We start from the raw sequence: 72,089 nt of genomic DNA on the forward strand, positions 1-72,089 counted from the left end.
GAGAGACAGACAGACAGACAGACAGACAATAAGTTCACTAAAAACACCACATGTACATGTGCACACATCTGCAGTTGATCTATCGATCTGACCCTTCAGAAATGGCAGGGAAAAAACTGATAGACTGAGAAAGGAAGGAACAAGTCCCCAGGGCAAAGTTAAGCCCTGTCGGCCGATTGGGAACATTGCTCCCCGTTTCTCTGCCCGACCAGCCAGTTTCCTGCTTATTAAAATTGGGTCAAGAAAGCGCTTTTGTTGATATAAGCCGGCAAAACAATCCATGACAAAGTTGTTGAAACCTAAGTTGTCAGATGTTACAATTTTAAGGTCAAGACTACTTCTGAGGTGGATAGACCACCTTAGCGACACACTTTTTCATTCCTGATATTAATAAACACTCAATCACAATATCTTGCATTTTCCTGACTTCCTTGCTGATAATAATAAGCATAACTAAGAGAAATATAATGAGACAAATATACACACACACTAAGGGCACACGCACAAATCACACTCCTGCACTCGCTCGGACCGGTCCTCTTTCATTCGGGTGCGAACCCCACGCACCACATTCACACAGAAATTCTTAAACCTGCCCTACGGGCGTCCACATTACTTTTGGTCTTATCCCCCTGACAATGGGGTTGCTACAATGTACATTGGGCTCTTTCTAATTAGAAGCTAGCAAACTAGAGGCAAAAAGGGGGGGGGGGTGATCTTCAGGATGCAAGGGAATTGAGAAAAAGCAGTCTTTTAAATCGAGTACTGTCTTACACATTTCTGAAGGAATGGCTGCTGGGGACGGCAGTCCAGGTTCAAGTACCCCAAAAAATGATCATGGTATTATTTACTGCTCATAGATCCCGTAGCAGTCATCAACTGCCAATTTTCATTTGGTGTGTTCCAGGGAGAGGGGGTGGCGATATAAAAGCTATCTGTATAAAGATTAAAGGGTTGAGGGGTCGAGGCAAATAATTTGGACACGGCAGCAAGTTCAAAACCAAGGAAAAGCTGGGGAGGGTGCATCTGTATTATCCTAGGAAATGCGGAAACCCCTGTGTTGCAGCGTCTGAGTCAGACGCTGCGCAGCCGAGTGAAGCAGGTCAGCGGCTGCACCGGCCAAGAGGATGTCGTCCATGTAACGAACAAAGTAAAAGGAGGGATAAAAGAGCACAAAAAGGGTAAATTATGGAAACAACGTATTTTTGGCAAAGGGTAGGGCTATAGGACATGCCTTGGGGCAGGACTTTCCAATGGAAGCGAGGGTTGGGGCCCAGCGCAGTTTGTGACAGGGAGAGAAAAGGCAAAACGCTTGCAATCCTCTGGGTGGAGGGGAATGGAGAAAAAGCAATTCTTAAGAATAAGGACAATCTTAGAGCTGCCGTGGGGAATAGCCGATGGGCAAGGGAAACTAGGCTGGGTGGCGTCTATGGGGATCATAGTTTTATTTATTTCCCGGAGGTCATGGAGGAGCCTCCAGCTACCGGATTTCCTTTTTATCACAAAAATGGGGGTGGGGTGCCGGGCTGTTCCTGCACTAACAACTTGGCGGCCTGTAATTTTTCAATGGGAAGGGGGCCCTAGGTGTCAATTAGTAAAAAGCCCATTTGTGAGAGAATATCCCTGCCCCAGAGATTGACAGGGAGCCCAGGCAGAACATAAGGGCATACAGTCCCGGATTTGCCCTCCTCGGTGCGCCAATCAAGTGCGGACAAACTTAACATAGGGTTTTGGGATTGGCCTGTACCCTGAAGGTGAGTCAGCGAGGAGGTGAGGGGCCACTCTTTTGGCCAGTCTTTTTTGGCAATGATCGTTACATCTGCACCAGTGTCAATCAGACCCGAAAGCTCCTTCCCGTTGATTTCTAAAGTCATCATGCCCTTGTCCAGGGGCAGGGATTCGGGTCTCGGAGGGGAGGGATCAGAAGCAACAGTAGGAAGGTCCGAGAGGGATTGGGCGTGAGAGGCGGCATGGGAACAGCCCCTGGAGACCACCTCTAAGCGCTCTTGGGCCGTGCTAATAATCTGGGCCGAACGGGGGTTGTTGTGGGCACCAGTGATAATGGATTTGAGGAGTGACCAGTATTGGAGCATAAATCTTTTGTCAGCCTCCGACCCTTTAGAAGCAAAATGGGAAGTGAGCTCGAGCCTACCCGCTCCCAAGAAACACAATTGATAGTGGGACAAGTAACAACAAACCAGGAACAAATCTTGTGAACAAAAAGGAGGAACTTCAAAATAACCCTATTCCTAACCTCGAGATGTCTATCACGCAATTCTTCTGAATGCCTTTAATAAATCCAGCCTCCTGGCTAACACGGGACCCCATCTTTAAGAGGGGTGGATGGGACGGCGGTGGAAAGGTACCTTATTAGACTAACCTAGCTCTGCGTCGCCCTAGAGGGAGTACCTGACGTCTTACGAGTGGCTCCGGACTCGTCGCTCTGCCGTCCGATCGGTGACCTTTCTCACGAATCCACGCTGGGCGCCAGTTGCGCTTTCCCCCGGAGATCTCTCCGGCCCGCGGAGAGACAACAGTGGAAAGCGCTCCTAATTGGGTGGGTTCTGTGAGCGGTTCCGACCTGAAATAAAACTAGTGAGGATAATAAATAGGGGGCCCAAGACGACACATGCCGATCAAGGGCAACTTTATTAACTGCCACGCTGGCTTTATACTTTTCTTAGCAGGGGGTTGGTACATAAGTTGTCAATCATCAGGGAAGTGTCTTCTCAGACCAAATAAGGAAAGGTTCGGGGTGTATTAGGTGGGCTTACAACATTCTCCAAGAGTAGGTTGAGAAATAGTGGGGAGGGGAAGGCAAGGGTCTATCTGGCAGGAGCATCTGGCAGGAGGAATGCACAAGGTAGAGGAAGGTATTCTACTTAATGGGGGGCTTAATGGCGTCTCTTAGTTAACTGCCCTGGGCTACTTTTACCTCTTGAGTTTGGCTATTTCCTTTGTCACAAGGGCACCTGTGCCTCAGGTCAAGCAAAGCTGGTAATGGAATTTTCCGGTTTGTCCAGGGTAAAGGTTTCGGGGTCCTCTTTTGTTCAGGGTCCTAAGCAGTCCCCAACAAAGTACTGCTTTGGGAGCAGGGTTTGGGGGTTGGGTGGAAACATTCGAAATACGGTGGTGGGAAGGTGTAATGGTGGTGGGATTGGTATTGGAATGTTAAACATAGTACATTATTGTGAACAACTTTAAACAAATAAAATTAAATTAAAATTTTAAAAAATTAACTCCCAATACCATCTTGCTGTAGAGAAAACAAAATTACCTATACTCTCTGTCTAAAGCTGAACGGGTAAAAATCTGTTTCTTCGTATACAATTAACCAGAAATTCTCCGGGTTAGGAGAGAGAAAAGATTTCCTTGATCCTCCTAGGGATCTTGAGCTGATCTGAAAATTAGACTGACAGATAAACAGGAGAGAAAGCACACATATTCACTTTCTATGAGTTGTATGTGGCAAGGAGATAAGGAAATGAATATCTGAGAGGAAACAATGAGATCTATTTTTATACTGGTTTTGACAGAGTGTGAACAGTTGTGGAGAAACAATAGGATTAGAAGAAGAGTGTGAGATAAGTGAAGAACATTTAGGAAGACCTGCTTGTTAGGATTCTTCTCATCTTTCATAGAAGGATGTTCCTTTCCTCCAGGAATATACCTTCCTACTTAACTGTTTTCTCAAATGCCTTCAATTTAAAATATTCAACATGCCAAAGGGTCACTGTTTTTCACTTTTTAATTTTTTGTTTCTTTTCAAGTCATATGGAGAGGTGCTCAGGCCTTACTCCTGGTTCTGCACTCAGGGATCACTCCTGGTAGTGCTCAGGGCACAAATGGAGTGCTGGGGATTGAATCTGGGTTGGATGCATGCAAGATGAACACCCTATGTGCTGTACTATCTCTCCAGCCCCCATATTTTGAGTAACATATTCTGAACTTCTTTACCAGGCCCTTCCTCCCCACCTTTCTTCTTTCCTTCTTCCACTTTTTGGGTCACACCCGGTGATGCTCAGGGCTTCATATGGGATGCCAGAGATTGAACCTGGGTTGGGCACAAGCAAGGCAAATGCTGTACCCGCTGTATTATCTTTCTGGCCCCAGTCCCCAGTCCTTTTCACATTTTTATATTTTTTTTGGGGGGGGACCTTCCAGTTCTCAGTGCTTTCTCTTGGCTCTAAGCTCAGAAATCATCTCTGGCAGTGCTCTTGGAGGAAGCTGAGGTGGGGAGCGACCAAAGAGTGCTAGGGTTCCAACCCGGGTCAGCCAGACAAGTGCCTTATCCACTTTGCTATCTTTAGTCCTTAAATACTATTACTTTCAGAGGACTTACTTTTGAAATATACAAAGCCATTTTGTAAAAATTATTTTGTAGTTAGAATTTTGAGATACTGAGAGTTAACAGCCTGTTTCATCCTGGTGCATATAGCAAATTTAAAACAGTGGGTACAATAATCTGAAAAGGATTTTGTAGGAATTCGCCAAGTCTCAAATAAGAAAGTGCTATCTCTGTTACTTCCTGTCAAAAATCACCACTACCACAATGGAAGGACCACTATCCACAATGATGGCCAAAAAAACCAAAAAACCTCCCAAACAATTTGCAAGCTAGTTCAAGAAAGTTTGTGGAGCTTGTAAATTGCCCCAACTTTATGAAAACTGTTGCTTGACTGTATCATAAAACTCTCAAGCTCGTTAACTCACACTCCCCAGAAAATGTTGAGATAGTACTTCTCCGGCTTATTATAAGTTTGATTTCTGTACTAGACTACCAATAGTGTTTGAGTTTATACTACTGACGTACAAATTTACCTGCACATCACAGCCATAGTAGTGCTAAACATCCCTGTGTTATACTTTCTCTTTTAATTTTATTTAGATTTGCTAAACATTCCAAAAGTAATGCTGGTGACAAATTAGGTCAAGACACATGTCTTTTTTATTTTTTATGTTTAGCGGCCACACCTTGTGGTTCCAGGGATCACTCCTGTTGGGGCTCAGGGACCCATATGATGTGTCAGTGGTCAGACTCAAGTGAGTCTCCCAAGCACCCTACCTGCTACTCATATGTTCAGTCCACAACTCATTTTTTATAAACAGACCTTGACATTCCTAACCATTTCCTTGTGTCCTATTTTTAAATATTACCTTATTTTTTTTAACTATCCTGCTTTATAACGTGCAGATTGTAATGAATTGCAACAAGCAATAGACTTCATTTTTCTACACTGGAGATTTGTTTACACAGTAAGATTCCTTGGGCTTCATAATCAAAGGAAACAGAAAGAGATGTTTTGTTCTTTAATTATGTTTTGTGTGGTATAAATATTTCAAAATTCCTAATTTTTTATCAGACTCTTACTGCATGTTTCCTCACCCTTAACCTTTCATTTGTTTTGTATGTCTTTGTGCTGCAACAATGACCAATTCAATATTTACTTATAATCAACATTAGATGAAAATTCTCATTTAAAATTTTATTTTTACTCTCTCCCAGCCCTTCCCTTCATTGTTGCTGATTTGTTGTGATGACCCAAGGTCACATAAGAGCCTGGTTCTGGTACCTACTATAGGTAGGTCACACATCAGGTTGCAGTGCTAACATCCTTGGCCACAGGGCTACCAAGGTTTGTATTTCTTTAGCTGTGTTTTTATGCCTGCTCGTACTTTAACTGAGGCATGCATGTTCTGGTTGCAGGGCTCACAAAGGGAAGCTGTCATGATGCTCACCCATGTGCTTGCCAGGGGTTATACTTCCTGGCTTTGGAGCTTACACATCTCTTTATTTGCTGTGCTCACTGGAGTCACACTCCTTTATGGGTTTTGCACATACCTGGTTGTGGTATACTGGAAATCACTTGCGGTGCCAGGGATCACAGAGCGAAGTTTCCAGCCTCAAATAGCAGAGCCAACATAATCTGCGTGGTGCACGTGGGCTAACTCATGACCATATCTGTGCAAGGCATGAGTTCTAAGACACTGAGGTATTTCCTTTAAGAATTTCATTTAGTTGTTCTGTTTTGTTTTCAAGCCACACATGGTGGTGCTCAGGACTTACTCCTGGCTCCGGGCTCAGGTATCATTCCTGGCAAGGTTCAAGGGACCATATGTGGTGCGATGAATCAAACCAGGGTCAGCTGTGTGCAAGACAAACACCCCATACTATAACCCTTACAAATTTCACTTAAAGAAAGAAAATGACGTTCTTAAAAAAAAAGAATAGTTCAGGTGGAGAGTTGGGTGAAAATGGAACTATCAAATGTTATGATTAAAAAAGATCAGGAAATACTATTCAGTTATAAACAGAAATGAACTCTTGATAAATGCAAGTATTAATGGACCTTGTAAACACTGCTAAATAAAATCAGAAACAGGAGGACAAATTTTATGATTCCACTTATATGAAGAATAAGCAAACTCAGAGATATAAAAATCAGAATAGTTATTGGGGGCAAGGGGTAAGGGAAAGGGAAAGTTACTCTTTAATGTGTGCAAAATTTATGCTGGGCATAATGAATGAAAGGTTTGGGAAATTACATTGATTGGTATACATTATGGTGAGTAGATTTAATGCTTTAGTTGCACACGTACAAATGGTTAAAATTATAAACATTGTGTTGCATGTATTTTACCACAATTAAAAAGTCAATTTAAAAAGTGAGGAGAGGAGCTGGAGCGATAGCACAGTGGGTAAGGCCTTTGCCTTGCACATGGCCAACCTGGGTTGATTCCCAGCAACCCATATGGTCTCCTGAGCACCGCTAACGGTGATTCCTGAGTGCACAGCCAGGAGTAACCCCTGTACATTGTCAGGTGTGACCTAAAAAAAAAGCAAAAAACAAGGGGGGGAGGAGAGACAGTACAGTAGGTAGGGCACTTGTGATCAATCCAGATTCAATCCCTGGTATATGGTTGCCCATGCACTGCCAGGAGTAATTTCTGAGTGTAGAGCCAAGAGTAACCCCTGAACATCACTGGGTGTGGCCCTCAAACAAAACAATAACAATAAAAAAGGGGAGGAATCAGGATTTCTGCTTCAATAAGATAATCATATTCTATCCATAGTACCCCAATTTTCACAGATATGATAGAAACTGCACATTTTTTTTTTGGTTTTTGGGTCACACCCGGCGATGCACAGGGGTCACTCCTGGCTCTTGACTCAGGAATTACCCCTGGCGGTGCTCAGGGGACCATATGGGATGCTGGGATTAGAACCCGGGTCGGCCGCGTGCAAGGCAAACGCCCTACCCGCTGTGCTATCGCTCCAGCCCCGAAACTGCACATTTTTAAAGAATAAATAAGAATATTAGGTATAAAGTTAAAAGTGTTACAATTTATGAGGAAAAAGACAAAACTCCTCTAAAAGATGAAAAACAGACTTGAAACAATGGCAAGACATGCTTTTGGGGCTGTCAATCCTAAAATAGTATATATAATTAATACAAGTCTGATGAAATGTCTTCAGATTTTTAATGGAATTCAATATAAAATACTTCAAGTAGAATAAACAAGGAAGAATAATTAACAAACACCGGAAAAGTATAAACAACTATGGAGTCTAGCTAGCCCTCCAGATATTAAAACATGTAACCTGATGTAGAAAAAATATTCATAAATTCATACTGACACAAAAGATTGAATAGGTGGGAGACAAATCTCCCGTATTTTGGGTTCAGTTGATTTATTAGATACTCTCCATTCAAGGAAACAGTCTAGGAACTGTAAACTCCTCATAGTAACTTTCCTCTAAACAAGACAAGGAAAATAAGGTGGAACAAGAGTATTGTTACACTAAAGAAATACTCAGAGGGGCTGGAGCGATAGCACAGCAGGTAGGGTGTTTGCCTTGCATGCAGGCGACCCAGGTTTGATTCCCAGAATCCCATATGGTCCCCTGAGTACTGCCCAGGGTAATTCCTGAGTGCAGAGCCAGGAATAACCCCTGAGCATCACCAGGTGTGACCCAAAAAGCAAAAAAAAAAAAAAAGAAATAGGCAGAACACCATCCTTTGCTAAGTGACCAAGGTTAACATCAACAGTGGTGAACTGTGTTGATAACATATATCCTTAACATGATATGATTTTTAATATGGCACTTTGGAGGCTGGATGGTAGAACACAGGCCTAGCTTGTTTAAGACCCTGAGTTCAATCCCTAGTACTACATGGCCCAAGTACCACTGACGTAGCTCTCATGGCCCAGAGAACAACTTAATATCATTCCTAATGGCCCTTTACCTCCATAGTCTTCTTTCTAAAAGCTCAGACTCTCAGTCTAATCATGAGAAAAACATCACACAAATTCCAGTAGTGGGGCATCCTATGTATAGCTGGACCAGTATTCCTCAACACAACCAAGCCCATCAAAAACAAGGGAAGCCTGAGAAACTAGCATATAAAAAAAATCTTAACAGGTTAAGTAAATGTCACATGATCCCAGATATAATCCTAGACCAAAAAAAGGCTGAGGGCACAGGGGAGAGACATTAAATGAAAATCAAATCTGAATAAGGTATGGACTACAGTCAGTACAGGTTCATTAACTAACAAATGTACCACACTAACCTAAAATATAATTAATAGAGACAATTGTGTGTGTGCTTGGGGAAATGTATGGAAACTCTACTATTTGCTCAAATTCTCTGTAAATCCCAAAGTCCTGAAAAATAGTCTACTTAAAAGGACAATATGCAGAAGAGGAATGTGGCTCAGTGTGAGAATCTGCCTTGCATGAATGAGGCCCTGGGTTCAATTCCCAGCACCAGAAAAATCCTTTAAAATCAAGAAATTAAAGTAGAAGAAGTCACAGAGATAGTGGAGTGGGTAAGGCATTTGCCTTGCACACAGTCAACCTGAGTTCAATCCCCAGCACCACATATGGTCTCTTGAGACCTGCTAGCAGTGATCTCCAAGTGTAGAATCAGGAGTTCGCCCTGGGCACCACCTGGTGTGGACCAAAAACTGAAAAAAAAAAACCTGAAAAAAAATTAAAGTACAATTTGCTTGCGACAAAGACATGAATATTCAAAATGAAGGAATCTAAAGAATGTAGAGAGAGAAATTAAAGAAAGAAAATCATAGCCTTTCAGTTTTATGATTCTGAATCTCTCCTTCTCATTTTATTTTTGGACTCTCAAACTCACAATCTAGGGAATGGATTTAGACTCTCCCACTGGGCTTTGGTTTTTAAATGCTAGCTATGTGTATTTTCTCTGTGATGAAAAGAACTATGGTGAAAGGACTATACTAACAGACTTTTTAAAGTTCTCTAAAGCTTTCTAAAGCTCCCTTTTACATATTTACAGAATTTCAAAACTAAGGTAAAAGAAAAAAATCCACAAGGTTTTCAAAGGAAAAAAAGGTTACTGAAAAAGATTCAAAATCAGACTAATATGCAACATTAGATAGTTGAACACAATGAGACAATGTCCTTAAAATTCTGAGAGAAAAACATGTCTTAAATTGCATGAGTACAAAAATTCCTTAAAGCATATAAGAAATCAGAAAGTTGACTTCCCACACATATAAGAATAATTGAAAAAATAGTTCAACCAAAGATATAAGAAATCCAAGAAAGAACACTAGGGATATAAGAAATAGTTGATAAGTATACCCCAAATTGGGAGTGGGGCTGGAAGAACTAGAAGGAAAATGAAGAGGCTTTATTCTACATACATATAGATATGTATCTTGAGGCTTGGGGAATTTTCCACTGAACATTTGCTTTTTATGGCTTTTAACCCACTCCTTGAATCTACATAAAATAATAATGATTACATAAAAGCAGACTGAATTCTGTCCATTTTGCCTTTTGAAGTGTGATTACAGCTATATTTGGATTTTTTTATCCATCTTATTTGCTTTCAATTTACTGTGCTTTCTGCTTCTTTCATCTTCTTTTTCTGCCTTCATTTACACTGCTTTGTTGTACAGTTGGAATATACTTTTATAAATACAATTTGTACATGTATATAATATACAAAAATATGTTTTTATATATTCAATTTTTTGGCATATAGGGTTTTATATATCTATATATTTCAAATATTTTTTAAAGATAGAAATTTATCCTGGAATTGCTCTTAAAATTTTAATATGCATGTACACTCAAGTTGTAAGTTAATCAGTAGGTTTTGAAACAAACTCAAATATTTCAGTCCTGAATTTGTTTTATTGCCCTTTCACTCTTGAGCAGCTATCAACCATTGGTTTCTTTGTTTTTGTTTTTAAGCCACACTCAGTTGTGCTTGGTGCTTACTCCTGGCTCTGTGCTCAGGTATCGGTATGGGGGGCTGGGAATAGAACTTGGATCAGTCACACGCAAGGCAGGTGCTTTTCCAGCTGTACTATCTCTCCGGCCCCTAACTATTGTTTTATACATGCCATGTTGGCTTAGGTTTTACTCACTATAGTGGCAAATGTTGGTGTCTCGCTTACATCCTTTTTCTTGGGCCAGTACACCCATTCCCCTGGATGTACTGGTATGGTAATAGACACCTAAAACACTTATCTGAATATTATATAGGTTTGTTAAAAGGATTAAATGAGATACCGTTTAACCTTACAGCATTAGTGGCTGAGGGCTTCCAACTGCATCATTCTCCTAAGAATTGTAGCAATACAGGACTTCCCTGACTAGGATATTACCCACTCTAAGCCCTAAGTGCAGACTGAAACAAAGCCACCAGTTCCCTTATTGCAAGAGGAAACAACTCAGTGGTGCCAGTATTCATTTCTCAATCCTGCTGCAATAGATGATTACAAACTTCAAAACATATAGGAACATAAATTATCTTAAAGGTTCCCTGGAGGTAAGAAGTCCAATATAGATTTCACTAGGCCAAAATCAAGGTGTTCGCAAGGGTTCACTTCTTTCTGAAGGAGCATTAGGATATGAACATTTTAGGGAGTCTTTATGACTAGCGCAGTCACATCAGAGATAGATGCAAGATCGGGTGAAAGCTTGATACCAGCTGAATCCACATAAAGGAATGCATGAGAAGGAAGTTAATAAATTCCTTCAAAATAATATTGTTTTTCCTATTGAATGGTAATAAATAATTCTAATAATAGTAAATTCCTTTAAAGGAACTTGATAAATTGTTACTCTAGGATGCACACCAATGTTACAGAGTTAAATCAAAACCTATCATGTGTGTGTTGTGTGTGTGTGCATATATATATGTATATATATACAAATATGTTTTAATTTTTTGAGTGGGCCACATCCAGTTGTGATCAGGGATCACTCCTGCCTCTGTGATCAGGGATCTCTCCTGATAGGCTTGGAGGACCATATGGGGTGGCAGGGATCAAACCTTGGTTGAGTGTGTGCAAGGCAAGAGAGCCCTGCCTTGTCTACTACTGTCTTTCCAGCCCTGTCACACCTACCATATGGGGAAGTTCTAGACAAGTCACTTCTCCTAGTAGGAAGTCTATTAGGAGTCTGTTTTTCTGATAGCAAATATCAGAAAAAAAACAAGTAATATAGTTGAAACTTCTCTGGGACAAACACAAGAATTGGAGAGACACAGTACAGATATGCTCCTTTTCTGAGATGCTTATAGTTGAACACTACTTATTCCTTAAACTATGTTACAAGTCCTTGAATGTGTCTCCTTAAACTTTGATGAAAACAGTATTTAAAAAATCCAGAGGCCAAAGAGAGAGAGAGAGTACAGGGATTAGGGAATCTGGCTTTGCAAAGAGTTGATCCTGTTCAATCCCCAGCAACACCTAATGCCCCCTGAGTACAGCCAGAAGTGATCCCTGGCACCGAGCCTGAGCACAGCCCGGTGTGCCTAAAAACTAAATTAACTAAAATAAATTAAATGAATACAGGAGAAAAGTTAAAAAGAAAAAGCCATCACATGTAGCAAAAACCTACAAAATAACGAGTTCCTTATTCCAAATTCTGCTAACTTTTACAAACTATAACATGCATAACTTTAGACTACATAAAAATATTAGAAAAGCAATGTGAAAACCCTATATACCAACCTGTCAGAGATAACCTCTTAAATATCCTTAACCAAAATTTTGCTTAGTTTTATAATTTCTCAAATCAGAGGCAAACGTTTTAATCTGTTTTTATTACTAATGTGGATCTTTCCAGATCAATTTATATAGCTCCATATCATCATCATCATCATCATCATCATCATCATCATCATCATCATCATCATCATCATCACTGAATTTCTCGAGCGGCCTCAGTAATGTCTCCATTCGTCCAAGCCCTAAGATTTTAGAAGCTTCTCTCTCCTCATCCTGTAGCTCTATATACCTCTTAATAATTGTATAGAATTATATCATTTAAATTACCACAAAAGTAATAAAAACTAACAAAAACTAAATCTGACAGGCACAGGAAAGAGGTGTGCCTCTTCTATTATTTTCTACATCATCAATTACAGGGAGTTAACAGATATTACCTAAAGTTGGTAAAAATTCAAAAAGCATGGTACTTAAAACAATAAAGGTATCTACTAAAAATATATTAACAAAAAAGACAGGGGAAACGATGTGCACCAAATTTCCTTTCAGAATTCAAACTTAGACAATAAAAATAAGTGTAAATATATTTATATATACATAAAATTGTAAATAATGGTTATATCATAAAAAGGGCCAACAGTGGCCACTTATGCTATTATTTTTTTAGCATAAATGTAACATAAACCTATAACTATCACTATCATCCCATTGATCATCGATTTGCTTGAGCAGGCAAAGTAATGTCTTCATTCGTCCTAGCCCTGAGATTTTAGCAGCCTCTCTTTACTCGTCCTTCCCAACAGTGCCGCATTAGAGGCTCTTTCAGGGTCAGGAGAATGAGACCCATCATTGTTACTGTATTTGGCATATAAATATGCCATGGGGAGCTCGCCAGGCTCTCCCGTGCGTGCAGGAAGGTCTGGGTAGCTTGCCAGGTTGTCAGAGAGGGAGAACTAGGCTATAAAATGTCTTCCGGGAGCTTGGTTTTATACTCTCTGGATGTTAGCCATTGATGGGATTACACACAGGGGGAGGAAGGGAGGGGTGCAGTTTGTGGGTGTGACTGCCTAGCTACTGGATGGGGATCTGGGCTGAAGAGCCAGTCCCTATCCGAGCAGGCTTGGAGATCTCAGCCCCGGGTACCGCACACCTGGGTTCCTCTGTCAGTTCCTTCATGCATGAGGCTCATCCAAACCTGTGGAGAGGGGCCTTGGGCATGGCTGTGGCTGGGTTCCAGAGGTCCTTGGCTGCCGGGGCTCTGCTCAGGGCGGGGAGGGAGACTCAACCCACCCCCTATGAGGGGCCCTGGTGAAGACAGCCAGGCGCAGGGGCAAGAGACTCTGCATAAACCTACTATTATTAAAAATATATCTAAAATATATTTTATGGTCTAGTCCACTGATGTGCCTAAAGCAGCACACATGTGTTTGGTTTTAACATACTTGCTTGTATTCTCTGATATACATTCTCCGTCCCTTTGGAAGAGCCCCACAAGCTACTGAGAGTGTCCTGCCCACACAGAAGAGCCTAGAAAGCTACCCGTGGCGTATTCGATATGCCAAATACAGTTAACAACAACAGGTCTCATTCCCCTGACCCTGAAAGAGCCTCCAATCATTGGGAAAGACAAGGAGAGGCTGCTAAAATCTCAGAGCTGGGACAAATGGAAACGTTATTGGTGCCCACTCGAGCAAATCAATGAACGGGATGACAGTGATACAGTGATATCTAAAATATAACAAAAAGCTATAAAATAGTACATAAACAGTAGCAATTTGCGTGGGGGGTAGCACATCTGGCGGTGCTCAGGGGTTACTGCTGGCTCTGCACTCAATAATACACTTCTAGTGATGTTCAAGGGACAAAATGGGACATCAGGGATTGAACCCTGGTTGGACACATGCAAGGCAAGCACCCTACCCATTGGACTATTGGCCCAGCCCCAACTGTCTCAATGTTTATACAAAATGTCCACAGGCAGAAAAGACTCTAAAGAGTAGGCACCAAGATACCGACAATAATTATTTCTGAATATGTCAAAAATTGGAATTGGAATTGTCATCCCGTTGCTCATCGATTTGTTCGAGCGGGCACCAGTAACGTCTCTCATTGTGAAACTTATTGTTACTGTTTTTGGCATATCCAAAACGCCACGGGTAGCTTGCCAGGCTCTGCTGTGTGGGCACGATACTCTCAGTAGCTTGCCGGGCTCTCCGAGAGGGGTGAAGGAATTGAACACAGGTCAGCCACGTGAAAGGCGAATGCCCTACCGCTGTGCTATCGCTCCAGCCCATGTCAAAAATACTATATATTCTTTATGCAGTTGTATTTTCCTATAGTAAAATATTTAATTTATATTGCATTTGAAATGAGAAAACACATTAAAATCATTTCCTTGTGGGGCCTGGCGAGTCGACCCAGCTTCAATCCCTGGCACCCTATATCGTCCCCCAAGCCCACCAAGATGGATCCCTGAGCACAAAGCCAGGAGTAAGCCCGGGGCACTGCCAAGTATGGCCCCAAAGCAAAACAAAACAAAAAATCCATCCATTTAAAGGGGTGGGTTGAGTTTCCCTCCCCAACCCAAGCAGAGCCCTGGCAATGAAGACCTCTGGAACCCAGCCACAACCATGCTCAAGGCCCCTCTCCACATGTTCGAATGAGCCTCATGCATGAAGGAACCCAGGTGTGCAGGACCCGAGGCTGAGATATCCAAGCCTGCTTGGATAGGGACTGGGCCTCTTCCGCCCAGATCCCTCATTTTCCAGTAGCTAGATGGTCACACCCAGAAAATGCCCCTAGCGCTGTGTAATCCCATCAACAGCCACCATTCAGACTATAAAACCAAGCTCCCGGAAGACTTTTTATAGCCTAGTTCTCCCTCTCCGAGAACCTGGCAAGCTACCAAGAGTTTTCGTGCCCACATGGGAGAGCCTGGCAAGCTCCCCGTGGCATATTCATATGCCAAATAGAGTTAACAATAATGGGTCTCATTCTCCTGACCCTGAAAGAGCCTCTAATGCGGCACTGCTGGGAAGGACGAGTAAAGAGAGGCTGCTAAAATCTCAGGGCTAGGACGAATGGAGATGTTACTGAACCCGCTCAAGCAAATCCAGGATCAGCGGGATGATAGTAATAGTGATTGAAAGGCAAAAAGCTTTAAGAACAAGGGCTGGAGTGATAGCACAGCAGGTAGGGTGTTTGCCTTGCATGCGGCCAACCCGGGTTCGAATCCCAGCATCCCATATGGTCCCCTGAGCACCGCCAGGGTGATTCCTGAGTGCATGAGCCAGGAGTGACCCCTGTGCATTGCCAGGTATGGCCCAAAAGGCAATAAATAAATAAATAAAATTTTTAAAAAAGCTATAAGAACAAAAAATAAAACTCAAATGTCCTTATATATCTTGTGAAATCTTAACCACAGAACACTTATATTCCATATATACAAGTTTTAATTAATCTTACAAACTGCTTTTATGCCTCACACATAAAAATCGTTCATTTAGATAAACTGTAGGCCTTTTTCTCCAAGGCCCCAAGTCATTTCTGATGGAGCAATTGACTTTATAGATAGATACCTAATCTAGTGTAGTAATATCCTTTTCACATACTTGTTCACTGGCTCACAACATTAACTGAGTATGCACTATGAAGAAAGCATTACACAGCATGTATCTCCATGTATTGATTAGCACATAAGCTGCCTCAAGTGTTGTCAATCTAGTGTGGAAACACCTTAAACAAGTCACAAAATGAGGATAATGAATAGGAGACATTATTAAGAGTACAGGTATTTTGCATTTGGATACAAGTAATAAATCAATAGACATCTGAAAACATAGGTAAGAGGTCACGGAGAGAATTCATCAGGCAAAGCATACAAATTGCATGTGGGAGGCCTGGGTTCGATCCTGTCACTGCATGGCTCCCCCCTGAGCACTGCCAGGAGCAACCACCAATCAAAGACCCAAGAGCAATCCTAGGGGCTGGAGCGATAGCACAGCAGGTAGGGTGTCTGCCTTGCACACGGCCGATCCGGGTTTGATTCCCAGCATCCCGTATGGTCCCCTGAGCACCACCAGGGGAAATTCCTGAGTGCAGAGCCAAGAATAACCCCTGAACATTGCTGAGTGTGACCCAAAAAGAAAAAAAAAGAGTAATCCTATAAACACCACTGAGAAAAGGAAGAGCAGGAGGGAGAGACAGAGAGAGAGAGAGAGAGAGAGAGAGAAAGAGAGAGAGAGAGGAAGGGAGGGAAGGTGGAAGGGTGTGAAGAAGGGAGGGAGGGAGGGAGGAAGTAAAAATTAAGTGGTATCTTTTTCAGTCTTCATTCATGCTTTAGATTTGGAAATTAGTTAGCCTTACTCCTCTTTTGCCATTAGGAAAGTTAAAATTAATTTATATCTTTTTCAGTTATCATTCATGCTGAGATTTGAAAAGTAGTTAACCTTATTCCTCTTTTGCCATTAAATCAGGTACCAGGGTCTCCTATATTATTACATAACTTCTCATATATAAATGCTTTAGTCTATTAGAGAGCAGTTTTTTGCCACCACTTTCCTAGTATTTTATACCTAGAATAGACTATATATAATCTATATACATAGATAATATATTATACAATATATGTTATATTTAACTATATTATCTATATCTATTATATATATAATATACATATATAAAATGAAGTGAGTTAGGTACTGGAGCTCCCCACGGTAGCTTGCCTGACTAGCAGATGAAATCTTCACAGCATAGGACACAGTAACTCAGCCAAGGTTCTACCTAATGTAAAATACTTTTACCTTTAAGCTACTAAACAATAAAGTTTGGACAAGGCAGAAATGCTCAAAAACAACAATAATTATAAGCAAAATCACTTCATACCAAGTAAGTCTGAGTTTTGCTTTGTATTTAAAAAGTAAAGAAAAAAAAAGGAAGATCAACCCCATATTCAATTTTAAAGCATCCCTGATAATGAAAGCACAAACTGTAACCAATCTTGAAAATATAATTTGCTCCATGTTTTCAATACCACAGAACTTCCTACACTACGAGAACTTCCTAGCAAAAGAAGATTGACTAAATAACCAAAGTCTTTTCATTCTGACATTTTTAATGTGTCATTCTGCTGTTTTTCCTAATTTGAAACTAAAACTCTGAATAAAAAGAACATAGAAAACTTTAGAGGACAAAGGTCCCTCCAAGGGACTGTGATGCCATCTCTAAGTTGACTGGTTTAGTGCTTAATCAACATCATGCCACCCAAAACCCAAATGTCAAGCACCTATATCTCAGAAAAGATCAGTTTGCCCAAATCAAACACATTTGGCATTATTCCCTTTTTAGAAAAATAAAAAAAAAATCACTCAGCATACCCCCGCCCCAGTATCTACCCTCTTTAAGCAAACAGAAAGAGTCCACCCAAGGCTATTAAACCATCCATCATTCCAACACACACAGATCAATAGGAGGCTTCTTAAAACTTTCTTCACTCACATTGAGCCTTTTTCGTCCAAGAAACTTTTATGTGGCCCCAAGTATACAGGTAAGAAATATACAAAGCAAACATTTACTGATAATAAATCATAAATTTATTTTAAAACAAATTTTAAGATTTTTATGAACCCCCATACACATTCAGTTCTGTGGCCCAATACAGGGTTGCAATCCACAGATTACATCAAGAAGACAATTCTCTTTAAGTTACAATTTCATAATTATGCTGAAAATCATTGTTCAAGTTTTTAAAAATTGCAATATACTAAGTACTTCACATGGCATTATCTTTCTGAAAAGGGGTCAACATAATAACTAGGACTTTAGGAAGAAAGAAAGTTCATTCAGTTAACAAAATGAGTCAGTGACCTAACAATATGAACCTTCAAAATAATTACCTTTGTCCAACCTACATGGATAAATAAATTGATAAAAAAAAAATAGCTTATATACTTTTTTTTCTTTAGCAGTGTTGGGTATCAAACCCAGGAACAGGTTAAATACTTTTATAATTTTACATTAAAAAAATCAAATGAGTCTTCTTTGATATTGTTCAGTACAGTTATTATATAAGCAAAGAGTTGCAAGAAAAGACAGCTTAAATTCTGATAATGATTCTATTATTTCTAAATTCTTCCACAAAAGGGCATTCATAATGTTTAAGGAACTTTAAAAAAGGTCAGCCCTAATGCTAAAGCTATAACACAATCTTTAAATATTGCCAATATACTATAAAGCACAATGAAAAAATCTTACTTAAATGAAACAAGAATATATCACCGGGGAATATATCCAAGCGATTTTTTTTTCTCCCCATATCTATTCAATGATGATATTTTCTGGGCTAATTTCTAAACAAATGCATATTTTAAAAAAATAACAAAAGTCATGTTTTGCCCAGGACTACTACTGTACACAAACCATACAGATTGTTTTATAGCAGATACTATAGTTTGTTTGCCAAGCTTCTAACGGCAAAATGCTACGTTGTGAGCTTGATACTGTCCAACTAGGTGTTTCTCATCTCCCTGCAGAACGTGGCAGCACACAATGTTGAGACCCTTTGTCACCACCATTTCTCTTCTCACAGTGATTTCACTGTGATAGCACATTCATGTCCTTAAGATGCAAGGCCTAACAAAAAGCCTCCCACAAATCCACTGGATATCACGATGTTCTGTTTGATAAATTCTGTTGCCTGAAACAAAGTTTAAACAAGATCATAATTACGCAGTAACATGGACAAATCTTGAAAGTAATGCACTATGTTAAATAAGCAATAAATGTTCTATGATTCCAATTATGTGAACAGTCAAAGTCATCAACAGTCAAAGACAAGATAACAGAGGTTTAGAAGGGCTGGTCTAAGGGGTTAATAGAGGGAATTACTGCTTAACGGTTAGTTTCTGCTTGTGAAAATGGACAATGGCTAAGGTTGCACACAGTGAGATTACATTGAACATAATTTAATCATGCTCCTAAAAACAGTCAAAATAGTAAACTTTGTTATATGCATTTTACTGCTATAAGGAAAAATTTCTTTAAATTCAGTCTTGATTATTAAATCCAGATTATTAAACCTAAGAATTCTAGCTGTTTTCCTCAGTTCAATAAATATTCAGCAAAAATTCTTCTGCACCTACTATTGATGGTGCCAAGCAGCACATGACACCAAGCTATCCATTACAAACTTAAACTCCTTGGCTATGGGAGGTAAGAGGTTTCTGGATAGCAATAATATCACAGGTAAAAAGAAGCATATCTATGGTGGGAAGTGGGTCAGTAGTAGAGATCCTAAATTCAATCTCCACCTCCACAAAAATATAAAGAATAAAAAAACAAGGCTACTAGGCATAAATGGTACATTAAACAAGTTATTAGCACCCAACTATTTAATAGATTACCACAGCAGGTACAATGGTATTTATGCTTAGCCTTAGTCTTTAATGACCATAAGAAAAAGTGTCCATGATCAAAAATACATCACTGTGTGCTAGGGAGACAGCTCAAAGTGCTACTGCACATGTTTCACAGGTGGGTGGCCAGAAGTGTTCACTGCTGAACAAACACTCCCAAGTCCAGCCTAAAAAGCAAAAAATAGTAACAAAAAACTTTTAAAATATCAGCTCGATAAAACGTTTAACCTGAACACAATCATGAAGCAGCAATTAAAGCCAGACTCTAGAATACTCTGCCTCAATAATTAAAATATGTCAGTGTCATGAAATATGAGGTGAGGCTTGGAACAGACGCAAGGAGAATGTTTAAGGTTTAAGGAGGTTTCAGAGACATGACAATCAAATGCAATACAGAATTCTTGATTGGAGACAGGCATAAAAGATATTCTATGAAAAAATATTTTGCATTAAATATTAAACCAAGTTCAATTGGGGAGGACTTTGAGGGTAATTAGAACTGTATAGGAAAATATCTGTATTTTAATGGTGACATGTGCTCAAAGTAAAAAGTCGTGATGTCTTAAGCAGTTTAGCAATATAAAGTATAAATCTGAAACACAAGACTAACAGTAAAGTAAAAATCTCAAACATAGGAGGCCAGAGCGATAGTACAGAGGGTAGGGAGTTTGCCATGCATGCAGCTGACCCGGGTTCGATCCCTGGCATCCCATATGGTCCCCCAAACACCGTCAGGAGTTTCCTGAGCGCAGAGCCAGGAGTAACCCCTGAGCATCACTGGGTATGACCCAAAAAGATAAAAAAAAAGTCTCAAAACACTTAAGTAAAACTGGTAAAAGGTATTGGGCACTTTGGTGGTGATGGTGGGGCACAGAAATTTTGTACATCAATAGCATATACTTTAACACTATTACAATAATTTTGCCTAACTACAATACACTTTTTTTAAAAAAAGCAAATGTTTTAGCTGATAGAGCAATAGTACTGGTTGGGTGTTTGCCTTGCATGTCACTGACCTAGGTTTGATCCCCAGCATCCCATTAAGTTCCCCTGAGCACTGCCAGGAGTAAACCCTGAGCATTGCTAGGTATGGTTCCCAAACAAAACAAAAAAAAAACAAGCAAATGTTTCAAACTATGAACCATGAGATAAATAGGTAAGAATATATATGTATATACATACACATATGTAATCTATCCACTATATTTGTCTTCTAAATGTTTAAATGAGTTAACATTGCTAAAATAAAACAGGGTAAGTACAGAACAAAGAAACATTAATAAATTACCTATAAGAAAATATACAGATATAAACTGAGATTAACAACACAAATATGCTATTTTTAAATAAAATACACACATTTCAAACTATTGTATCTAAGGGAAAAAATTGGGTTACTACATCCATGTCTACACACTTGTAAAAAAGAAATCTTTCTGAAGGAATGTTATCAGCCCTCCCCTCGCTCCCCCCTCCCGTTTTTTGCAGTGCCAGGAATCAAACCAGGCAGGGCCTCATACATGCAAGGCACAACCTTTACCATTGAGTTACAACTGCAATCCATCAACTTTTACATGAAAATCAGAGAAGGCTGGAGATAGAGCAAACCATGTTAACAAGTTGGGGGGGAAGGGGGGGAGAGAATATCTCCCTCCCCAAAACATATATATAACTATTATGCTTATAACTTTCCTCACCTGTGGTTTATAGAAAAACAATACAAGAAATCAGACAGTACTTTAAACAATGACAAATCCTAGGCCTTGGATTAGGAAACTGTGATTACCAAGTACAGAAAGGTCTGGGGGTAATGAGGCAGTAAACTAGAAGTAACATTAAGGACAGTGGTAGAAAAGTATTAGGCACTTTATGTGGTGGTGAGATGCAGTAATTGTACATCAAGACCATAAAAAGTTAGCACTACTATAAACATAGTACCTTAACTAAAACAATAATCTTTAAATTTTTAAATAAGAAATTTTAAAGACCGATTTAAATGGTGACTTGTGCCCAAATTTTTCTTAACACTCTATGCATGACCAAAAACATCAATTTTTTCAAAAAGAAGCTAATCCATGAAGTACATATTTTAGCTAAACAAGACCCATTTAAAAAAGGGGAGGAGGGTAGTCTAAAATGTACATTGTCTTACTTCTTCAATTATATTGTTGATTTCAGGTGCTGCTTTATTTGCTCGTTTCTTTATCTGTCGCTTTGCTTTGTTTACATCTTTTTCAACTCTTTTCCAGTCAACCTGAACATAGCCACTATGACTGGCGATCTGCAAAAATGTAATAGAAATGTTTACTTCTAAACCAACTTGATTGTTAATACTATTCATTTATATAAAGATATCTCTGAAGCTTATAGATACACAATCACCAGTTATTTAATATGTTCTGTGCCATGCACTACTTTAGGCCCCCAAGCTATTGCTAAGAACAAGAGAAACATAGGTAACACCCTCACAGAGCTTTCCTCAAGACCTGGGCAAACAGCCATTCATATAAAATAATTACTTAGATGTGAGGAACATATGTAAATATAGTACATGAGGGGCCGGAGCGATAGCACAGCGGGTAGGGCGTTTGCCTTGCACGCGGCTGACCCGGGTTCGATCCTCGGCATCCCATATGGTCCCCCAAGCACCACCAGGAGTAACCCCTGAGCATCGCTGGGTGTGACCCAAAAAGCAAAAAAAAAAAAGTACATGATGAGAAAATATTTTAAAAATTGCATTAAAACATACAATAATGGTATTAACTTCTGAAATAAGGAATTAGCTAAAAAGTTATGGCTATTATCTGCTGTAGCAAGGTTTGGTTAGGCAGTCTGAGGCATTGAGATATGCACACGAAAGAAATAATTTTCGGAGGATCACAAACTATCTCTGGTGTTGTGATCCAGAGCAGCCTGTTCAGCCCCTTTTAGTTAACTAGTTTAATGTTCTAACCAATGATATTCAGCCACATAGGCAGAATATGCAAATTAACTTAGTCAACAGAAACAGTATCAAAGTCAGTTACATAAAGGGAAACATAGTCAGTTACAGTAATAGTAACAGAAAAACGATTTTTATATCCAAGCTTAGCTAGGCCTGAGATTGTGAGATGTTGTACACCAACAATTATCCAAATTATATAGCTAATAAAAAGTGCTTTTCAACTAAATATATGCTTAATTATATGGACTCAGAAGCCAATCAGTTCTCAAGTAACTAAAGAAATCTAAAGTAACCTTTTAATGCTTCCTCCATAACCCCAACTCTTCAGAATACTTTCTGGTAACTACATTTGAAATGATACAAGTTTCATGATATTAATCTTAATAAAAATCATAGCTGGGGGCAGGGAGACATTACACAGGATAAGGAGCTTCCTTGCATGCAGCTGACCCTTGGTTCTATTCCTGGCACCCAATATGGTCCCCAGAGCCTTCCAGAAGGAGTCATCCTGAGTGCAGAGTCAGGAGTAAGCACTGAGCACTCCCGGGTATGGCCCCAAAAAGTAAAAAAAAAAAAAAAAAATCATAGCAAAATATCAATTAGCCATAAGAAAAAGTTCAAACAGTACTACTGAGACCATACAAAATCTGAACAGGAACATAGGGCATATGATAGTACACTATTAAGTCTCTAAATAATGAGATAAAAATATAAAGAATTACATGAGTAGTAAACAACCAGAACATTTATGTGATTATAAATCACTAATCAAGCCTTTGTAATCTTTAAATGCCACACTATGAACCACACATAATCTACTTCAAATAATAAAACTATCTGCTCCTATCTGAGAATCTTAGGTTTCTGTTGGAGTCACTGTGACTGACTCTAACAGAAAGAATTATTGGCACTTATACTATTATTTTAAACACTGGTCTCAGCAAAACAAAATGATCAGATAGTGAGTGAATGATTTTCCTGATATATTTGACTCAGTAATTTGGGTCACAGACATGTATGTGATGATGAACATTAGGGACCTATGGTAGACAGCAACACAAACCCTATTTTATTATTTTATTTTATTCTATTTTATTTTATTTTATTTTATTTTTGCATTTTAGGTCATAGGCAGCGATGCTCAGGGTTTACTACTGGCTCTGCACTCAGGAATTATGCCTGATGGTGCTCAGGGGACCATGTGAGAGGCTGGGAATCAAACCCGGGTCAGCCACGTGCAAGGCAAATGCCCTACCTGCTGTGCTATTGCTCCAGACGCACAAACCCCAGTTTAAATATAAGGGTCCCACTTTGGGGGGAAACTCCAAACAATAATAGTGAGTTTTTTGTTGAAATATTGAATGTAATCAAAGTAAAGTGAAATCTATCAGCTACACAGGCTGGCGGGGGGGTTTGGGGGGGAGATATACTGGGGCTCCTGGTGGTGGAATATGTGCACTGGTGAAGGGATGGGTGTTGAGCATTGTATAACTAAGACTAAGCCTGAAAGCTCTGTAACTTTCCACATGATGATTCAATAAAAAAAAAATTTTAAAAATAAATAAATGCAAGGGTCCCAGACTCAAAAAAAGCAAACAGATTTTGAAGAGTTGCTGAAACTTAAGAAAGAAAATGAGTTGCCTAATTTCCTCACTTTATCCTGAGGTGTAAAGCAGAATGGCTATGCTTCAAAAGAATGCATGCAATCTTTCTGTCCTGAACCAAAGGACAAAGCCCAGGACAATAACTGCAACAAAGGAGAGTGTCAGAGTGTCAGATAAGGGGAGCTCCAAAGTGTGATCTCAACCCAAGAACACTGAGCTTGAGTTTGTTCATATGCATGGAGCAGAATTAAGCAACCTCCATCTAAGGCTAAAATCAATGAATTGAGGGCTGAGCAGCTGCCTACAAGTGAAACTTAGCTTGTAATTTGAGTCTAACCAAATTAACTACTTATTAAAATCAAGGTATTCAGAGGAATGGAACAAAATCCCCGTTTCCAAAACATAACATTCTGTTCGACCAGAACAAAATTTGAAACAGGAGAATGTGGCCTAATTTCAAAAGCAAATCAACAGACAATGACCCTGAGAGGACACTGATATTGAAATTATCAAGACTTTAATAAAACAGTGTAACTTTTGAGAATGCTCAATGAGATAAAGAAAACTGTACTTGTAATTAATAAAAAAAAATCTTATTAGAGATAATGAAAATAAAAAAAGCAAATAGACATTCTACAATTATAAAATATAAGAGTTGAAATAAATTACTGAATTAGCTTGATGGTAGAGGAAAGAGTACTATCTGAAGCTAGATTACTAGAATTCATATGATTTGAAAACAAAAGATTGACAAATACATGAACACAACCTTAATACATATCAAAAAGCCTAACATGTATGTAGCTACAACAATGTTCAGAAGGAATAACAGGAAGGAACAAATATTTAAAAAAATATTGATCATAGCATTCCCAGATTTTGTAAAGACATAAATTTATGCACAGAGATAGAGTGAACCCTGGGGATGATCTAACACAATTAAGAAATGACAATACCCAGAGATTGTACAGTTGGCAGGATTTTTGCCATGCATATGGCTGACCTCGGTTCAATCCCTAGTATCCCATATGGTCCTCCAAGCACCACCAGGAATGACCCCTGAGGACAGAGCCAGGAATAAGCCCTGAGCACAGCCAGGTGTGCCCCCACAATGAAATATTTTAAAACATATATGCCACTATTTTATAATATGATAAATTCTACAATTTTACAGTATGATAAATATATACTAAAAAAACTTAATATTGAGTAACTAAAATATTTTTAAATTCTAAGTAATATTTAGCTTATAAAAATACAGACGTACATCTCATTAGCCAAAAGGCCATTTGTTATTTCTATTTTTTCTTTTGGTTTCTTTATACTGAGTTTTCAAGGCAAGCCATGTATGTGAGGGAAATCCCTTTAATACAGACATGTCTTTTGTTTTCTGCTTAGAAATTTAAAAAATATGTGGGATAGGGGCAGGAGCCACTGTACAGCGGGTAGGGCGTTTGCCTTGCATGCGACTGACCCAGGTTCGATTCCCAGAATCACATATTGTCCCTCGAGCACTGCCAGGAGTAATTCCTGAGTGCATAGCCATGAGTAGCCGCTGTGCATCGCCAGGTGTGACCCAAAAAGAAAAAAAAAATGATGTGGGCTAAGCATTAAGAAGTAGGTGGAAATGGCAAAATGTGGATTTGAATGGACAAAAATGGACTTCTAAAGAACTGACATATATAGTAGATTGAAATGTCTAACAATTTAGGAAACTGCCTAAGTACCCTTTGTACTAAAGAGAAATGACAAATGAGTTTTCAAATAGTTATGGAATACATTCCTGATAAACCAAGTCAAAATCTAAATAAATAAAATCCTCTTCTATACAACTGACATATTTACCCAAAAGACTGAACTGCTATTAACCTTTATTATTAACCTTTATTTTTATCTCTGTAGCACTGTAGTCCCGTTGTGCATCAATTTGCTTGAGCGGGCACCAGTAACATCTCCATTGTGAGACTTGTTGTTACTGTTTTTGGAATATCAAATATACCAGGGTAGGCTTGCCAGGCTCTGCCCTGTGGGCGGGATATTCTCGGTAGCTTGCCAGGTTCTCCGAGAGAGACATAGGAATCGAACCCGGGTCGACCGTGTGCAAGGCAAACACCCTACCTGCTGTGCTATCGCTCCAGTCCATCACTTCTTGGCCTTTTGGCTAAGATCAAGTGTAGTATCTGTTCTTATCAGTATCAGTTTATTTTTTATCTCTTACAATAAGAAATTACTCCTAAAAATATCCAGAAGAAAATAAACATTTGCATGAAAACTATCTAGTAAACACTCAAAATCTGTATTAAATGCATATAAATTCAGTCCCTTTATATTTTATGTAATGACTGATCAATGGCTTAGATGAAGTCAGATTTTGGTTGCTGCCGCTGTCAATCATTTTTAAAATTCTGGTATAACTAACAGTTCTCTGTATCTTTAAAAATGTTGCTAACATTCATTCTCAGAAATTGTCAATTTTGGGATTTACTATATTTGATCTTCAAGGGATGATATTCTTGGAAAAATATATGACAAACTGGCATGAATGCCAGATAATACCCTGAAAAATATCCTCCAACAGCAGAACATTTTAAAACCTTCTATGTATAGGAATATGAAGAAAACTATAATTTCAAATTCACCTCCCTTTGAAATAAGATTATGGATCGTTTTTACACCCAATTTTCCACTTTCTATATTACTATGACTCCCTAGTTGTTAAAAAAAAGTTAGAAAATGCTAATAGTAGTTTCCTTGAGAAATAAAACTTGCATTGGCTACTAAAACAGGCAAAGGAAAGAGACCTTTTTAATTTCATCTACTGTTTGTATAAACTTTCATTATGTTTAAAATGGTCAGGATTAGTAGACTACTTTATTGATGAACGTTTTATTTTGTTATTTGTTTCAAGGAAAACTTGAGCAATTAAAAATGAGGAAACTTGAATTTTAATAGTTGTTAATAGCTGTCTTTTTAATAGCTGGGACCAAACTATGCTTAAAGAATTTAGAAGTACTCAAATTGTTCTTTCATGGCAGCTGCCAGTTTTCAGAATTTATTTAAATTTTTCCATAAATTGATGCCCAAAGAAAAATTCCATCTTCTATTAAAATATAAATGAACTACCTAAACTTAATTTTCTTAGTTCCCAAGGCCTAAAGTTCTGACATACCTGAAGGAGAAGAAAGCCACCACCTACAGCAGTTGCTGCAAGTTTTCCAACTTTCTGGAACAAAAATCCTGCACACCTTTAATGAAAGAAATGACAGAAGATAAGAACAATCAATGAGGAGCTAATAAACTCTCTCCCTCTTCACTGCTTTCCTTATTAAACCTTATTATCTTCTCATTGCTTGGATCACGTACATGGCCTACCCCAAAACCCTCAATGTTTCCCTCTAGTTACAAGCTAGTCAAAACTGCCCAACTTAAATTTCCAAGAAGTGCTTCAAGGGACGGAGAAGAGGGGAATTCATAGAATGCAGGGAAAATAAAAACCAACAATATTGAACTCAAGAGTTAATTTCTCTCTTCCACATTTGTATAAGCTGAAATTTCCATTAATAAAAATGTTTTAATACACTCAAGACGTTCCATAAAGGGGCTGTAGCACAGTGGGTAGGGCATTTGCCTTGCACGCAGCCGACCGGGGTTCAATTCCCAGCATCCCATATGGTCCCCGGAGCACCGCCAGGAGTAATTCCTGAGTGCAGGAGCCAGGAGTAACCCCTGTGTAATGCCGGGTGTGACCCCAAAAATAAATAAATAAATAAAAGATGTTCTATACATATGTTCAAATCCTACTCTACCCAAACCTTCTACTCTAATTCACTCTCCAAATAGGTCATGAATGCTACCCAATCTACTCATCTCTCTGGATCTAGGGGTTCCTACCCAGCTCTTGCCAATTTAAAGTTTTTCTGCACCTTAAGGTCTAGCTGGAGGTTCCACGTTCAGGATTGAACTTTAGTACATATTTCTCACAACTTCCTTACCCATACCTCATTTTCAACTTGCTTTGTCTCATCGATCCTGTAAGAATGTCCATACATATCTCTATTATGATTAAGTCTCTCATTTGATGAGCTCATATTCACTTCAGTTTTCCAGATCCTTGCAGAAATTCCAAGTGCAAAAGAATCCTAGCTTTTTGTATTGGCTTGAGTAGTGTCAACCCCCACCCCAAATTTATACTCTTTCTGGAATCTCAGAATGTGACCTTGGAATTTTGCAGAATGCATTTAAGTAAAATGACACTATGCTAGAGTTAGTACTGGATGCTAAATCCAGTACAACTTAATCCAATATTTCATACAGGCACAGAGACGGAAGGAAGATGGCCATGAAATGACAGAAGCAGAGATTGGAATGATAGATCTTAAGGAATACCAGGGAGTGCTGGGAACTACCAGAAGTTAGAAGACAAGCATGAAATAGGTTCTCCCTGGGCCTTCAAGAAGGAATCAACTCTACTGACCCCTTCCAGACTACTAGCCTCCAGGCCTACAAAGAAATTAATTTCTCTTGTTTAAAGCAATCTTCCACTTTGTTAACATAGTCCTAGGAAATTAATTCACTTTCATAAATGTAAAAAAAAATCACATTTCCAATGATATGACGGGCTTCTTCAATCCCTAGAATCACAACCAAACAGCCAAAGCAAACATAATCTTTTGAACCAAAACAACTACTGCTAAGGTTCCAATCTGTAAGTTTCCAATTTCACCATCTCCCAGGCTTGCAACCTCATGTGCATATCAGACTCTCTTCAATGCCTCTGGGTCCATCTGACTGTAAGTTCTATATATACATGTTCAAAACAATATGTGACATGGGGGTCTGCAGCAGGAAGGGCACTTGCCTTGCACACAACGAACCTGGGTTTGATCCCCGTCACTTCATATCATACCCGGAGCCCACTAAGAGTGATCCCTGAGTGCAGAGCCAGGATTAAGCCCTGAGCATCACAAGATGTGCCCCCCCAAAAACAAAACAACAAGAACAACAAAAGAAAAATAAAACAATGTGACTTGCTCTTTCCACTCTCAAGAATATCACTATCATTATTATTACTATTATTATTATCATTATCATTACACTATATCAATAGTCTAGCAAGTAGGGCATTATCCTTGCACCTGGACAACCTGGGTTCAATCCCCAGCACACCATATGGTCCCCAAAAATCACCAGGAGTAATTTCTGAATGCAGAGCCAGGAATAACTGAGTATCACCACATTGGCACACACACACAAAAAAAGAAAACAAAACAAAACAAGAGTACCATTACCTTACTTCCAGGCCACTGTAAGAACCCTTGAAGAAATCTTCATATCTCCACAATTTCTCCTGGTAATCACTAATCCCGATGCTAGTTTTAGTTTTTTACAAAAAACTTAAATCCTACAGCTACCTACAGATAAATATAACTTCCTCAGTCTCCCATACATGTCATGAATCGATCTTAACTGCTGTCAGCCAGCTATCCTTAACATATAAGATCAGTTTTCTACCATAAGAAATTTTCAGAAATTCATGCATTAAATCTTAAAATCTTTGCAATAAATAACTAATGTAATACCAGAATCATATTACATAGCTCCTGGACCAACACTTGGCTAAGATCCACACATACCTGAAGACTATGAACCTGAGCAGAAAAGCTAGCCCCAAGGCCTTAAGAATGGCAGTGGAAGAGGTAAGCAGCAGGCAGGTCTCAGCAATATTCCAAGAAGTATGCTCCACAAACATGTTTCAACCTTTGCTTGGTGGCATAAAATCACTAAAATGAACCTGCTCACTCCTTGATGGCATTAGATCTTCCAAAACTTCCTGTAAGTTTATGGAGCTTCTCCCCAAGTTTGGCCTAAAAAGTGATCTGATACTTCTATTTCTCACTTCCTCGTATTTTTTTAAGTTTAAAGACTTTTTGGCAGGAGGGGGATTTGTCATACCTAGCAGCGCTCAAGGATCATTTCTCAGGTGCTGGGAGGAACATAAGGGGTTTCTCCCTTATGTTTCCTTATGGGAAAGCAAACTGCAATTGGCTGTGTCTAAGAAAACTTCCTTAATTCCTATGGTATCGCACCAGCACCCTCAATTTTTTTTTCCTTTTTGGGTCACACCTGACAATGCTCAGGGGTTATTCCTGGCTCTGCACTCAGGAATCACTCCTGGAGGTGCTGGGGGACCGTATGGGATGCTGGGAATCGAACCCGGGTTGGCTGAGTGCAGGGCAAACGCTGTACCCGCTGAACTATCACTCCAGCCCCTGAATTATTTTTAATATCTTCTAAGATGGGGCCTTAATAACACAATCATCTATATGATACCAAACTGTGAGTTTACTAAAGCAGAGGACCTAACCCTGGGGTTAGGTCCCTTACTGGGATCAAGGAATAAGCAGCTTACAGAAATTATGTGACAAACCAGGCCCTGACTAAGCATCTTTTAATTGCAGACTATTATCATAAGCAGTATTAATAAATGTACATTATGAATCAATACACTTCCTCATCACAGAATTTTCATGAGTGCCTCTACCATAAAATGGTATTTACAAAAAAGCACAGAAGAGCTTGCCATTTTTCCAAGTATATTATCAAAAACCGTCATGCTTAAGTTAAAAATTGTATTTCAATTAAGATGGATTTAACTTGCAGTCTAAGAAAAAAATTATTCACAAGGTAAGCATCCTCCTAACTTCAAAAATTCTGTAGACGTGAACATTTCAAAAAAAGGTCAAATCTGTTTCTGACCTAGTTAATAATGTAATTAGATTCCCAGTAGCAATTATGTAATCATGTGGCCTAAAGAGTTAACTGGTTAGTTAGGTTAATATTTATTAATCACAAATACGATTTTACAGGGCAATCAGTTAATTCCAATAAAGAATCGAATTCTACAAGTCTTATCCTAAATATTATCATCTAAACCAGAATTTCTGGACAATGGGGATAATAGAGCCCCCAGGATAATCCTTGTGGACCACAGGAAGAGAACAAGGTCAGAAGGAGACCAAGGTGGAAAAAGGGTTGAGAAACGCTCATCTAAACTGGTCTACAAAATTAATGAATCATCTGAATCATTAATTCACTAAGAATTTTAAGCTACTCCCTCTATACGACTGGCAATTCTAGACAGTTGCATTTGCCCACAATGGGAGTTCTCACAGGATTTTCCAATTCTCAGCAAAGAACAAGTGAAAATTCTTTGGGCATAAATACTTCTTACATCTTTTTCCCTCTTTCCCCACTATCACTGAGTCAGACCCACTGAAAAAGGGGCAATAGACAAAGAAAGACTCTCAACACTAATAACAGAGGTAGGCCCTGGGGCGGGGTTCTGGTGCCCTCTCTCCCCAGTCTGAGTCTCCATCACACCAATCAGAGAGGAAACGCCTCCAGGGTCAGCGCTCCTGGGTTTAACAGCACACACTAAGTGTGCACACCACTGACCCACGTACGAAAGAGCAGCAGTTAGGATCCCAATGAAATTAGAGGAAAAAGATGGTCTCACCAGCCAGTCACTCCACCCATTACAATCTGGGTGGCTACAGAGTATTTTTCTACCATAGGTCCGGAACTGTGACCAAACACTCGATTCCACCAGTGATGTCTTCTTGCATACTCAGTTAAATCCAACACTTCGTAAGATTCATCATCACTTTCATATTCTTCAAAATATAAAAAGAAAAGAAAAGAAAAATTTAGAGTCAACACAAACTAGGAAATGTCTTATGCAGATTTCCCCCCCCCCCAGGTCTGCTACAACTCAGCACAACTTTGGGGCCTACAAGCTCGAAGTGGTCACATGGAACCATCACTTTGTTCAAAGCAGTCCCTGCGGCCAGGGCCTGGACAGCAAAGGGCATTTCCTTCCCCAGAGGCACACGGGGTCCGGCTGGGAGGGTGCAGCCAGGCCCAGGGGACTCACAACGCCACGCAAGGGCCACTGCCCACATCCCCAGCTCAGGGTCACGTTACTTTCCTAGTCGGGAGAGGTGCCCCCTCCCCCAGCGCCCCACCCCCACCGCCAACTGTCTAAGCGGTAGGGTCCACGTTCACCAGGGGGAGAACGAGGGTCTCCCACTGAACAGAATCGGGTCGGGGCCTGGCAAGAAGAAATCACTTCCAAGTCAAGCCATTGTTTTTTTTTTTTTCCTCTTAAAATTCTAAGAAACAAGCAGCACATTTGAAGATGGAGGTGAAGGCGGGAGGTGGGGCTGTGGGGGTGGGGGTCACTCGGCGCCCACCTTCCGCCAAAGGGGGGAGTCTAGGTCGGAAGGAGATATTCATAAGCGCTGCCTCAAAAAACAAAAAGAAAAGAAAAGAAGAAGAAAAAGAACACTGGGAGCCTCGGCCTGGGGAAGGCCCGCCGGGACCAAGGTCGAGAGCAGCGAGCCAGTTCTCAGAAATTACTTCGGGGCCCGACCGCTCACCTTGGGGAGGGGGGTTCCGGGTCGCCATGATACCGCCAGCGGCCAGCTCTGAAGGTGGTCCCCGCCCGCCCGCCCGGCTCTCCCCGCCACTTAAGAGCCGCTCTAGGCCGGGCTGGGAGTCTATGATCCTTTTATTCCTCCTCTCCAGGCGCCACGCTCTGGCTCCGCCCCCCCACTCAGCTCGGGCCTTTCTGAGCAAGCGCGAGGCGGGGGAAAGGGGCGGGGCCGAGCGTGGGAGGAGAGGGCGGAGGGAGGCCCGTGAGCGGTCCCGCGAGGGCTTATGGGAGTTGTAATTCGTTACTCTCTGCAACTCTGCCTTTCACCTCCCCCCCTCGAATTTGCATAATCTTGCTTGCTTAATTTTGGTTTATTTTGTTTTCTTTTGCTGTGTTTTGTGTGCTTTGTTTCATTTTGTTTGCTTTTGCTTAGGGGGCAAGGGGAAGCGAAAACAGCTTACCGCTCTGAACAGTGTAGCAGAATCAAGCCGTTGAGGAAAATGCCTTTAAAAAGAGGGAAGAGAAACCCAGCCCTAAACCACACTTTTCTGAAGAGGCAAGGTTTCACAAACGGAGAGAATTTTTTTTCTAGTTCGTTGCTCTTAGGAACTGTAACATTTTTGTCTGCTCTGTCACCAGACGTTTCCTTGCAGGGACCTGAGTGGCGTTACAGAAAGGCCTAGGAGGGCCCATGACCCAAGTTATTCAAGACAACATATTTTTTTTTAGTCCATTTTTAAAATTTGAAATCCGATTCAGGAGTGAGATAGTTTTTCAGTTAGAAGTCACAAAGATTCTGCACAATGAAAAAACGGGATGATCACTAACTTAGGCTAACTTAGCAGCTGACTTAGATTCTCATAAACAAGCAGCCAAGCTTGTTTTGCATTTGCATCACACCCTAATTCACAATACAATTAAAAACAGCTTTTGCAGCTCTTCGTTTTAACAGAAAAGAAATTCTGGTATGGATTTTATTATTTAAATTGTTGGCTAGAATAATCGCACTTTTTTTTCGAAATCCTTGTACTTCAGATTCAAGAATTGTTTCACTAAAGTTTCTAAGCCTGTCCTCGCCAAAAAAATTTAAAATATTAAAATATATAATATTGTATGTTATAATTATAATATTATAATTTATTGTATAAATATTAAATAGTAAAATAGTAAAACAAAAATATTGATGTTCAAGGACTGTTACTTTCTGAAAAGAATCCACTTTTCTTACAGAAAATCCACTGTACCATTTTCATGTAAAGAAAAATTACTTTACATGTCTTACTGGGAGGCTGGAGTGATAGCACAGCAGGTAGGGCTTTTGCCTTGATGTGGCCCACTCTGGTTCTATCCTTGGCACCCCACCCCGTATGGTCCCCTGAACACTCCAGGAGTGATTTCTGAGCACAGAGCCAGGATTAAGCCCTGAGCACTGCCTGGTGTGGCCTAAAAAAACAAAACAGATGTTTTACTGAAATATTTCTTCCAACAGTAAAAGAGATTTGAGTTCATAAATTTCTTTCCATTGCCTACCCATTCCGATTTAGATGGCAACAAGTGGAGAAATGGCAAATGGCTGGCCACAGAAGATGGCACTTTCACATCCTCCTAGCAACATCTTTGAACTACTGAATAAAGTTACTTTATTCTTTTTTTTTTTTTGGTTTTTGGGTCACACCCAGCAATGCACAGGGGTTACTCCTGGCTCATATACTCAGGAATCACTCCTGGCGGTGCTCAGGGGACCATATGGGATGCTGGGAATCGAACCCGGGTTGGCGGCGTGCAAGGCAAACGCCCTACCTGCTGTACTATTGCTCCTGCCCAAGTTTCTTTATTCTTAAGAAAATATTATTATAGAGAAATTATGAAGAAAGGGGGATGGGGACCACTTGCCCTTAAGATGTTGAAGACTATAGCTTTATATCCAAAATATATCCAAAAAGAATTAGAAGACAATAGCATAGCAGGTAGGGTGTTTACCTTGCATGCAGCGATCCAAGTTTAGTTCCTCCATCCCTCTCAGAGAGCCCTACAAGCTACTGAGAGTATCCCACACGGAAGAGCCTGGCAAGCTACCCGTGGCCTATTCGATATGCCAAAAACAGTAACGATAGGTCTCATTCCCCTGACCCTGAAAGAGCCTCCAATTGTTGAGAATGACGAGTAAGGAGAGTCTGCTAAAATCTCAGGGCTGTGAGACGTTACTGGTGCTCACTCGAGTAAATCGATGAACAGCGGGATGACAGTGATACAGTGATAGAAGCTCCACGTGGGGGCAAGTTGGAGAAACCCTAGAAAGGCGACCTTGAACAAAGGGAGGGCGTGCATAAGCTGCCCGAGCCCATGTGCTTCTGGCATCCATGTGGCCGAGAACATGTGGCACCTGAGCACATGTGTCTTCCCCATCTCCCTTCTTGAGATGGGTGCTTTCATGCTTTCATGTCTAATGCTATGATGTGTATAGGGTTTCTCTCCGCCCTTGGAGAAGCGCAGACTCTCTCTTGAGTGCCTCTCTCTCTCTCTCTCTCTCTCTCTCTCTCTCTCTCTCTCTCTCTCTCTCTCCACCTTAAAAACCCTCCAAATAAAATCTATTTACTTCACTGCTTGTCTACTCCTGAAATTCCTTTCTGTAAGGCGAGACAAGAACCCAGTAAAACCCAGTAACCCTGGGTCCCGGGTGGCAAAGGCAGATGGGGAGAAAGTGACCATTCTTCTCCTTTCTGCTTCACATAAGTCACCTGTGGGGTCCACCGTCATCACTGTGAACACTAATAATGGAAACTACAGAAAAACGTAGTTTGGATTGCCCAATTTTCAATGCACATTCCAAACATTTGAGTGATTTATCTGAAATACAGAGAACATTTTCTATTTAGTCTACAGTGAAGCTATAAGAAAACTATTCCTTCTAAATCTCCACCTTAGACTGTGAACTAAGCTTTTGCCCCACGCCGGCTAACGGAGGAGATAACCTTCCTTCTTTGTCTCTCTCCCCTCCGGGAGAAGGCGTGGTGTCCAACATTTTGTGGGTCCGTTGAGAAGGTATGAACTTGTGGCGCGAAAAAAAAAATGTGTGCTTTGAACTTGAAACAGCCGCGGGATACAGGGCCAGCCCCAGTCGGGGCCCGTGCTCTGCTCCGGCCGGCCGGGTTTTCGGCCCGGGTGCCCATGCCTCTGCAGAGCCGGTGGATGTGGAGCGAGCGGGAACCAGAGACAGCTTTAGGAATTGGGGTTCCAGCAAGTGCTTGCACCCATGTATGGAGACTGTGAACTAACTTTAGCTACATGCTGTTCCAGGAAGGGAAATGATTCATTTTCAAACTTAAATCTTTGCGGACTTAATTACTATAATACAGAAATTGTAAACCGGTAGCGGCCGCGCGACATTTTATCTCTTCATTCTCATCAGTGGAAAACTTATTATCAAATATTTCCCTGTTAATAGAGCTGTATTCTTAGGGGATAAATTCCAACACAAATAGTGAGTCTGTTTTGAAACTCTAACAACAATAGTGAGTTATGTGTTGAAATCTGGAATGTAATCAAGGTAAAGAGAAAAGGAAGTGAAATTATCACTCACCTACGGGGTGGGTTGGGGGGTGAGGGGTGGGATGTATACTGTTTTTTCTTTTGTTTGTTTGTTTGTTTGTTTGTTTTGTTTTTGCTTTTGTTTTTGTTTTTGTTTTTATTGGTGGTGGAATATGGGCACTGGTGAAGGGATGGGTGTTTGAGCATTGTGTAACTGAGATATAAGCCTGAGAACTTTGTAACTTTCCACTTGGTGATTCAATAAAATAAATTAAAAAAATAAATAAATAAATAAAATGCTTATATGTTAAAAAAATAAATAAATAAATCTCCACCTTTCCATTCATTTTGTAAGAAAAAGTCAGAATAGAGCTGGAAGGAACAGACAGAATATCAGAGAAGCATGTTATTACCAGGGTAATTTAGTGTCCTCTTGCCACAATTGTTTGGTCATAATAAATATCTACACCAAACGATCTACAGTTTTGACAAGCCCAAAACATCTCTAACAACAGCGAAATTTAATCATCTCCTTTTTAACTTCCCTTTTACAGTTAAACAGCCATTTATCCTACCTTTGAACTACCTAGCCTCTGACATCCTTTCTCGATGTTCTTCATAGCCATCTTGGTGACCATTGTAGTGACACCTTAATTGACTTCCTGCACTTTTTCCCTTACTCAATACTACCCTAATCCAACCTATTCTATCACCAAATCTTACCTTCTAGAACCTAAATTAAAATATATCCTTTCTCTATTATTTGCACGTAATAATTGCCCATTTCAAGATAAAGTCTCAGTTTCTCAAAACATACTGAAGCGTTAGGTAAAGTTTTTCCGTAAACAGTCAGATAATAGTAAATATTTTAGGCTTTGCTAAACCTATATAGTCAATATCACATATTTTACTTGTCTATTTTTGCAGCACCAGGAATTGAACTTAAGATGTCACACATGAAAGGCAAGTGCTCTAACTCAGGATAGAACTTGGGGGGCTGGAGCAATACTACAGCGGGAAAGGCGTGCTTGCATGCAGCAGCCCCGGGTTCAATTCTCAGCATCCCATAGGGTCCCCCAAGCACTGCCAGGAGCAATTCCTGATCGCAGAGCCAGGAGTAACCCCTGAGCATCACCGGGTGTGACTGAAAAAAGCAAAATAAAATAAAATAAAGGAATAGAACCTGGGTCTCCTGCAAGCAAAGCATGCACTCAGCCTGTTAAGCTCTCTCCCTGGACCTTTTCTTTTAAAAATTCCTTTAAACTGTAAAAAAAATCAGCTCAAGATTCTATTTAACCAGGTTTGAAACAAATTTATTCTGAGATCAAACTTTTCAGTCTTCTGGCATACAGGACCCTGTGTTTGTTGTGCTGTTGGCTTGGGGGCCATGGTGTACTGAGAACTGAACTCTAGCCCTTTGAGCTACTTCACTAGCCTGTGAACCCTAAACAAGTTAAATCCAAGTTACCTGTCTGGGTCCCTCCTGCAGCTTGCTCTAAGATTATTCTTTCTCTGTGCCCATTGAAATTGTTTAATTTTCTGAATACACATTGCTTACTGAATGTATAACTCCATGACTTAGTTTATGCTTTTTTTTCTCTTGAAGATAATGCCTCCTTTCTCTGCCAGGCAACTACCAGACTTAGTTTAAGACATATATATATGAGGGGCAGGGATATGGCTTAGTGGTAGATTACATTCCTTGCTTGTGGAAGACCTGGGTTTGATTCCCAGCATTACCAAAAAATGACACTCTGAGTGTGTGTGTGTATGTGTGTGTGTAATATTATGCAGCTATAAGAAAGAACAAAATCATGCAATGGAACTAGAAAATACCATGCTGAATGAAGTCAGAAAGAAAATAATGGATACAAAGTGATCTCTTTCATATGTGGAACTTAAAGATACACAGCAAGGCAGCAGCAAAGGACCAAAGACAACACAATGGAGAGCTCATCTACACAACTGAGTTGGTGGGAGAGAGAAGATTGAAAGGGAGGGGCGTTGGGGTCCCTTGGTGGGAGAGGGATGTCATGAGTGTGATGGCGTAATTATGTGCATGAAAAGCTACCATTAACAGTGTTATAAATCACAGAATCCCAATTAATAAAAAAAGATAGATATGAAAAGTAATTTCCACACATATTTTCTCTATTTCCTTCAAATGCCTCTATTTCTTATGATCCTTGTGTTGAATTGGAAACATTTTGATTAAACATTGAGGTGTAGTTGTGGGGAGGGGAGGGGAGGGGGTCAACCATATATGCATTCAATTTTCACTTTTCTCCCTCCGAGCTGTTTTGGCAGGGAGAGAGGCACAATCACACCCAGCACTGCTGGGTGCTCGAGGGTTGCTCCTGAAGATGTTCAAGGCATCTTTGTGTTCAGGATCAATCCTGGGCCTCCCACATGCTAAGTATATGTTCTAACCCTTTGAGCGATCTTCCCAGTCCTTTAGCTTTGACTTTAGAAAAGGTTTTAGCCTTTTCTAAATATTTAATCATATATTTATTAAACACAGATAGAGCTACCCAATGTGCTAGGCACTGTCAGGGGTAGATCAATGGACAAGATTATTGAGATTTGGGTCTTTGTGGGTCTTTCTAAAGCCAGCTGGACTAGCACCATTGACCTCTGTCCAGCTCAAAGCACGGGGAATTGGCCAGGGTGGGTGGGGGATCACAGAGAATGAGACAAACACATAGGGAGACTGTCCAATGATCATACATTCAAAACAATATCACTCCCCACCCTGTTCCCAGCATATGAGTTACTGTTTACATTGACAGTACTAAGTGAACAAGAAAAACAGACTTATTCAGGTGGTTATAACTTAACAAGATGGGAAACTTAGTATCCCCCAAACCATCTTACTCAAAGGTTTGGACTAGGAGGTTTATATAGAGTTGGCTGGGAAAGTAAATTAGAATAGGAAAGGGTAGTGGGTCAGTAGAAGAGAAGAGAAGCCAAGCCTGTTGGTTGATTGGTTGCCGTTTATTCCATTCTCTCCACGCGCCTGTTCCAGTCTCTCTGAGCCCCCCATTCTAATTTCACACTGCCCCTCATTCCTGTCTCCTCCTGTCTCTCCCACTCATTTCTCCATGCTCCATCTCGTAACCTGGTCTCTCTGTCTCTCTCTCCACGCACCTGCTCCTGAATTCTTCGCCTACATCCTTCTCCCTCTGTCCCCCTTGCTAGTCTCTTCGCTCCATCTTGCTGCCCTGCTCTCTCTCTCTCATCTCTCTCCAAACCTCTCGTCTCTCCAACTCCCCAGCACTGGGGGCCAACGCTACACCCAGTCAGATAGCAAAATCAACATAAGAAATCCCTTCTTTTACTCATGGGCAAAGTACCACTAAAGGTATTTTTCTCCTTCCCTCAATCCAATAACTCAATTAACATCTTAATTATACTTCTTTTATTTTTTTTTGCTTTTTGGGTCACACCCAGCGATGCTCAGGGGTTACTCCTGGCTTTGCACTCAGGAATTGCTCCTGGCAGTGCTTGGGGGACCATATGGGATGTTGGGGATCGAACCCGGGTCGGCTGCGTGCAAGGCAAACGCCCCACCCGCTGTGCTATCGCTCCAGCCCTCTACTTCTTAATATTAGTTTTTTTGTATGGACACAGTAAGAGATTGGTCTTGTAGGGTGGCTCTCCTGGGAACATCTCGCCATGGACTCAGACTACAGTGCTCAGGCCGGATTAATTATTCCTAACCCTAGCAGGGTCTGAATCTAGTTATTACTTTTCAGATCATGACAGAATTTGTCCATGACCATGCTCTTAACTTACAGTTAAAGCATTATGGCACTTTGACCAGGCCCATTTCGATGCCAGGGTAGCACATAGCTCACCGCTTGCCCTGGGTCCCTCCAGTCCCTCGTTGGGACCCTGTTTTTGGGGTGCTAGAAAGTAAGGGCAACTAAGTCTTAAGTTGAGAGAACAGATGTCCAGGAGGTAAATATCATTCAGAGTCAATTAACTCCCACGTTACAAAAGCATAGCATTAATTGTCTTCTTGTGTCCATACAAAAAGGACATTGCTCTGAATTAACTATTCAAAGGAGTTAAGGAGAAGATAAAAACAATATTTACAAGTTAACAGAGCACAAAGAAATAAATTACAAATAAACACAGAGGAGTGGGAGCACTGTGATGGGAGTAACCTAACAAACCTAAGCTCCGTGCGGCAAGGCAGAAAGGACAAACCAATGTTATCCTACAGTTAGGTAGCCTGTATTCATTCAAAAGTTAGGGCTCAGAAGAATTTATTGAGTCTACCCCTTAACTCTTTTTATGCCAGTTTGAAAATGATACTTACAGTTTAATCAGTCTTTCTATGCTGGATATCGAAAGAATTTTGCAACTCTCCCTCCCCACACTTTGTCAGCATTCCAGAATTGAAGACTTACCTTTTCTCCTTTCTGTTCATGCCAAGGCTAGCCCACTTGTTGCATTTCTCTTAACCCTTCTCATAACTTTACTCCAAGACTCTCGCTGTTTTTTAAGTCACTGGGCTTAACCAGTGCCATCATCCAGCCCTATATATATATATATAAATAAGCCTAATCTCCAGAAGGTGTTTTTAGTGGAAGGTAGGGGGTATTGTGATCATAAATACCCAGATGATAACTGAATCATAATTCAAAGCCTCAGAAGACCTTATCAGCATTCTCAGAGGAAAGATTCATTTCCTAAACGGTTCTGTTTTACCTTAATTCCAACACATTGGAGTGATCCTTCAAATGACTGAGATCATCAATTGCTGATGAACATAGACTAGTTTGTTGGAAAACAATCAGGTTCAAATTTTAGTACTGTGTATTCATCATCTTAAAGATGCCTATATCCTGTGCCTTGATAATCCTTCTTCAAAAGCATTGCCAAAGAGGGCAGAAGAGACAGCTTAAGGAGCTTGAGTACATCCCTGGCATGTACTCTGGGTTCAATCACAGGCACTGCATGGCCTTCTGAGCACTGTTTGGTTTAGTCCCAGGGACCACGAAGCACCAACCGCTGGAAAGCTCAAAACACAAACAAAATACAGTGCCAACATTTGCATGAAGATATTCATTAGAGGGTTCTTGTTTAGAGTATTTTTTTCATGAGGAAAAGTAATAACAACAACAGGGGGAAAAGGAGTGTCCAACAACACATAAATGCTTAAGGAAAATAAATGTTATTTTTAAAAGTAATAACAGAAAAATGTTTAAATGGAAAAATATATACACTGAAATTGCAACAATTTATTTAATTTCTGTTTAAAATGCATTGATATTTGACAAACTCTAATGGATTACATTGCCAAGTTTATTTTGGCCCTTTGGCGTTTATTCCCATGTTAATCTGAACTAACTGGTTTTTATATAGAATGGCAGAAGAGTACAGGATGGAAAAATGAGCAAAAATAGCCTGGAAAACTCTTAAAAAGGAAGAGCAATGAGGAAGGACTAGTCTGACAACTTATGAAATACCAGTTTTAAAAAAATACGAACAATAACAGTATAAAACTTATACTTGCATATGAACAAACAGACAAAAGAGCCAGAAGAAAGCTGAGAAATAAATACAAGATATATGGACCTAGAGAGGGTCATGTTAAATAAAATTTGTTGCAGGACAAATATGGCCGATGCCGGTCATATGTGAAATATAATGAAACAAAGCAAGGAAGTTGAATAATTCTAATTTAATGACACCAGTACCCTCCCTTTGTACTTCCAATATGGAAATGAGGTTTCCAAGGGGTGGTGGAGGGTCTAGGTAAACTAGAAGTGACAGCAGGACAGTGGTGGAGAGTCTTAAGCAGTAAATTTGTATACCATAAGCATGAATGTAAATATTATAACATGTAAATACACAACCACAATGAAATGCTTATATGCATACCAGAAATGAATATATGATAAAGATAGTCTCTCAAGCAACTAAATATGGACCTAAAAGACCCCTCTGGGTCCATGAAGATAGCTCAAGTGGTAGAGAACATGTTTAGCATGGATTCAATCCCTAGCACTGCATTTACCTCTCCCTCCCTCTCCCTCTACCACAAACACACACTGCTAAGCATGGCTCTTTTTTTTTTAATTTTATTGAATCACCGTGAGATAGTTACAAGCTTTCATGTTTGGGTTACAATCTCACAATGATCAAACACCCATCCCTCCACCAGTACATATTCCCCACCACCAATATCCCCGGTACATCCCCCCCTTTCCCACCCTCCCCCTGCCTCCATGGCAGACAATATTCCCCATACTCTCTCTCTACTTTTGGGCATTATAGTTTGCAACACAGACACAGAGAGGTCATCATGTTTGGTCCATTATCTACTTTCGGCATGCATCTCCCATCCCAGCTGGTTCCTCCAGCCATCATTTTCTTAGTGATCACTTCTTTATTCCATCTGCTTTCTCCCCTCCACTCATGAAGCAATAGGGCATGCTTCCTGGGGCAATCCCCCTGGCTCTTGTATCTACTGTCCTTGGGTATCATCCTCAAGGCATGGCTCTTTTAAAAACTATAGGAGCAACAAAAACAAATACATAACTGGATAAATGCTTCATAACTAGCACACCAGGATAAACTCCAAAAGACTCAAATATCTAGATGTTAATCGAAATAAAAAACATTGAAGAAACTGGGCAAATTTCTCTATAACTTTGAGAGCATTTTATGAATGACTCAAAAGAGCAATCAATTTGCATAAAAAATTAAAACTGAAGCATAAGCAAAGTTTGACAAACTACAAACTTAGAATAAAGCTTGCAATTTATATCAAAGGCAGAGGACTTATCTACTGTTCTAAAAATGATAGATTAAAAAAAACAAGACCAATCATCCCAAATGTATAGCAACATATAGGCAATTGAGAAAAAAGGAAGTAAAAATGCCTCTCAAATGCAAAAACTCCTCAACCCCAGTTATATTATTTGAACATAACAATTCTCACTTAACAGTTTAGCAAAAATCCTTAGATGTAACAACAAACTTGGTACTTCCATATGATGCTTTCAGATTAGTATTCATGGTTATTCACTGTAAATAGTGTCTGAAATGGGAGAAACTTGGAACAACTAGCCCTGGAGGACTGATTAGTAAGCAAAAATAATAATCATGAACGTAATGAAAAAGTAAATAAAAATTAAGACATTATCTCTGCCTTGATTTAGAACATCTCCAAGAAACTTTGTTAAAGGGAAAAAGCAAATTGCAGAAGATTTTTTTTCTTTTTTTGGGTCACACCCGGCGATGCTCAGGGGTTACTCCTGGCGGTGCTCAGGGGGACCATATGGGATACTGGGAATTGAACCCAGGTCGGCTGTGTGCAAGGTAAATGCCCTACCCGCTGTGCTATTAATACTCCAGCCCTTGCAGAAGATTTTTAAGGAGTCTTATTGAGATAAAATTTTAAAAAACCTTACTGTGACTACATTAAACTAAGAAGCTTCTGCACCTCAAAAGAAACAATGACCAACATACAGAGACAGCCCACGGAATGGGAAAAAGTATTTACCCAATACCCATTAGATAAAGAGTTAGTATCCAAGATATATAAGGCAATGGTAAAACTTTATTTGTTTGTTTTTGTTTTTTTGCTTTTTGGGTTACACCTGGCGATGCACAGGGGTTACTCCTGGCTCTGCACTCAGGAATTACTCCTGGCGGTGCTCAGGGGACCATATGGGATGCTGGGAATCGAACCTGGGTCGGCCGCGTGCAAGGCAAACGCCCTCTACCCGCTGTGCTATCGCTCCAGCCCCAGTGGTAAAACTTTATAAGAAATAAACCTTCAATCTTATCAAAAAGTGGGGAGAAGTAATGAACAGAAATTTTCTCAAAAAAGAAATACAAGTGGCCAAAAAAATGCTCTACATCACTAATCATCAGGGAGATGCAAATCAAAACAACAATGAGATATCACCTTACACCACAGAGACTGGCACACATCAAAAAGAATAAGAACAACCAGTGCTGGTGCAGATGCAGGAAGAAAGGGAATCTTTGGAATCTCATTTACTGTTCGTAGGAATGCCAACTGGTCCAGCCTTTTTGGAAAACAACATGGGCATTCCTCAAAAAAACAGAAATTGAGCTTCCATATGACCCAGCAATACCACTTTTGGAAATATACCCCCGGGCTGCAAAAATACACAGCAGAAATGACATCTGCACTTGTATGCTCATCGAAGAACTGTTCCAATAGCCAGAATTTGGAAACAACCTGAGTGCCCAAGAACAGAGGGTAGGTTAAAGAAACTACATCTACACAATAGAATATATAGCTGTTAGAAAAAAAATGAAGTCATAAAATTTGCTTATAAATGGATGGAAAAGGAGAGTATTGTGCTAATTGAAATAAGTCAGAAGAAAATGATAGACATAGAATGACTGCACTCACTTGTGAGATATAAAAAAATAAGAAACAAAACATAGTAAGAGACTAACACCCAAGGACAGTAGAAACAAGGGTCAGGACGAATGGTCCACATTGGAGGCCTGCCTCAAGGGCTGTGGATGAGGGTAGTTGGGACAGAGATGGGACCATTATGACAATAATGATTTGAAGGAATTGCTCTGGATAGGAGACGTGTGCTGAAAGTGGTCAAAGGACAAAACATTGGTGGCCTCTCAGTATTATTATTGCAAAAAATAATGCCCAAAAGGAGAGAGGAGGTGGGAAGTGTCTGCCATAGAGGCAGACTGGGTGGGGGAAGGAGGTTGGCAGGAAGGATACAAGGGATATTGGTGATGGGAAATATATACTGGTTGAGGGGTGGGTGTTGGAACATTCTATGACTGAAACTCATCATGAAAGCTTTGTAACTGTATCTCAGTGTCACACGGTGATTCAATTAAAAAAAGAATTTAAAAATTACACATTTTTCTAAAATAAATGAAGAACCTTATTGATATATGATCACATGAAGTTCACCCATTAAAAGTATACAATTCAATCGTTTGTACAATTCAATCATTTTAGTAGTACATTAATAATATGTTTACATTGTAGTCAAACATAAAATTTGCCATGGTAAGAGTACAATTCAGAGACATTAATTATATTCATAAGTTTTCACAACTATCACCACTATGTATTTCCAAACTTTTTATCAGCACAAGCAGAAATTCTAATCATCAGATAACAGTTCCCTATTCCTCTTCCCAGGCCTTCGTAACCTCTTTTTTACTCTTTTTCCTTCTATTGAATTTGCCTATTCTAGACCCAGTAGAGTTAGGCAATGCCTTTTGGTCTGGCTTGTTTCACTTAGCATAAAGTTTTCAAGGTTGTAAACGTATGTTAGAACTGCATTTTTTTTGGTGCAGCTGAATAATATTCCATCATATAGATACATACTTTGTTTATTTGTCATTTGGACATTGAGTTGTTTGTAGCTTTTGATTATTTTATTTATTTATTTTGCTTTTTGGGTCACACCCGGCAATGCACACGGGTTACTCCTGGCTCTTCACTCAGGAATTACCCCTGGCAGTGCTCAGGGGACCATATGGGATACTGGGATTAGAACCCGGGTCGGCCGCGTGCAAGGCAAACGCCCTACCCGCTGTGCTATCGCTCCAGCCCCAGCTTTTGATTATTTTAAATAATGCTGCTATAACCACTAGCATATAAGCCTCTTTAAGTAGCTACTCCATATATACTTCTCCAGCCAGATACAAATACATATTTGCTTGTAGCTTGTTTCACTTTACAGAAGTACCAAGAGTGAAAGAATATACATGAAACTGTAGGAAAGGAAAGAAATATTTTTCTCAGTCTTTCTATGATCTTAGTTGAGTGTACCCCCAACCCATAAAACACCAGCAGGAATAAAACAACGTAAATGTCCCTCATAAAAAGATAAATGCTGCTATTATCAGAAATTTTCCTATGTCTGCAATCTCTCAAAAATTATCAGCCCAAAATAATTCTTATGCTTAAGAAGCATATTTTGGAGAGATTCTGCTACATTTCTACACACAAAAAAATAGTTGGTGATAAGGAAGAAATAAGGTAAGCAGATATGGGGAGTAAAAGTTGGCAGTAAGTGCGCCTTTTCATAGTGCTTAAATTGCTGATCATCTTGAAGGTACTGTCTAAGCAAAAGTAAATCCCGAATATTATGATAATCTTAACGTATAAACAAGGGACCAAATAATAAGGTAGCGATATGGGCAAGGGTTGTTGGGACCACTTAGCCGGAGAACTGCCATGCCAGGCTTTGGGGTCTCTGAGTGTCTTAGGCCTCTTCCAGGAACAAGAAAAGCCGAAAAACCAGATGCTTTTGTCAAAGATTACATCCCCGGAATGAGATTAGGTCCCCGGAATGTAACTGTCAGGGAGTGGGCTGGATGTTGTGGGCCAAAGCACTGTAGCACTGTCATCCCCTTAATCATCCATTTACTCGAGCAGGCGCCAGTAGCGTCTCCATCTGTTCCAGCCCTGAGATTTTTAGCATGGTAAACTTTATGCCCTCTCTCCCGTGGATGCCAACCGGATGTCCCTGGGCATAATGGTGACGCGCTTGGTGTGGATGGCGCAGAGGTTGGTGTCCTCGAAGAGCCCCACCAGGTAGGCCTCACACGCCTCCTGCAACGCCACCATGGCCAAGCTCTGGGAGCGCAGGTCGGTCCTGAAGTCCTGCGCGCGATGGAACGGCAGCTCGCTCGCGGATAAGCAGCTCGGAGGACTTCTGGGAGTGGCGGATCTCGCACAGCGCCACGGTGCCGGGCCAGGAGCGCTGCGGCTTCTTCACACTGCCCGTGACCGGTGCGCTCTTGCGCGCGGCCTTGGTGGCCAACTGCTTGCGGGGCGCCTTCCCGCCAGTTGACTCGTGCACCGTCTGCTGAGTACGAGCCCCCTCTCGTTCTTCCCAGCTCAGCTGGAGACTCCTTCAGCATTAGGGAAATGAGACCCCTTGCTACTGTTGTTGACATATTTAGTAGGTCAGGGGTAGCTTGCCAGGCTCTGCCACAGGACGGGATACCCTCGGTACATTGCTGGGCTTGCTGGGCATTGGGGGTGGGGGGGACATGGAGGCTTCTTTTGGGCCGATCTCTAATCGTCCCTGCAGGTGTTCCCCGTCTACCAAATGTAAGCTCCTGCTGACCGGCTTGCTGGAACGATTTGCATGCTGACAACATGCACCTGCCTGCGTCTTCAGGCAGCGCCGGGGGCAGCTGCGGCCTCAGGTGGATCACCTGGAGGTCGTTGAATAGCTGGCAGGGCAAGACCCCATCGCAGAGAGTCTGTGCCAGGTCAAACACCTGTGCCCAATCCCAAGTCACTCGGTGGTTGGCAGACAGCGTCCTGTAGTGGATACGCCACTGCGCGCGCTACTGTCACTGGTCCATGCTCGATGGTGTTGTGACTCGGCCCGGCCTGGGGAGGCCGTGATACTGCGGCCGCAGCAGTGGTTTTTCCTCACCCTGTTGTTTTGTGAGCCCAAACAACAACAACAAAATATGTGTACTCTATAGGTAATAGAAATTCGCTGAGTAATGCTTACTTGCCAAAATAAAAGTATAAGAACTTGCGGAACCTAGTGGAAACTCGCTGTTGGTGGTTGGGTGGGTACTTGGACCCAGCTAGCTGGAACAATAAACCTCGCTATGTGATTTGCATTATCGGCTCTGTTCTCTGTCTTTGAGGGATGGTCGAGACCACACTCTAATAGGGTGAACAGGCAAAGTAAACTTGAGTAGCAAATTTATCCACTCTCCAGGGAATTTAAGTTCAAACTGAGTAAGGAATAATTCAAGTGCTTAGTAATTCATTCATTCAACAAGGTTACTCATTTTTCTATATACAAAGGGCAAGAATGTCAGATTAGACGGATTTTTTTACTTTAATATTTATAAGAAAATGTGATTCTTGCAAATAGTACACAGTTTTGCCAATACTGTTGTCTTGTTACTTGTCAAGCTACCATAGTCTGGGTTGGAAAATGAAATAACTTCTGTAAGAGGAAAGCTTTCATGGTTGTTGATGAAAGTCAGTGTCCAAATAAACAAATGAAATAAAAAATGAAATCAGATTTCCTTAGTCTGTTGGGAGGAAAGAGCATTGTTGGAAAATTTTCATTAAACTCACGCTATCTTGGGGGCTGGAGCAATAGCACAGCGGGTAGGGTGTTTGCCTTGCACACGGCCGACCCGGGTTTGATTCCCAGCATCCCATATGGTCCCCTGAGCACCACCAGGAGTGATTCCTGAGTGCAGAGCCAGGAGTAATCCCTGTGCATTGCCAGGTGTGACCCAAAAAGAAAAAAAAACAAAAACAAAAAAACTCACGCTATCTTATCACTCCATTCAGAAAAGTGAGGTTCTAATGACCTCAGACCAGACACTTATATTTCTCTTTTTTGTTTTGGGGTCACACCCTGTAGTGTTTGGGGGTTGTTCTCAGAGGAATTCAGGGAATTGTGTGCTGCCAGGAATCAAACCTAGAGCTGCTGCATGCAAAGGATGAGCTCAGTCCTTTAAACTATCTCCCCAGAGAGAGCAAAAGGGAATGCCTTGCCACAGAGGCAGGGTGGGGTGGAGGGGACCAGGTGTGGGTGGTGGGAGGGATGCTGGGATCATTGGTGGTGGAAAATGGACACTGGTGGAGGGATGGGTACTCGATCATTGTATGAGTGAAACATAAGCACGAAAGTTTGTAAGTCTGTAACTGTACCTCATGGTGATTCACTAATAAAAAAAATTTTTAAAAAGAAATAAAATAGTTTTGCACATAAAAAGCTATCTCTCCAGCCCTGTATTATTTCTTATTATAACCAGAAACCCTAGAGCATAGAGAAATCATTCATTTTTTAAAGAAAGGCATAAATGGAAGAAGACAAGTTCGGTAAAAATGTCACCCAGTAATTTTACAAAAGGAAAAAAAGAAAACACCACTCAGCTCGGTAAACACGCTACTATTAAAAAGTAGACAGAAGAAAAAAATTGCTCATATGAGTCAGAGATGGCAGAGTAAAGAAAATAACCCTCAATTAGATACAAATTCTTAAAGTCCTAGGCAGAATTTGCTGTAGCACCTGGCTAAGCAAAGCTGTTGGCGGGTCCTGGGAAAACTCCTTCTGTGACTTTGTTTTCTTGCTATTTATTCTATCATTCCACACACTTCCTCAAGGGACTAAAATGCAAACATGTGGCCAGTACAGTCTGCCCTGAGTATGTCAGGTGACAGGAAGGCTGCCAACAGCTCCATTCCCTCATGTACATCTTCCTGCCCGCAAGCAGATTTCAAAATAACATTTCTCACTCCAGAATATGTAGTCCATTTCTGACAGTTCATGGAACAGTGGAAATGGGACTGTCATTTGTGAGTTCTTTAAGAGTTCATCTCTTTTGAAAGTTTTCAGATTCTTAACTTCCATAAAGAAGCATCCAGATTCCGGTAGGCTGTTAAAAAAGAAACAAGCAAACAAAACAAAGAGAAATGTTTTCTGTATGACTTAAACTCAACCACGAACAGCTTTGTAACTCTGTAGCTCACGGTGGTTCAATTTTTAAAAAGTGTTTAAATACCAGTCTTCCCAGTAATCTTGTGCCATAATCATCTGCAGGTATCTCCAAGAAGAGGATCTGAATCTGACCCACTCAGAGAAAACAAGTGACCCACTCAGAGAAAACAGAGAATTCACTTTCTCTGCATTTGAACCCTTCCCCAAATTGGTGCCTGTTTTTTTAACCATTGGCAACTGCATTTGGAAGATTAAATAGCAAGAAGTGATGTTGGTGGGCACCACGGGTGACTTATGTGAAAGGGGGTGGAGAAAGACAGTACTTTCTCCCTATCCGCCTCTGCGACCCATGACCCAGGGTTGCTGGTTTCTTGTCTCACCTCGCAGAAAGGAATTTCAGGAGTACACAAGCAGTGAAGTAAATAGATTTTATTTGGAGGGTTTTATGGTGTGGAGGGGGAGAGTGAGAGAGAAACATACTCAAGAGAGAACTCGGGCTTTTGCAAGGGTGGAGAGAGCCCCTACACACATCCTAGCATTAGACACGAAAGCATGAAAGTACACATCTCGAGGGGAGAGGCAGGCGACACATGTACTCAGGCACCACATGTTTTCAGCCACATGGGCACAAGAAGCACATGGGTTTGGGCAGCATATGCGCGCCCTTTGTTCAAGGTGGCTTTTAGAGGGTTTCTCCAAATTGCCCCCATGTGGGGTTTCTTCCTAGGTAAAAGTCCCTTGCTAAGAAGGTTACCAGGGAGGTTTGGAGTGGTGATGGTCTTCTTTGGGGCTGAATCACTAAAGTTAATCAGATTAAGGGAGAGGTCCGGGGGTATTCGAGGAATTTCCTTCATGGGGAGGGGGTCCAATCTCCTCAGGGTCTATTGCTGCTCAAGGTCTTATCCATATCCACAGGGTGGATCAGCCTTAGAATTTTCCTCCCAGGTTTGTTGACCGAGTTTCATTGCTGAGGGCCTTTCCCTATCTACCGGCCTACATCAGAAGGAAGTTTGCCTAAGGGGGGTGCGGATATGTGGGTTTAGGGGTTAGAAGTGGGGGTGGGAAGTGTAGGGGGTGCATTTGGAAGAGGAAGGAAAGTAAGCTATGAAGGTTTGTTCTCTCAGTTGAAATCGTCTTGACCAAACATGGATCCCTCAGTTTTGTAAGATATAGTTAGTAGCAGTGAGCACTCTTCTCTTATACTTAACATTATTCTAGCATTTGATGAATTTTAAAAATCATTTCAAGCACTGAGAAACATGACTCATTATAATTACATTTTACTTCCATATCGGAGGGTCTTCACAACTTGTTTTTAACAGATAGTTTGCTTTGGGGGAAGGGCAGCTTTCTCATTCTATTTGCAAGGAAACTATTTCAAATATTGACATGAAAACTATCATTCCTTTTAATATTGAAAAATGAAAAAGATAAATATCCTAATCTTCTAATTTTAGAAAGCTGTTTCAAAATGCTTTGAAAGTTGTTTTAAAGCCATTTGGAAGCAATTGCATGTGTAAGATTTGCTCAGACCAAATGGCAACTGGCTGACGAAATAGTGACATTCCCAGAATCAGAGATAACCCTGTCCCCCAGCGCCGAAAACAGGACTTATGGTCCTTGCGACAGGAAGCCACCAGACTGCATTCCATGTTTCCACACATCCATCCCCAGCACACCGGGGTTCTACTGGTCTCTGTAGAGACCTTCCCCTTTCCTGCCCAAGACAACTTAAAATCTCCCCCGCCCCCGCACCGTCTTAGTCTCTCTCAGGGCGTGGCTCTACTCTAGCCTTGCCAGGTGCGTGTAGGGTCCACTTGGGAGCGCACCCCCAATAAACTTCTCTTATTTCTTCACTTTACTAGTGTCTGTCCCTCCGTCTGCGCTGGCTGAGGTCAGTGATCTATCAGTATGAGATTTCAGTGACTGGATAAAGTGATTGTATGCATTTTTGTCTTATATATGATATGCTCTATTGTCACAATTTTTTTATTTGCTTAAAAAATTAAGCAAAGTTATACAGGCCTTAAATTTAAGAAATACAAAAGGACTTCTGCAAAACAAAACAAAACAGTCATCTCCCAATCACGTGAGCCCTTATCTCCAGAGACAACAAATTTTGACTTTTTTTCCTTTTTGGGTCACACCTGGCAATGCACAGGGGTTATTCCTGGCTCTACACTCAGGGGTGCTCAGGGGACCATATGGGATGCTGGGAATCAAACCCGGGTCGGCCACGTGCAAGGCAAACACCCTACCCACTGTGCTATCGCTCCAGCCCATAAACTGATAGTTTAGGTATTTACCTCAATATCTATACATAATCCTTTAAAAATTAAAAAAAAATTTCCTAGCTTCCTCCTTCTGTTTGTAGTTGTTGATGATGGTCATGATGGTGGTGTTGCAATAACTGGGGGTCACACACACACCTGACTGTGGTGCTTACACATTTTTACTGTGGTGTTTACTAAACGGTTGCACATCAGTTTGTAGTGCTTGCACACTCTTTGTACTTAAAGAGGTTTGGGCTCCTTCCCTTGCAGTGGTTGCACACATGCCCACTAGGGTTCATACTTTTAGTTGAGGCACACAAGTTATGACTGTGGTGCTCACTGCAGTGCTCACACACATGCTCATCAGGAGGTGAATTTCTGGTCATGATGCTATGCTTATACCTCTTTCTGGTTCTGGTTCTTGTCTGGAATCACACCCCTTTGTGGTCCTACACACACTTGGATGCTGTATGAATAGAAATCGTCTGTAGAACCAGAGATCACAGATAGCAGGGCTGCCTGTCTCAGACAGCACAAGTGATCAGTCTCACTCTCAGGGCATATGGGACTCCAGGGATTTGAACTCATAACCGTATCATTGCAAGTTAGATTAAACCACTGCTCTATTCCTTTAGGTCTCTCCAAAAGATCTTGATTTAATTATATCTTTTTTCTAGTTTCTGGCCTTAGCTATGAACTTCCTTTTAGAGTAGAAGAGGATTTTCCTCTTTCATATGTACATGACTCCCATTCTACAATGGCTAAGATCTCAGTAGAATTATGTTGCAATTTTGAAGCTATAATGCCCAAAACTAGAGAGAGAATATGGGGAATATTGTCTGCCATAGAGGCAGGGGAAGGGTGGGAAAGGGGGTGGTATTCCCCAGATATTGGTGGTGGGGAATGTGCACTGGTGGAGGGTTTGATCATTGTGAGATTGTAACCCAGACATGAAAGCTTGTAACTATCTCACGGTGATTCAATAAAATTAAAAAAAAAAGAAGAATTATGTTGCAATTTTGGCAGGATCAATTGGGAATTTACACTATCATAACTATGTATATTCTGTTGATGAGTAAACAATGTTGTTTTATATATTAATAGTAGCACTGTAGCACTGTCATCGAGTTGCTCCAGCAGGCACCAGTAACGTTTCCACTGTAAGACTTGTTGTAACTGTTTTTGGTATATTGAATATGCCACGGCTAGCTTGCCAGGCTCTGCCGTGCAGGTGGGATATTCTCGGTAGCTTGCCGGGCGCTCCAAGAGGGACAGAGGAATTGAACCTGGGTCGGCCACATGCAAAGAAAATGCTCTACCCGCTGTGCTATCGCTCCAGTTCTCACCCATCACTCAACGCACGTTCATGGGGAACCTGGTTCTAAACCATTCTTAGATGACCTGCTTCTGGGTCAGGGTTTCATACGTATTAATAGTATACCCCCAAAATATCCTGGGTTTGAAGAGGTAGTACAATGGTTAAAGCACTTGCCTTGCACATGTCCAACTCTGGTTATATCCCTGGCACAACATATGGTCCCCTGAGCACCATCAGGAGTGATCCCTGAGTACTGCCAGGTGTGGCCACAAAGCAAAAAGATATCCTTAGTTTTACAATTTCAACAAGTGAGTTATTGAGGCCAGCATCATGTTGACTCACCCACTGGCCCTGCGCTACTGCTTCCCAACTAAATCTCCCAGGAGATGCATGCCAGGCAGCTAAGCTTTCATGAAAACACTGGTGCCTACAGCTGAAAATTCTGGGGTGCCCTCGGGAGGTGGACAGGCCAAATACCCACCCAGCTGAAGCCCAAGCAGTGGTGCTCACACCCTATCACTGCAGCCATGCCAAGGGCTCAACTCTACTGCTTCATAAATATTCTTGCAGAGAAACCAAACTGCAAATAATTTTAGTTACCCAGTGCCCAAGCTTTGAACTCTGATTTTGGGGTCATTGGGGGTGGGTAGCCCCCTTCCATATTTCTGGAGGCCCCAGCAGCCATGCTCACCTCCCAATGACATCTCCTTGTCAACTCATTGGCCCAGACCGTAGATCCTGAAGTCTCTGGACCACGTAGTAGACACCTCCTAATTCCTCAAAATTCTTCAATACTGAAATTCCAGTGGGAGCACACTGAATTAGATGGGAAAGTAACATAGAAGCCAACTAAACTCAGAAAACAAAAACAATAACACAGGTGGCTCAACTAGCAACAAACAGGTTAATAAATTCTTAGACAAGGACTTAACAACCCCATAATCAGATATAACAATTTTCACATAAATTGATTTGGTTTTATACTTAGTGATTTTAATATTGAAGCTTTACTATCTAATCAATTTTAGTTCTAGAATTATATCAGCAGTTATGGCTTTTTCCTACATTAAAATAAACATTTGGGTTTTTTTAAGAAGGAAAAATAAATTATTGACACAGTCATTTTGGCGCCTGATCTATATACCATACTGCTCAAAGATTAGAGATTTAAGAGAGTTTTAAGGTTAACCATCCCATGCTGCATATTGCTATTACTAGTTAAGTAGTTGTAAGATTAATGATTAAACACAGGTCCTCAAGTGACACATTCAACCTCTTCAAGATTTTCATTATTTGACTAAAGTACACTGTGTAAACACACAATTAGAAGTAATAGAAATAGTTTTAACTGACATTTTGAGTGTGTTGAAGACTTTTGTGCAATCACATTCTTTGTTTCCCAAACTCATGTTGGCACATTTCCCCTCACCAGGGAGCTTACTTCAGTATGAAAAAGCTTTCTATATACGGCTCATTTCTTTGCACATGATGCTGAAAAAATTCACATGATTTAATTATATGCAGATTGTTTGCTTTTCTCACCCTACACAAAGTTGCATGGTTCCATTGTTTCCTGTGGATTATTTTCTGGAAATAAAGCAAAGTGTAGATAAATACCAACCTGAACCTGCTCCAGATACACTTTGCACTTTACCAAGCTACATCATGGCTCATCAAATAACCCATAGTAAACAAAACATCTATACTGATGGTGGGAGTAAAAATTGGTCCAGCTGTTACAAAAAACAATATGGGGTTGCTGTAAAATTTTAAATTCAAACTATCATATGATTTGTATTTCTACTTTGGGGTATTTATGCTAAAGAAAGAAAAAGATATCTGTACTCCATGCTCACTGCAGTATTAAAGACTATTTACAACAGCCAAGTTATGGGAGCAGTCTAAGAATCCTTTGGGAGGTGAATGAATAAAGAAAATATGATATACACACAGCTATGCACACAGAGAAATATTATTCAGCTATAAAATAGAACCTTAAAGACATACTAAACAAATTAAATCAGGAACAAATCCCAGGGCTGGAGCAACAGCACAGCGGGTAGGGCATTTGCCTTGCATGCGGCCAATCTGGGTTCAATTCCCAGCATTCCATATGGTCCCCTGAGCACCGCCAGGAGTAATTCCTGAGCACAGAGCCAGGAGTAACCCCTGTGCATTGCTGGGTGTGACCCAAAAAGCAAAAGAAAATCCCATAGATTTTACTTTTATGTGAACCTTAAAAAAGAAATAACAAAAACCAAAGTTCTTAGATATAAGAATAGATTGATGGTTTCCTAGAGGCAAGGGGTGGGGAAATTAGATAAAAGGAGTTAAGAGGTGCAAACTTTCGGTTACTAAATAAATCAATCGTGAGGATGTAATGTACATCATGGTAACTATAATTAGTTATACCATATTGCATATTTGAAAGTTGCTAGGAGAACACATCAAAAAGAAAAAGAACAACCAGTGTTGGCGCAGATGTGGAGAGAAAGGGACTCTCTTTCATTGCTGGTAGGAATGCCGACTGGTCTGGCCTTTTTCAAGAACAATATGGGCATTCCTTACAAAACTAGAAATTGAGCTTTCATATGACCCAGCAATACCACTTCTGGGAATATATCCTGGGGGTGCTAAAAAGCACAGTAGAAATAACATCTGCACCTGTATGTTCACTGCAGCACTGTTCATAGTAGCCAGAATCTGGAAACAACCTGAGTGCCCCAGAACAGATGACTGGTTAAAGAAACTTTGGCACATCTACACAATGGAATACTAAGCATCTGTTAGGAAAGATGAAGTCATAAAATTTGTAAGTGGATGGTCGTGGAGAGTATCATGCTAAATGAAATGAGTCAGAAAGAGAGGGACAGACATAGAATGACTGCACTCATTTGTGGAATATAAAATATCATAATATGAGACTAACACCCAAGGACAATAGAGACAGAACCACGAAGATTCCTCCATGGTTTGAAGCCTGTCTTATGAGCTGGGGTAGAAGACAGCTAAGATAGAAAAGGGATCACTAAGTCAATGATGGTTGGAGGGATCGCTCAGGATGGGAGGTGTGCTGAAAGTAGATAAGGGACCAAACGTGATGGCCTCTCAGTATCTGTATTGCAAACCATAATGCCTATAAGTAAAGAGAGAGTAAGAGGGAAACTGTCTGCCACAGAGGCAGGGGGTGGGGTGGGAAGGGGGTACTGGGAGGAGTAGGGATATTGGGGACATTGGTGGTGGAAAATGTACACTGGTGGAGGGATGGCTGTTTGATCATTGTATGACTGAAACTCAAACATGAAAGCTCTGACAGTGATTCAATAAAAAAGGAAAAAAAAAACTTCTCAGCCTCCATAATAAAAAAGAAAGAAAGTTTTTAGGAGAGTAAATCTTAAAAGTTCTCATCATATGAAAAATATTGCATCTATATGTAATGCAGGTGTGAATTAGATTTATTGTGGTGATCATTTCACAATATAGATAATATTAAATCACATACGGTACACCTGAAACATAATATAATATATCAATTATGTCTTGTAAAAAATAGCTCTCCTCTTATAGCAAGACCTCTCAGTTATAATTCAAGCAAGCTGTCATTCAGGCCTTCCTCTTCATATATATGCAACGCAGTTTGCTAAGCGCTGAGTCATACTTGGCATTTCAGAGGTTTCACCTCACTGTGAAGCAAAATATCAACCTAGTGCAAGATATTATTTTTGCCAGCAGCTAATCTTCTCTTTTTAGAATAAAATATTCATCAATTTTGAGTTTGCTCTTATAGGTTTCCAGAAGTCAATCTTATTTATTTGTATTGGCCACAAAAAGGGCAACTTTGAATCATGTCTCTTTGATTTGATATTTTCTCTAGATTTAAATTAATAATTTACATGACAGGAGGCATTATTTTATGGCTGTTTTGGGGCAATATACATAATAAATTTACCAGAGGAGCTGGAGATATAATACAGCATGTAGGGCTCTTGCCTTGTACAGAGCCAATCCAGGTTCAATCCTCAGCATCCCATTTGTTCCCTTGAGCCTGCCAGGAGTAATTCCTGAGTACAGAACCTTGAGTAAACCTTGAGCATTGCTGGATGCAGCCCCCTATTACCCCAAAAAATTACCAGGAAAGTCACTTTGATTTAAAAATATTTTTGACCCATCTACTTAATAAAGTTGTGTAATAAAGTTATTTTACCTAATAAAGTTGTGTAATAGACTATGCCTTAGGAGATTTTAAAGAAATCACAGATCCACTAAAATTTAATTTTCAGATATTGCTAATTATGCTTCCAATTTGACTTTTCTTTTTCAACTCCTTGTCAGTAGCATATTGGCTTATGTTATCATTCACACTCGTAGTAGTACACTGGTGCCCGCTTGAGCAAATCGATGAACAACGGGATGACAGTGCTACAGTGCTACAATAGTACACTGATAGGGTACTTGCTTGCACACAGCCGATTTGTGGTGCACACAGCCACTAACACTGCATATGGTACCCTGAGTACCACCAGAAGTGACTCCTGAACACAGAGCCAGGAGTAACCCTGAATACCACCAGGTGTGGTCCAAAAAGTCAAAACAACTACCCCCAAATGAAGCAAACAGAATCATAGTAAAAATTAGAATGGAGTTTTTTGATTACATTTTTATTGGTTGAAGCATTATTTTAAGTTGGAAGATTTTTATCACTGTTTCAATCACTATATTTCAATAAACCACTTGTGATTCATTGACCCATTTATATGAATTGCAGATTCAACATAACAATACAAAAGTAACCATGAAAACATGCAAATTTAACGGATGTACTCAATAGCTTGGAAATAATGTTATGCAATGTTAGCAGAAAGAGTTATCTTAGCATTATCATTAATGAACTGATTAAAAGAATGTTTGCAGAATATGTTCATCTAAAGATATACACGTTCAGAACAAGTAGGGAAGCGTGTCTGAAGTCCAAGGTAGGGGTGTAGGGGTGTAGAGTATCCTTTCCACTGGTTGGTGGGGAAAATCAGCACATTAAAGGGACCCAGACCCTTCAGTCTCTGCTTTCTGTTTAAGGTCTAGCTTCTTCCACTGCTTTATTGAACATAACAATAGCAACATCTGTTAAACAAACATGGTATCTTAAACATTGTTGAAAGATAACCTTCTGACAGGGATCTTCTTGGATTACCAAGTTAAATTAAATAGGCAATACTCATTTTAAAAAGGAAGATTCTAGAAGTGACCTCTGAGCACTGCCAGGTGTTGGCCCTCCTCCAAAAAAAAAACCCCCAAAAAATCACTGTCACTGTCACTGTCATCCCGTTGCTCATCGATTTGTTCGAGCGGGCACCAGTAACGTCTCTCATTGAGAGACTTATTGTTACAACAATAACTTATTGTTATTATTGCCAATAATCCCGTTTTTGGCATATCCAATACGCACGGGTAGCTTGCCAGGCTCTGCAGCGCGGGCTTGATACTCTCAGTAGCTTGCCAGGCTCTCCGAGAGGGGTGGAGAAATCAAACACAGGTTGGCCATGTAAAAGGCGAAAGCCCAACCGCTGTGCTATCATCACTCCAGCCCCCCCAAAAAATATTCTACAGAAATGATTATTGATCTCATGTTTCATATTTGACAAAGCATGTTGGACAAAAGTTTTTGGTTGCTTTCCTGTGAAGCCACCACCATATCTCTACACCTGTTTTGTTCACCCCCACCTCATTCTCCCAGATACCCACAGTGGACTGGAGCAATAGCACAGAGGGTAGGGCATTTGCCTTGCACATGGCCGACCGGGGTTCAATTCCTCTGTCCCTCTCAGAGAGACTCACAAGCTACCGAGAGTATCCCACCCACACGGCAGAGCCTGGCAAGCTACCCGTGGCATATTTAATATGCCAAAAACAGCAACAGCTAGTCTCACAATGGAGATGTTACTGGTGCCCACTCGAGCAAATTGATGAACCACGGGACGACAGTGCTACAGTGCTACCCACAGTGATCTACAATGCATACTTAAGAAATAACACACTGCAATGTTCTAGTTTTCCTTTTTTTCTCTTTTAATTATAGAAAGTACAGATCACAGAAAGATATTTTGATGAGACCATTGAGGAAAAAGAAAAAAACGCTTACAAAATTTCTTCTTGAGGAAAAGGAGGAAGTTAATGGGCAGCATACCAACGGGATTATGGCACAGACTGTAAAAGAAAAACTTACTGAGTACAGCCATACAGTCTACATCCCAACCACAAAGGATAGAAGGACCTCAGTTAATTCAGTTCTAATTGTTCATTTTACAGATGAAGGGGCTGAAGTGGTAGTACAGTGGGCAGGGTGCTTGCCTTGCATGCAGCCAATCAAGTTTTGATCCCCAGCATCCCATATGGTCCTCTGAGGATCACCAGGAGTAATTCCTTAGTTCAGTGCCAGAAATAACTCCTGAGCATTGCCGAGTGTGCCCCCTTCCCTGCCAAAAAAATCAGATGAAGAACACAAATTTCAGAAGATTTTTTCAACATGGCAAATGTGGCAAGTTGTTACTTTAATGACTCCCAATGAGTTAAGTTAGACTCTAGAATCCAAGCCTCATCATAGTCTTGCAGAGTTACTATGAGTTTGACCATATGACTTGTTTTAATCAATCACAAATGTGACACAGAAATAAGTCTGATAAGTCCTTGTATATTGGGGCTTGCTTTCTTGTAAATCTGGTAGTGCTCTGTTGAATAATTATTTTATTTTGTAAAGAAGCCATGATAAAAGGCTGCATATAGGTGAATTCAAGGTCTCTAATATATAGTCCACATCATTGACCTGACATGTAAACAAAATCATATTGGAAAACAAAACCTTAGTTGAGCCTCCAGTTGTTTGCAATAGCATGAGTGACTAAGGCCACGCCAACAAAACTGGCCAGTTGACCCACTGAATCTGGCAAAACAGTAAATTATGGTTGTCTAAGGCAGTAAGTTTTGTTTGTCTTAGTGTCAGGGATTAAACCCTGGGCCCCACACATTCTACGCATGAGTTCTACCATTGAGTCACATCCCTAGCTTAATCCATTAAGTTTTGAACGATTTACTTCCTATCAATTGATAACTGAAATGGTAAGTCACTGGCATACTGAAGACAAAACCCCAACTTACTTCAGAGGACATAAACTTAGGATTCAGATCCACTTGAGTTCAATACCTTACCAACTATATGTAGGTAAATTTTTATAGGTAAATTTTTCAAGGCTCAGTTTTTATTCCTCGTAAAATAGGAATAATTATTACCACCTCATGTCATTATCCTAAGGATCAAAAGAGTCTGCCAGCTTTTATGTGTTGGAGGGGGAGAAACTTCAGCAATGAGTAATCTAATGGAGGGAGTTAGAGCATGCGCTCATTTAGAATTTTAACAAAGAACAAAAAATTAGTTGAGAAATGACAAGGGAAAAGAAGAGTTTTAATAATCTTCCAAGGACAGCAGAATATGGAAAGATAAATATATGAGGTACACCAGTGGAAGATAAAGATTATTTTCATCAGGTTTTTTTTTTTTTTTGCTTTTTGGGTCATACCCAGAGATGCACAGGGGTTACTCCTGGCTCGTGCACTCAGGAATTACCGCTGGTGGTGCTCAGGGAACCATATGGGATGCTGAGAATCGAAATCAGGTCCACTGCAAGCAAGGCAAACGCCCTACCAGCTGTGCTATCGCTCCAATCCCTTTCATTAGATTTTTAAGGTAGATTCCTCTCAAGGTTGTTTGTGGAGTGATAAGCATTACCATCTCATGGGATTAAAAGTCTAAGCTTGCTTTTAGGTAAACAGTCACGATAACAGAGAGCCTCTTTTTACGGAGTCAGCTGCCTCTGAAATAACTTCAACTTAAAATAATCCTCAGGCCAAAGTTGTGTTGAAAGATAGATAAACTGAGGTGCATTACCTTTTTAAGAGTGTATTTGAGCAAAAAATTGACTAGAATTGGGTAGTGTCAAACCAGAAAGGGTTAGGAATATCCTAACACAGGAGCCAAGCAAATGCCTTTTATAAGAAAAAGGCAGAAGCAATGCCAATAAATTATAGCTGAAGGGTTTGCCTGATTTTGGAATGCCCAGCTGACTGATTTTGATTGGTTGTTTCATAATTGTAGTTTCTCAAACTTGAGACATCTATATATAGGCTTCGGTTTTGGTGTGCTTACGCAGGCTACTAAGGTACAAGAATAATCTCAGTCTAATGGCCTCCTTGCTTTTAATTGAATTTAACAGTGACATATCTAAGCATGATATTTTTAGTATATAGCAATACCGGGCAAAGAGTATGCATCTGACCCATATCTGTGAATGTTAGCAGTACTCATAACCACTATAAGGTAGACAGCATATAAATACTCAAGATACATATGGTGGCTATCATTACTTCTCTTCCAAACTTTCATGATTCCCTTCTTGTTTCTTTCCAGCAGCTCTTAATAATGTTGTTGTACTTTATGTACATTCTTGCTTCCTTAGGAAAGGGTTGACTCACTCACATTTATACTCTCCAGTTTGGATCCTCCATATTGATATGTTTTGTGACTATATGTTTGTTAAATAGACCTTTGTTCATAACAAGAAGTTTCTGTGGTGCAAGACTATTACACCATGAGCAAATATTGTTAAGAGCAGTATTCCTTAAACAGACAACACAGTAAGTTCTGGCTTTTCTTTATTGCAATGCAAAGTACTGTTTTTTAGTTAAGTAGATGATCACTAAAACCAATACCTGGTCCAACCAGCAGATTTCTTCCTTCATGAGAGAATTAATTTGCTAAATAATTATTTTCCTTTTTGGCAGTGGAGGTATGTTCTAATTTATAATGTGATTTGATGCTTTTTATATACCTATGTCTAATTCAATTTATGAAACAAATACTTCAAATATCAATAGGTAAAAATTGATTTCTCTTTTCTCTAAAAAGGTAGTCATATTAACATACTAATGAAAGAAAGTTGAAAAGCAATAACATTTTAAATCAGAACTGACACTGTATGTCATGCTATTTTGCTTTTAATGCAAGGGTGTCTGCTGTTTTCAATAAATGCAGACTGCATAGTGACAACAGATGTAATAAACACAGAAAACACAAAGATCCATTTTGTCACTGTGAGTTTCAGACTGTAAACAAATTAAAGGAATGTTGTATTTGGTTCACAAATTAAAGGAATGTTGTATTGGGTTCCTGCATAGGAAATAGTAATCTTGTTCAGATTACTGAAATTGTATCTTGTTCAGGTAAAGAATTTCATGCCTACCCCCAGGAAAAATAAAACTAAATATAAATACCACAACGAAGCTCATGTAAAATTAATCTTAAACTTGATGCCAATATAGGTAAATATAACTATGAGTACATCCGAGGTAAACAGTGGCAATACCTGCTTTTATTTGTTTGTTTGAGGACCCCACCCAGCAGTGCTCTGGGCTTAATTCTGGGTTCTGTGTTTAAGGATCACTCCTGGCGCTGCTCAGGAAACCATACGTGGTGCTGTTAGGGTCTGGTGTTGATAATTTCCCTCTCTCCGAACCCACACAAAGAATTCAGCCAGTAATGTAATACACAAGTGGAGTTAACTAAGCCAGCTAGCTGGGGTCAAGCTTCTAAGCACGCAGGCCCAAGCAAGACCTCAAACAAGGGAAAAGCCACAAATTTTATAGTCAGTGCTTACATCATAGCCTGCACTTAGGAATTTTAACAAAAACATACGTGAAAATGCAAGTTTCATAATTCAGAAGCAAACATACTCAAATAGTACAAACAAGCAGTTACAGATAGGTCATCTAGACATGTTTTCAGATGTCTAGATTTGGGCAGCTACCCACGCTGCTTGTGTCTGGGTGGCTTCTATAGACAGTGAATAGCGGTTATGAAACTATTTGCCAAGGCTGACTTTCCAGCCCAGTTGTCCTTCCCTCACAGATGGCCAGGGGGAGAAACAGGGTTTTAAGAAAAACAAAAAGGTTTAAGTCAAACAAAACGTGAAGCAGCAACCAGGCATGATGGAGTTGCCCTTGCCCAGCTCCGTGTCCAACAGTGCCAGGGATGCAAAGGGGTGGCTGTGTGCAAGGCAAGTACCCAAACCCACTGTACTATTGCTCAGTCCCAAGACTGATCTTTATTAATACAAATCAAATGAAAATATTTTCTATTATATATATTCCTAGTTTTTTCATTCTTGTGGTGTTTGATGATTTTTTTTATGTCGTTTGTGCACTGTATGTTTCTGTTTAGTTTCCTTCTGGAAAAAAATCATTCAGGGGGCCAGGAAATAAGTCCGTGACTCAAGAGCATGCCTTGCCAGTGCAACATTACCAATTCAATCCCTAGTGTTGCCATATGTGCTGAGCAAGGTCTGCACAGCTCTACTGGTTGTACCTGTAATTCCGCTATCTGTTCCCTGCCAATACAAGCAATTTCCAGCCACAAATGAAGTGCACAACCCCACACCCCACCTCCTGCCAGCTAGCACTACACTACAACTAGAATAGGCACAAGCCCACAACTAGAGAATTGTGACTCCTGACCCAGTGTGTGAGTGCCACAACTTGATGTGTCACCCCCACTATGAACTGTAGGATAACATTGGATTTGTCCTTTCAGCCTTGCCGCAGGGAACTTAGTTTACCTTAAAGCAATGTTCTTTGGGGCTTGAGCAATAGCACAGTGGGTAGGGCGTTTGCCTTGTGAGTGGCCGACCCGGGTTCGATTCCTAGCATCCCATATGGTCCCCTGAGCACTGCCAGGGGTAATTCCTGAGTGCAGAGCCAGGAGTAATCCCTGTGCATCGCCAGGTGTGATCCAAAAAGCAAAAAAATAAAAAAATAAAAATAAAGCAATGTCCTTTCTGTAGGGACACAGGAAGACCATTAATATTATGCTCTTGTAACTTGGGAGTTGATTGACTCCGAATAATATTTACTCCTGGGTATATGCTTTCTCAACTCAGTTGCCCTTAGTTCCTAACACCCCAAAATCAGGGTCCCAATTAGGGACCGAATGGACCCAGGGCAAGTTGTGAGCTACCCTGGCATCAAAATGGGCCAGGCCAAAGCACCACAATACTCAACTATAAGTTGAGAGCATGGTCATAGACAAATGCTGGCATGATCCAAAAGTTACAACGAGACTAGGACCCTGCTGGGGTTAGGAAGACTAACCTAGCCTTAGAGACTGTGGTCTGGAATATATAGTGAGATGTCCTCAGGAAGAACCAAACTTTAAGTTTGATATATCTCTTACTGTGCTCATACAGAATAATATTGCTAGAAATATTAGAAGTAGATTTACTACAACTGTTTAAGTGGATTACTGGCTGAGGAAAAAAGAAAGCAACATACCCTGGATGGGATCCACCCTTAAGCAGATCTCTTAGTAATCTGGAGTAATCTCCTTAGATGAGATTTTGTCCTTGAGTTAATCTCCTGGAGGAGTGGTCTTACCCCTATTGATTTGTTAATGTTCAATCCACCTTTGTGTCACCACCCTATGTGATTGCTATATAAACTAAGACTGTATGAGCAGAGGGGGTCAGAGTCAGAAGTGAGGGTCAGAGTCAGAAGTGAGAGCGAGTGGGGCTCCAGAGAGAGAAGCAGGAGAGATCTGTAGAGAGATCGAAAGAGACCAGAGGAGAGACTACAGAGACAGAGTCAGAGATAGAGAGACAGACAGAAGAGAGCACAGTGGCACACACAGAAGCAGAGCACAAAGGGGGAGCCATCCCGATCTGGTCCATACACAGCGGCTCGAGAGCATCAAACGCAAGTGGCAAGAGAGAGAGAGAGAGAGAGCCACCATGAGAGCCCGCAAACACACATCATCTCACCCCTTCTGCATGTGCACATATATTTTTTACAGTGAAGAACAAAAATAAATGTATGAGCACATGGTCAGTCTTTTTTGTGACTCTCCTCAACCATTGTAACAAAAACAGCACCAAGAGAAGGAAGAAGGGGAGATTCTTCTGATGATTTTAAGATAGAAACAAATCTTTACAGATAAAATGCAAGGTCTCCATCCCCCACCCCCACTTCCTGTACCCCTTCCTTTGCCATTCAGTGTGGAGAGGACCTATGACTTTTCCCCTAATTAATAGAGTATGGCAAAGGTGATGGATATCACTACTCCTCTAACCATGTCAATACAATGTGAATGTGGAAGGCAGTACTTCCAGAGTTAGGTCTCCAGTTAAAATCTTGCGAACACCTTGATCACAACTTGGGAGAAAGTGTGTGAAGGGCCAATAAGTAATGGCCAAACTTCTGACCACAGAAACTGTGAGATAATCAATGTGTCATCCTGTTGCTCATCGATTTGTTCAAGCGGGCACCAGTAACGTCTCTCATTGAGAGACTTATTGTTACTGTTTTTGGCATATCCAATATGCACGGGTAGCTTGCCAGGCTCTACCCTGTGGGCTCCATACTCTCGGTAGCTTGCCGGGCTCTCTGAGAGGGGTGGAGGAATCGAACACAGGTTGGCCGCATGAAAGGCGAAAGTCCAACCGCTGTGCTATGTGTATAGTTTTAAAAATATTAAAAAAAATATTTTATAGGACTGGAGTGATATAACAGTAGGTAGGGTGCCTGCTTTTCATGTGACCAACCTGGATTCCATCCCTGGCATCCCATATTTTCCACCAAGCACCACTAGGAGTAGTTCCTGAGTGCAGAGCCAGGAGTAAGCCCTGAGCATCACTAGCTGTGGTCCCAAAACAAAACAAAAGTTATTTTTCTTTAGGCACTATGATTTATAATACTGATAATGGTAGGGTTTGTGCATAAAGCATTCCATCATCCTTCAAAGCATTCTATCATCCTTCACGAGAGTGCCTACACCCTACATCATTATCACAGTTTCTACCTGATCCCATCCTACTCCCTTCCCATCCTCTGCTATGGTAAGCTTGTTAGTAAAGAGCAGTTTTTTGTTTCTGCTGCCTTTGGTGCTTGCCAAGGCAAGCACCCTACTTGCTGTACTATTTTTCCAGCCCCAAACTGATATTTTTTGTTTGCTATTTTGGGTCACACCCAGCCGTGCTCAGTACTGACTCCTGGCTCTGTGCTCAGATATCACACCTGGAGGGGTTTGGGACACCATATATGGTGCCAAAGATGGAACCTGGGTCAGCCATGTGCAAAGCAAACACTTTACCTATTGTACTAATGCTCTGGCCCGAGATTGATAAGTTTTAATTAATGAGTGATGGTACCCTTGAAACAATCAGTATAATAAGACCAGCAATAATTAACATATCTATTATCCCTAAATATTTCTTTATATTCCTTTGTTACCTTCCCATATCTCACCCCCATGCCCCTAGCTGCAGCTAATTATAAACTTCTTTGATAACATTATTGTTTAGTTTGCATTTTCTATAACTTAGATAAATGGTATTATATAGTATGTATTGGGGGGGGTCAGGGGACATATAACTTTCTAGCTTCTTCCATTTAGCATAAGTATTTTTTTGTTCATTCATGTTGTTTCTTGCTCATTTCTTCTTGCTGCTAACTAGTATTATATTTTTATTATGGTTCAGGTAATACAGTCACAATAGTGCCAGCTTAAGGTACTGATGTACAAAGTTACTATACTGCACCACTGCCAAAATGCCTATGACTCACCAACATTATCCCTATGTCACCTCCTGTTGATCTTCATTCCCTTCCCACCCCCAACTCATAGTGTTTGGTAATTAGCTTTATAATCCAGGGCTAAGGTGTATCCTTGCTCACCTCTATTCTATGGATATACGGAAGTTTTTATTCATTCATTCACACATTTACAGATAATTTTGTTCCCTCTAGCTTTAACATCTATGCATCAGTCTTTGTGTGGACATGAGTTTTTATGGTGTTACTATATCACATGTAAGTACAGATTAAACTTTTAAAAAAATTGCCAGATCATTTTTTGAAGTGATTGTATAATTTAACATCCCCATCAGCCATCTCTGTGAGTTCTAGTATTACATATTGCCAACATTTGGTATGCTGAGATTTTTCTGTATTTCAGAAATTCTAATTAATATAATTTCCAATTTTCTAATAACTAATAATTTTGAACATGCTTTCATAGGACTTTTTGCCTTCCATGTATCTTTAATAAAATTGTCTGTCCAAAGTTTTTGCTTACTCTTTTTATTGGGGTATTTATATCCTTACTATTGAGTCTAAGAATTCTTTATTGGACCTGAGGATAGTTTGAAGGTAGGGTGCCTGTCTTTCCCTGAGCACAGAGCAGGAGTAAGCCCTGAGCACCATTGGGTGTGGCTCAAAAATAACCACCATCACCACCACCACAACAAAAAAACCCAAAAAACTAGTTCTTATCGATGTGTGATTTCCAAATATGTTCTTTTAGTGGTAGACGTCTCCCTACATTTTTTGACAGTGTCTTTTGAAGAACACAAGTTCTTAATTTTGATTAATAATATATCAATTTTATTGTTTTTGCATTGTACATTTGATGCTATATCTAAGAACTCTTTCCCTAATACAAGATCACAAATATTTTCCCCAATTTATATGCCAGAAAGGAGGGAAAATATATATTAGATAGAATACAGTAGGGGAACACTTTTAAAGTATTGGAATATATATGTGTCCAGTAAAAATATCTGTCAAACTTAAAGGCAAAATAAAGACTTCTTAAATATATTAAACCTGAAAGAGTTAATTATCAGTAGGTCTGCACAGCAAAGAATATTAGAGAAACTTCTTTAGGCAGGAGGAAAATGATACTAAGGAGAAGTCTGAATCTTTTCAAAGGAATAAAGGGTTATAAACTATTAGTGGTATAGATAAATATAGATTAAGATAAAGATATGTTAGAACTAGACACAGATATAGAGATAGATAGGGATATAGATAGGGTATATCCATTTTCTATTATTGCATAGTGCATTACCACAACCTAAGTTATTAAAAAATACAAATTTATTATTTTACAAGTCTGTATATCAGAGTATCAGAGGCAGAACACATGTCTCAATGAAACAAAATTGGCTTTCGTTGTGTTTGTGTTTCATTTGTGTTTTGTTCTGGGAGCTCTAGGGAAGAATCCATTTTCTTCTTGACTACCAGTTAGAGGTTATTCTTTTTTGTTTGTTTTGGAGCCACACCCCCACCTAAGCTCAGGGTTACTCCTGGCTCTGCACTCAGGAATCACTCCCAGTGGCTTGGTGGACCATATGGAATGCCAGGAATTGATCCCTGGTCTGCCGCATGCAAGGTAGGAGCCTTACCTGCTGTACTATCTCTCCAGCCCAGACAATTACTTTATTGTTGTTTTTCGGCCACACCCAGTGGTGCTCAGGGGTTAGTCCTATATCTGCACTCAAGGATTACTCCTGACAGGGTTCAAGGGCCATATGGGGGGCTAGGGATAAAATCTGGGTTTATCAGATGCAAGCCTTAATGTCTGTGTTATTGCTTTGGCTCCTAGAGGTTATTCTTTTAGCTCTTAGAGTTCTCTGGTCCTATACAGCCTCAACATATCAGAATCTTTCTCATATTTCAATCTCTCTGACTACATCTTCTTTTTTTTTTGGCTCCTTGGATCACACATGGAGATGCTCAGGGGTTACTCCTGGCTCTGCACTCAGGAATTATTGCTAACAGTGCTCAGGGGCCATATGGGATGCTGGGATCAAACCCAGGTCAGTCATGTGCAAGGCAAACACCCAACACACTGTCCTATCACTTTGGCCCCTTCTGACTCACTCTTTTGCTGTCTTCTTATGCTTTTCAGAGTCAGATTATTAGAATTTTCCCACTTAATTATCAAGAATAATTTCCCTACCTCAAGGCCTTTATATTTAATCACAACTACAAGGTCTCTTTTGCTATGAGAATAACATTTTTATTGGTTCTGGGAACTAGACTTTTGTTTTTTGCTTTTTGGGTCACACCCGGCAATGCACAGGGGTTACTCCTGGCTTTGCACATCTCTGACTCCACATATGGTTCCCTAAGCACTGACAGGGGTCACTCCTGAGCACAAGACCAGGAGCACTTCTAGGTATGGCCCAAATGCCCCAAATAAAGAAAAACTTAAAAATTTACCTAATAATAAAGCAAAAATTAGTAGGGGAGAAACAACTGCTTTCATTTATTTTTTAAATTTTATTAATTTTTTTTTATTTTATAAAGTGGTTCTCAGTATTTGATTCCATTTAATATTCAAACACCAATCCCACCACCATTACACCTTACTACACCATATTTTGGGTGTTTCCATCCCGAACCCCAATTCCCGCCTCAAAGCAGACTGAAATAATATATTATGTATTGTTTGTTATAAAAAAGCCACTGAAAATGCTACAAAAAAGTATCCTTAGAGAAAAGAGTGAGAAGATTGTTTTATTTCACCCAGGGTCCATTAAGCCCTTCAATAAGAGATCACTAACATGTTATTAAAGGTTGAGCCTTGGGGCTGGAGCAATAGTTCAGCGGGTAGGGCATTTGCCTTGCACGCAGCTGACCTGGGTTCGATTCCCAGCATCCCATATGGTCCTCTGAGCACTGCCAGGGGTGATTCCTGAGTGCAGAGCCAGGAGTAACCCTTGTGCATTGCCAGGTGTGACCCAAAAAACAATAAATAAATAAATAAATAAATAAATAAATAAATAAATGTTGAGCCTTGTGTGCTTTTTGTATATGTATCGAAGCAGAATTGTTATATGAGGTTATAATACTATATTTGAAGAGGTCAGTTGAAAGTATTGAAAGTTAATTGTGATAAGTTAATCAATTATCTAACGAGAATTGTATATGTTTGTACAGTTGTCCTCATATATGCAAATAAAACTTCATTAGATTTCTATCAAGGAAAGAAATTTGTAAGGTCAAAGACCAGGTGCATATTTAACTTTACTGGGAATTACCAATGTGGTTTTATTCTTTCCCATTATGACTTCAGTTGGTGTTGGTAGATTATTTATCTTTTATCAGCTTAATGAGTGTGAATATGATGTTTTCACTTTATTTTACGTATTAGTTATCTTCTCATGTCCTTTCACATGCTTATTGATAATTCAGTTTCTTCACCTATAAAAAATTTATTGTCCTATGGTAGTGAGTTGTGTGTTGAAACATGGAATGTAATCGAGATAAGGCATAAACGAAGTGGAACTTATCATGTACAAGGGTGGGGACTGGGGAGGTGGGAGGGGGTGGCAGGTATACTGGGGGGGTTGGTGATGGGAGATGGGCACTGGTGAAGGGAAGGGTGTTTGAGAATTGTATAACCGACATAATCCTGAGAACTATGTAACCCTCCACATGGTGATTCAATAAAATTATTTAAAAAAAAAATTTATTGTCCTTTGAATTTATTTGTATTTTTCCTTTGATTTAAAGGAATTCCTTATATATGTATATACTGATTCTCAGTCAGTAATAGATTATAAATATATGTATATATTTTTAGTTTCTAAGTTTTTTCATTTTGTGCCTCTTTTTGGTATAGACTTCAAAAATCTTTAATGTAGTCATTTATGTTTTTATTTAATGTTGTGTATTATTGAAGACACCCTATATTTTTTCCTTCATTTTTGACACCCTACATTTTATTTTGAAGTTTTATAAGGTCTTCTTCTTAAATTAAATATCTATTTAATTTGCCTGGGATTTATTTTTAATTTTATATTGTTTTTATTTCCATTCGCCCCAGTTGTATCAGGCCAGCCAAAATGTTCACTGTTGATTTGTACTACCATCTCTGCTATATCTCAAATTTCTACCACTTGAGGATCTGTTTCTGAATATTTTTAGTGTTTTCAATAAAATCTATTTGAATTATTAGCACACTGGTTGATTTTACAACAACTGGGTAACAAGTTTTACCCTGTTTACTCTTAAACACTATTTATGATTGCTAGATAATATTAAACACTATTTAATAAGAGTAGATCAGATAAATCTCACCTCCTTGTTTTTCAGAACATTAATGGGTAAGCTATAAAACTTCTTCACATTGAAATCAGCATGATTCATTCTTTCTATTAAACATGTTTTTTTATCACAAGTAAGCATTGAGTTCCTCTAAAGAAATCAATCAATCCTCACCACACTTAGAAAAATGTCTAAATTCCATGCTCCGACCCATAAAGTCCTTCGTGATATGTCCCTGGTATCGTCTATCTTGTAACTTTCATCTTTCATATGAGTTTTAGAATTGGGTTGTCAACTTCCAGGAAAATTTATGTTTGGATTTGGGGGAGATTTCATCGTATTTATAGATGTTATCTATTCTGCAGTGCCACAGATTTTAAGATACATCATTATTTTATATGCCACTAAGGAAAAAATGCTGCCCATTAAATAATGACACAGTGCTTTCTTATCACTCATACTTTTTATTTTATGCTATTGAAAGTATTGGAAGAGCTCCTTTAAACGTATTTAAACATATACTTTTAGCATATGCTTTTCTTATGCGTCCATAACAATAAAAATATCAGGAAAATAAACTGGTTAAGATATCTCTGAAACTTTTTGACATTCAGCATTTGACTTTCTGACTCAATGTAAAATTTAATATGCTTTTTCCACACAATAATATCTTCTGTGTCATCAAGGACATCAGTAATGCAACATTTATTATAAGAATAGTCCATCCGCTGTTTTCTCTGAAACATTCTTTCCAGCCATATTGCCAAAACATAATTCAGTTTCACCTACTTGTATCTTCTTTTCTTAGGTCCCTGACTATTCTTTGCAGGAAAATAGTAATTTTAGTCATTCTTCTATAAAAGATTTGCTTCCTTGATAGCAAATTTATGCCCCTTGCTCTGTTCCTATGTCTTCCTGCACACACAATAAAGTTTCATTTTAATGCTAAATCATAATATTGCCATTTTAATACATTTTAAATAGCCATTAAACTCAACACATTAGCCCAAAAAAAGCACATAATTCAATTGAAGTGACAAGATTATGAGCTGCTGTGACCAAGTTTAGCCATGTCAGGCAATGACAGCTATATCACAATGTATCTTGGAGGAAAAAAGCAAAAGGAACTGTTGATTGTAAGACATATCTTTATCTTAAAGATTTTTTT

At 40.1% G+C, this 72,089-nt stretch overlaps 1 protein-coding gene and 2 pseudogenes across 2 annotated transcripts; 1 reads left to right on the forward strand and 2 right to left on the reverse strand.

The window, feature by feature from the left end:
- Positions 1 to 17,576: 17,576 nt before the first annotated feature.
- FUNDC1 (FUN14 domain containing 1) lies at positions 17,577 to 32,556 on the reverse strand. 2 transcript variants are annotated; one of them, XM_004612901.3, is made up of 5 exons: positions 32,407 to 32,556; positions 31,485 to 31,641; positions 27,138 to 27,213; positions 21,573 to 21,701; positions 17,577 to 18,702 (listed from the first exon to the last, which is right to left on the reverse strand). In XM_004612901.3, the coding sequence occupies exons 1-5, from the start codon at positions 32,432 to 32,434 to the stop codon at positions 18,625 to 18,627; spliced, it is 468 nt and encodes a 155-aa protein (XP_004612958.1). In that variant the 5' UTR covers positions 32,435 to 32,556; the 3' UTR covers positions 17,577 to 18,624. The 2 variants fall into 2 exon arrangements, with proteins under 2 accessions (XP_004612958.1, XP_054977545.1); XM_055121570.1 differs by lacking the exon at positions 32,407 to 32,556 and adding an exon at positions 32,221 to 32,358.
- Positions 26,110 to 26,204, forward strand: LOC129400288 (U2 spliceosomal RNA; annotated as a pseudogene).
- A 13,845-nt stretch (positions 32,557 to 46,401) lies between the features above and the next one.
- LOC105943164 (histone H3.1-like) lies at positions 46,402 to 51,054 on the reverse strand (annotated as a pseudogene).
- Positions 51,055 to 72,089: the final 21,035 nt, after the last annotated feature.

Source organism: Sorex araneus, chromosome X (assembly GCF_027595985.1).
Source record: "Sorex araneus isolate mSorAra2 chromosome X, mSorAra2.pri, whole genome shotgun sequence".
In the NCBI taxonomy this organism is placed as follows: Eukaryota; Metazoa; Chordata; class Mammalia; order Eulipotyphla; family Soricidae; genus Sorex; species Sorex araneus.

Excerpts from the sequence above, each read along its gene's own strand:
- FUNDC1 (XM_055121570.1), bottom strand. The coding sequence starts at position 32,263 with ATGAATATCTCCTTCCGACCTAGACTCCCCCCTTTGGCGGAAG. Across the intron at positions 27,214-31,484 it reads ATGGGTGGAGTGACTGGCTG|GTGTGCAGGATTTTTGTTCC; the intron begins GTGAGACCATCT and ends CTTTCATTAAAG. Across the intron at positions 21,702-27,137 it reads GTGGCTTTCTTCTCCTTCAG|ATCGCCAGTCATAGTGGCTA; the intron begins GTATGTCAGAAC and ends ACATTTTTGCAG.